The following is a 72,089-nucleotide window of genomic DNA, read 5'->3' on the forward strand; positions in this document are numbered from 1 at the left end:
TTGCCCTTGCCGGTCCCGAAAAGGCCCTGGACGCATATTTCCATGGATTTTATTTTGGATCTCCCTGTCTCTCAGAGGATGTCAGTTATCTGGGTGGTTTGTGATCGCTACTCTAAGATGGTCCATTTGGTACCTTTGTCTAAATTGCCTTCCTCCTCTGATTTGGTTCCATTGTTTTTCCAGCATGTGGTTCGTTTACATGGCATTCCGGAGAACATCGTGTCGGACAGAGGTTCCCAGTTTGTTTCAAGATTTTGGCGGTCCTTTTGTGCTAAGATGGGCATTGATTTGTCTTTTTCTTCAGCTTTCCATCCTCAGACAAATGGCCAAACCGAACGAACCAATCAGACTTTGGAAACATATCTGAGATGCTTTGTTTCTGCTGATCAGGATGATTGGGTGTCCTTCTTGCCTTTGGCTGAGTTCGCCCTTAATAATCGGGCCAGCTCGGCCACTTTGGTTTCGCCTTTTTTCTGTAATTCTGGTTTCCACCCTCGTTTTTCTTCAGGGCAGGTTGAGCCTTCGGACTGTCCTGGTGTGGATTCTGTGGTGGACAGGTTGCAGCGAATTTGGACTCACGTAGTGGACAATTTGACATTGTCCCAGGAGAAGGCTCAACGTTTCGCTAACCGCCGTCGCTGTGTTGGTCCCCGACTTCGTGTTGGGGATTTGGTTTGGTTGACGTCTCGTTTTGTTCCTATGAAGGTTTTGTCTCCTAAGTTTAAGCCTCGTTTCATTGGTCCTTATAAGATTTCTGAAATTCTTAATCCTGTGTCATTTCGTTTGGACCTTCCAGCTTCTTTCACCATCCATAATGTGTTCCATAGGTCGTTATTGCGGAGATATGTGGCTCCTATGGTTCCCTCCGTTGATCCTCCTGCCCCGGTGTTGGTTGAGGGGGAGTTGGAGTATGTGGTGGAGAAGATTTTGGATTCACGTATTTCGAGACGGAAACTTCAGTACCTAGTCAAGTGGAAAGGTTATGGTCAGGAGGATAATTCCTGGGTGGTTGCCTCTGATGTTCATGCTGCCGATCTTGTTCGTGCCTTTCATTTGGCTCGTCCGGATCAGCCTGGAGGCTCTGGTGAGGGTTCGGTGACCCCTCCTCAAGGGGGGGTACTGTTGTGAATTCTGTTCTCGAGCTCCCTCCTGTGGTTATGAATGGTACTTCGGCGAGTTCTGTTCATGGACTCCCTCTGGTGGCTGTGAGTGGAGCTGCTGGTTCTGAGATTCATTCTCCAGCTGATCTCGTTGAGGCCTTGGCTGGCTGCTCTATTTAACTCCACTCAGATCATTACTTGATGCCAGCTGTCAATGTCCTAGTACTGGTTCAGTTCTCTTGGATCTTTCAGATGACCTGTCTACTTCAGCAAAAGCTAAGTCCCTGCTAGCTTATTTGTTACCACTGTTTTTTTTGTCCAGCTTGCTATCATGATTTTGTCCTGTTAGCTGGAAGCTCTGGGATGCAGAGTGGCACCACCGCGCCGTGAGTCGGTGCGGTGGTTTCTTTTGCACACTCTGCGTGGTTTTTTGTTAGTTTTTATGCTGACCGCAAAGATACCTTTTCTATCCTCAGTCTGTTTAGTTAAGGCTGGCCTCCTTTGCTGAAACCTATTTCATTCCTGTGTTTGTGACTTCCATCTTAACTCACAGTCAATATATGTGGGGGCTGCCTATTTCTTTGGGAAATTTCTCTGAGGCAAGGTAGGCTGTATTTTCTATCTTTAGGGGTAGTTAGCTCTTAGGCTGTGAAGAGGCGTCTAGGCAGAGTCAGGAACGCTCCACGGCTATTTCTAGTTGTTGTGATAGGATTAGGACTTGCGGTCAGCAGAGCTCCCACTTCCCAGAGCTCGTCCTGTAATACTAGTTTGCTCATCTGGTCATTTCTAGTGCTCCTAACCACCAGTTCAATCATAACAGGGAGCTCTGGCTTCCGCCCAGGTACCTTCAACAGTAAGCCACAAAAAGATCCAGTATAATGCCTTCCGACAGTTGGGGGAGGCAGAGGAAGACATTGATGGCTTTCTGCAGGACTTTGAGCGGCAGTGTGCCCTGCATCAAGTGAAGCCGGAGGAACAGGTTCAGATTCTGGCCAGCAAGCTGACAGGCCGGGCAGCGGACGCCTATCGCACGGTACCTGTTGGGGACTGTATGGACTATGAGCGGATTAAAGAAGTGATCTTGGCCCGGTATGCGCTGACACCAGAGGCATACCGCCAAAAGTTCCGCGGACTTATAAAACGGGTAACCGATACCCACGCTGAATGGGCCTGTAAATTACGGCGGTCACTGCTACAGTGGGTACAAGGGAACCAAGCAACCACTAAGGAGGATGTCCTCCAGCTCTTCTTGTTAGAGCGATTCTTTAATGGACTAACCCCCGAGACACAGGAATGGCTTCGGGACAGACGACCAACAACTCTTGAGGAGGCCGCTTGTCTGGCCGACGAACACCATGATGCCAGGAGGTCTCAGTCGGCCGGATCAAAGATGGTCGCTAGGGGTCCTCCCATGGGTCTGGAAGCCCCCAAACCACGGAAGATTGTCACGGGACCAGCTCAAAACCCGACCTACCACAGTCCCACTGGGGCGCGATGCCACACCTGCCATCAGTTGGGCCACCTGCAAAGACAATGTCCCAACCGGACTCGGCGTACCCAGTGGCCCAAGGCGGGAACAGCTACCTTCAGCCGGGCTGCTGTACACTGCTACCAAGGCGAAGCTGATCCGGCATTCGGGGCTATGACTAACCAGGGGATGGAAGAGATGGAGGAAGTGCTGCATGAAGTAAACCCCGTGCAGGTGGCCCAGGCAGATAATTGACAACAGCATTGACAGGTCGTGTGGGTTAATGGGAAACGTATGCAGGGACTAAGAGATTCCGGAGCAACTTTGACCCTTGTGAAGCCTCATCTCGTTTGGGACCAAGAGAAGACGGACCGGACAGTGGCAGTCCGTGTAGCAGGGGGAGCCATACATCGACTGCCCACTGCCAGGATTCACCTGAACTGGGGAGTCGGGGATGGCCTGGTTAAGGTCGGCTTGATGGAGGATTTGCCTGCAGATGTCTTGCTGGGAAATGACTTGGGGCCTATGTTGTCTGCCTTCTCGGTCGCCCCTCTGGCTGAGACATATCCTGTGACCACCCAGAGACAAGCTCGAGCTGCGGAGGTGGAATCACACTCAGAGGAGGCCCAGGTAAGTCTACGTTCACATTTGCGGTCTGCGCCGCAGCGTCGGGCGCCGCAGCGTCGCCGCATGCGTCATGCGCCCCTGTATTTAACATGGGGGCGCATGGACATGCGCTGCACTTGCGTTTTGCGACGCATGCGTCACTGCGGCGCACGCGTCCGGGCGCAGAGGACGCAGCAAGTTGCATTTTTGCTGCGTCCAAAATCAACCAAAAAAAGGACGCATGCGTCGCAAAACGCAGCGTTTTGCATGCGTTTTGCTGCGTTTTTGTTTGCGTTGTGCGTTGCGTCGCCGACGCTGCGGCGCACAACGCAAATGTGAACGTAGCCTAAGACACCCCAGCCCTACACGTATTCCCATAGCCAGACACATTTCTTGGGCCACCCCAGCTGAATTTAAGGAGTTACTTGAGGATCCTTCATTAGAGGGATATCGTGGGAAGGCACAGGAGGGGAGAGGAGTACTGGAAGGGGAGCAGTTTGTATGGCAGCAGGGACTCCTCTACCGGGTTACCGAGCAGCACCACACAGGGACGAGCCCCACTATAAAACGACAGCTGGTAGTTCCCAAGAAGTACAGGCAGGAGTTACTGCGAATATCTCATGACATAACCTTGGCTGGGCACTTCGGCGTCAGTCGCACCAGGCATCGTCTGACACAAAACTTCTTTTGGCCGGGGGTAACCTATGATGTTCGTCTACTGCCAGACCTGTGACAGTTGCCAGCGCATTGGCAAGAGAGGAGATCGCTGCCAGGCCAAATTACGCCCCCTCCCCATTGTGGAGGAGTAGTGTTGAGCATTCCGATACCGCAAGTATCGGGTATCGGCCGATATTTGCTGTATCGGAATTCCGATACCGAGATCCGATACTTTTGTGGTATCGGGAATCGGTATCGGGATCGATATTAATGTGTAAAATAAAGAATAAAAATAAAAAATATAGATATATTCACCTCTCCGACGCAGCCTGGACCTTACCGATGTAACCGCCAGCTTCCGTTCCTAAGAATGAGCGCTTGAAAGTCCTTAGATGGCGTCGCGGCCTGTGATTTCTCGCGGAGCGGTCACGTGACCGCAATGTGACCAATCACAGGCCGCGACGTCATCTAAGGACTTTCAAGCGCTCATTCTTAGGAACGGAAGCTGGCGGTTACAACCAGGGCGCGTCAGAGGGTAAGTATATCAATATTTTTTATTTTTATTCTTTATTTTACACATCAATATGGATCCCAGGGCCTGAAGGGGAGTTTCCTCTCCTCTAGACCCTGGGAACCATCAGGATACCTTCCGATACTTGGTGTCCCATTGACTTGTATTGGTATCGGGTATCGGTATCGGCGATATCCGATACTTTTCGGGTATCGGCCGATACTATCCGATACCGATACTTTCAAGTATCGGACGGTATCGCTCAACACTATGGAGGAGCCATTTAGCCGAGTAGCGGTCGATCTGATAGGGCCGTTAGCCAAACCCAGTCCGTCAGGGAAAAGGTATATATTGACAGTGGTAGATTATGCCACACGGTATCCAGAGGCGGTTGCGGTAACTAACATATTGGCAGAGACGGTGGCGGCTGCCCTGCTCCAGGTTTTCTCACGGGTTGGATTTCCCAGGGAGATTATCTCGGACCAGGGTACCCAGTTTACAGCAGAAGTGACCAACCAACTGTGGAAGCTGTGCGGTGTAAAGTCCATTAGGACGCCCCGTACCACTCGCAAACCAATGGGTTGTGTGAACGCTTTAACGTAACGTTGAAACAACTCATTGGGACTTTTACCAGAACCTATAGGGACTGGGAGAAATTCTTGCCACACCTCCTGTTTGCCTATCGTGGAGGTACCCCAAGAATCCATGGGGTTCTCCCCGTTTGAACTGGTATACGGGAGGCGGGTAAGGGGACCCCTAGACTTAGTGCTAGAACACTGGGAAGGGGAGGTGTCATGAATCCCAATGGCTAGGGATAGCACAGGACAAGCAAGGTACAAATATATAACGGACGAGCTCTAGGGTGATGGAACCTGGGCTGACCGCTGCCCCACGCCTGACAAACGCAACTAGAGATAGCCAGGGAGCGTGCCTACGTTGGTTCTAGACGCCACGCACCAGCCTAAGAGCTAACTAGCACTGCAGAGAAAATAAAGACCTCACTTGCCTCCAGAGGAATGAACCCCAAAAGGTATAGTTGCCCCCCACATGTATTGACGGTGAAATGAGAGGAAGGCACACACATAGAGATGATATATATAGGTTCAGCAAATAGAGGCCCGCTGTAAACTAGAAAGCAGAACGATACAAAAGGGGTCTGAGCGGTCAGCAAAAAACCCTAATCAAAAAAACCATCCTGAGATTACAAGAACCCATGTGCCAACTCATGGCACATGGGGAGAACCTCAGTCCACTAGAGCTACCAGCTAGCATAGAGACATAATAAGCAAGCTGGACAAAAAAACCAAACAACTGAAAATCAGCACTTAGCTTATCCTGAAAGATCTGGGAGCAGGTAGGCAGGAACAAAACAGAGCACATCTGAATACATTGATAGCCGGCAAGGGAATGACAGAAAGGCCAGGTAAAATAGGAAACACCCAGCCTCTGATGGACAGGTGGAAACCAAAGGCCGCAACCCACCAAAGTCACCCAGTACCAGCAGTAACCACCAGAGGGAGCCCACAAACAGAATCCACAACAGTACCCCCCCCTTGAGGAGGGGTCACCTGTCATGAATCCCAATGGCTAGGGATAGCACAGGACAAGCAAAGTACAAATATATTTTGGACGAGCTCTAGGGTGATGGAACCTGGGCTGACCGCTGCCCTACGCCTGACAAACGCAACTAGAGATAGCCAGGGAGCGTGCCTACGTTGGTTCTAGACGCCACGCACCAGCCTAAGAGCTAACTAGCACTGCAGAGAAAATAAAGACCTCACTTGCCTCCAGCGGAATGAACCCCAAAAGATATAGTTGCCCCCCACATGTATTGACGGTGAAATGAGAGGAAGGCACACACATAGAGATGATATATATAGTTTTAGCAAATTGAGGCCCGCTGTAAACTAGAAAGCAGAACGATACAAAAGGGGACTGAGCGGTCAGCAAAAAACCCTAATCAAAAAACCATCCTGAGATTACAAGAACCCATGTGCCAACTCATGGCACATGGGGAGAACCTCAGTCCACTAGAGCTACCAGCTAGCATAGAGACATAATAAGCCAGCTGGACAAAAAAAAAACAAACAACTGAAAATCAGCACTTAGCTTATCCTGAAAGATCTGGGAGCAGGTAGGCAGGAACCAAACAGAGCACATCTGAATACATTGATAGCCGGCAAGGGAAATGACAGAAAGGCCAGGTAAAATAGGAAACACCCAGCCACTGATGGACAGGTGGAAACCAAAGGCCGCAACCCACCAAAGTCACCCAAGTACCAGCAGAGGGAGCCCACAAACAGAATCCACAACAGTACCCCCCCCTTGAGGAGGGGTCACCGAACCCTCACGAGAACCCCCAGGGCGATCAGGGTGAGCTCTATGGAAGGCGCGGACCAAATCAGTCGCATGAACATCGGAGGCGACCACCCAGGAATTATCCTCCTGACCATAACCCTTCCACTTAACCAAATACTGGAGTTTGCGTCTGGAAACACGAGAATCCAAGATCTTCTCAACAACATACTCCAATTCTCCCTACACCAGCACCGGAGCAGGAGGCTCAACCGAAGGAACAACGGGCACCTCATACCTCCGCAACAACGACCGATGGAACACATTATGAATAGCAAACGATGCTGGGAGATCCAAACGAAAAGATACAGGGTTAAGAATCTCCGAGATCCTATAAGGACCGATGAACCGAGGCTTGAACTTAGGAGAAGAGACCTTCATAGGGACAAAACGAGAAGACAACCACACCAAATCCCCAACAAGAAGTCGGGGACCCACGCGGCGACGGCGATTAGCAAACTGCTGAGTCTTCTCCTGAGATAACTTCAAATTGTCCACCACCTGATTCCAAATCTGATGTAGCCTGTCCACCACCACGTCCACTCCAGGACAATCCGAAGGCTCCACCTGACCAGAGGAAAAACGAGGATGAAACCCCGAATTACAAAAAAAAGGAGAGACCAACGTGGCAGAACTAGCCCGATTATTAAGAGCAAATTCGGCCAGTGGCAAAAAAGCAACCCAGTCATCTTGATCAGCAGAAACAAAACACCTCAAATAAGTTTCCAAGGTCTGATTAGTTCGCTCCGTCTGGCCATTCGTCTGAGGATGGAATGCAGACGAGAAAGACAAATCAATGCCCATCTTGGCACAAAACGTCCGCCAAAATCTAGACACAAACTGGGATCCCCTGTCAGAAACGATATTCTCCGGAATCCCATGCAAACGAACCACGTTCTGAAAAAATAAAGGGACCAACTCAGAGGAGGAAGGCAACATAGGCAAGGGCACCAAATGAACCATCTTAGAAAAGCGGTCACACACAACCCAGATAACGGACATTTTCTGTGAAACCGGGAGATCAGAAATAAAATCCATGGAAATGTGCGTCCAAGGCCTCTTCGGGATGGGCAAGGATAACAACAACCCACTGGCCCGAGAACAGCAAGGCTTAGCTCGAGCACACACTTCACAAGACTGCACAAAGGTACGCACATCCCTAGACAAGGAAGGCCACCAAAAAGACCTGGCCACCAAGTCTCTAGTACCAAATATTCCAGGATGACCAGCCAACACAGAAGAATGGACCTCGGAGATGACTCTAATGGTCCAATCATCCGGAACAAACAGTCTTTATGGTGGACAACGATCCGGTTTATCCACCTGAAACTCCTGCAATGCACGTCGCAAGTCTGGGGATACGGCGGACAATATTACCCCATCCCTAAGGATACCAGTAGGCCCAGAGTCTCCAGGAGAGTCAGGCACAAAACTCCTGGAAAGAGCATCTGCCTTCACATTCTTTGAACCTGGCAGATATGAAACCACGAAATTGAAACGAGAAAAAAACAACGACCAACGAGCCTGCCTAGGATTCAAACGCCTGGCAGACTCAAGGTAAATGAGATTCTTGTGATCAGTCAAGACCACCACACGATGTTTAGCACCCTCAAGCAAATGACGCCACTCCTCAAATGCCCACTTCATGGCCAAAAGCTCCCGATTACCCACATCATAATTGCGCTCGGCGGGCGAGAATTTTCTAGAGAAGAATGCACATGGCTTCATCACCGAGCCATTAGAACTTCTCTGTGACAAAACCGCCCCCGCTCCAATCTCGGAAGCATCAACCTCAACCTGAAAAGGAAGTGAAACATCTGGTTGACACAACACAGGAGCAGAAGAAAACCGGCGCTTAAGTTCCTGAAAGGCCTCCACGGCCGCAGGAGACCAATCAGCAACATCAGCCCCCTTTTTAGTCAAATCAGTCAAAGGTTTAACAATACTGGAAAAATTAGCAATGAACCGACGATAAAAATTAGCAAACCCCAAGAACTTCTCTAGGCTCTTAACAGATGTAGGTTGTGTCCAGTCACAAATTGCCTGAACCTTGACGGGATCCATCTCAATAGTAGAAGGAGAAAAAATGTACCCCAAAAAAGAAATCTTCTGGACTCCGAAGAGACACTTTGAGCCCTTCACAAACAGAGAATTGGCCCGCAGAACCTGAAACACCTTCCTGACCTGTAGAACATGAGACTCCCAGTCATCAGAAAACACCAAAATATCATCCAAATACACAATCATAAACTTATCCAGATATTCACGGAAAATATTGTGCATAAAGGACTGAAAGACTGACGGAGCATTGGAGAGTCCAAAAGGCATTACCAAATACTCAAAATGGCCCTCAGGCGTATTAAATGCGGTTTTCCACTCATCACCCTGTTTTATCCGCACCAGATTATACGCACCGCGAAGATCTATCTTAGTGAACCACCTAGCCCCCTTAATGCGAGCAAACAAATCAGTCAATAATGGCAATGGATACTGATATTTGACTGTAATCTTATTCAGAAGGCGATAATCTATACAAGGCCTCAGGGAACCATCTTTTTTTTGCCACGAAAAAAAAACCTGCTCCCAGAGGGGACGAAGATGGACGAATATGTCCCTTTTCCAAGGACTCCTTAATATAATTCCGCATAGCAGTATGCTCTGGCAGTGACAGATTAAATAAACGACCCTTAGGGAACTTACTGCCAGGAATCAATTCTATAGCACAGTCACAATCTCTATGAGGAGGGAGCGAATTGAGCTTAGGCTCCTCAAAAACATCCCTATAGTCAGACAAAAACTCAGGGATCTCAGAAGGAGTAGATGAAGCGATTGAAATCGGAGGTGCATCATTATGAACCCCCTGACATCCCCAGCTTAACACAGACATTGTTTTCCAGTCCAGGACAGGATTATGAGTTTGTAACCATGGCAGACCCAGCACTAGTACATCATGTAAATTATACAGTACAAGGAAGCGAATCACCTCCTGATGAACGGGAGTCATGCGCATGGTCACTTGTGTCCAATACTGCGGTCTATTCATAGCCAATGGTGTAGAGTCAATTCCCTTCAGAGGAATAGGAACTTCCAGAGGCTCCAGACTAAAACCGCAGCGTTTAGCAAATGACCAATCCATAAGACTCAGGGCAGCGCCCGAATCCACATAGGCATCGACGGAAATGGAAGACAGTGAAAAAATCAGAGTCACAGACAAAATGAACTTAGGCTGCAGAGTACCAATGGCAAAAGATTTATCAAGCTTTTTTGTGCGTTTAGAGCATGCTGATATAACATGAGCTGAATCACCACAATAAAAACACAATCCATTTTTCCGCCTATAATTTTGCCGTTCACTTCTGGACTGAATTCTATCACATTGCATAGTCTCAGGTGCCTGTTCAGAAGACACCGCCAACTGGTGCACGGGTTTGCGCTCCCGTAGACGCTGATCAATCTGAATGGCCATAGCCATAGACTCATTCAGACCTGTAGGCGTAGGGAACCCCACCATAATATCCTTAATGGCCTCAGAAAGACCATTTCTGAAGTTTGCAGCCAGGGCGCACTCATTCCACTGAGTAAGCACCGACCATTTCCGAAATTTTTGACAATATATTTCCGCTTCATCATGCCCCTGAGAGAGGGCTAACAAAGCCTTTTCAGCCTGAATCTCCAGGTTAGGTTCCTCATAGAGCAATCCCAATGCCAGAAAAAACGCATCCACACTGAGCAACGCAGGATCCCCTGGTGCCAATGCAAATGCCCAATTCTGAGGGTCGCCCCGCAGGAAAGATATTACAATCCTGACCTGTTGAGCAGGGTCTCCAGAGGAGCGAGATTTTAAAGAGAGAAACAATTTACAATTGTTCCTGAAATTCAGGAAGGTAGATCTATCTCCAGAAAAGAACTCTGGAATAGGAATTCTAGGTTCAGACATGGGAGTGTGAACAACAAAATCCTGTATATTTTGAACTTTTGCCGCGAGATTACTCAGGCTGGAAGCCAAACTCTGAACATCCATGATAAACAGCTAAGATCAGAGCCATTCAAGGGTTAAGAGGAGGTAAGAAGCAGCTAGACAGCAATTAAGGGCTAGGCAGCAAAACTCTGAAGGGAAAAAAAAAAAAAAAAAATTCCCTTAAACACTTCTTTTTCTCTTGCTTCAGCCCAAACAATTAACACTTTGTGGGCCGGCTATACTGTCATGAATCCCAATGGCTAGGGATAGCACAGGACAAGCAAGGTACAAATATATAACAGACGAGCTCTAGGGTGATGGAACCTGGGCTGACCGCTGCCCCACGCCTGACAAACGCAACTAGAGATAGCCAGGGAGCGTGCCTACGTTGGTTCTAGACGCCACGCACCAGCCTAAGAGCTAACTAGCACTGCAGAGAAAATAAAGACCTCACTTGCCTCCAGAGGAATGAACCCCAAAAGGTATAGTTGCCCCCCACATGTATTGACGGTGAAATGAGAGGAAGGCACACACATAGAGATGATATATATAGGTTCAGCAAATAGAGGCCCGCTGTAAACTAGAAAGCAGAACGATACAAAAGGGGTCTGAGCGGTCAGCAAAAAACCCTAATCAAAAAAACCATCCTGAGATTACAAGAACCCATGTGCCAACTCATGGCACATGGGGAGAACCTCAGTCCACTAGAGCTACCAGCTAGCATAGAGACATAATAAGCAAGCTGGACAAAAAAACCAAACAACTGAAAATCAGCACTTAGCTTATCCTGAAAGATCTGGGAGCAGGTAGGCAGGAACAAAACAGAGCACATCTGAATACATTGATAGCCGGCAAGGGAATGACAGAAAGGCCAGGTAAAATAGGAAACACCCAGCCTCTGATGGACAGGTGGAAACCAAAGGCCGCAACCCACCAAAGTCACCCAGTACCAGCAGTAACCACCAGAGGGAGCCCACAAACAGAATCCACAACAGGGAGGGCACCATAGAAGGGGTACCTATTGTACCCTATGTGCTAGAATTCCGGGACCGCCTACAGGAGCTGACCCAGGCTGTACGTGGGAACCTGCAGGTGGCCCAACGGCACCAGTGCATATGGTACGATCGGAGGGCCAGAGAACGCACCTTTGAGATAGGACAGAAGGTCCTGGTGTTAGAACCCACTAGGCAGAACAAGTTCCAAGCTGCATGGCAGGGGCCCTACCAGGTAGTGGGGAAAATAGCCTACACCACCTATAAGGTCGCCGATTGTGACGACCCCAGGGTTATCTGCATGTTCCACGTGAACATGCTGAAGCCCTAACGGGAGCGCCCTGAAGAGGTAGTGGCCATCTGTGCACCTGAAGCAGAGGATTTAGCCGGACTCCCCTTGCCTGATGTCTTAGGAGAGAGGACTCAGTCTAAAACATGGGACCAGGTACACTAGGGTGAAGACCTAGGTCCCCGGGAGAGACAGCAGGCGGAGGCGTTGTTGAAGCAGCGACAGAGGATGTTTTCAGGGAGACCGGGGTACACCCACCTGGCACAACGCAAGGTTGAGACCCAGGATCAGACCCCCCTGCGACAGCCCCCCTTCCGCATCCCGCAGTCTGTACGAGAAGGGATGCGACAAGAGATACGAGAGATGTTGCGTTTAGGGGTCATTGAAGAATCAGATAGTCCCTGAGCATCCCCCGTAGTGTTAGTGCCCAAGAAGGATGGGACTACACGGTTTTGTGTAGACTATCGCAGGCTCAATGAGAAAACGGTGACGGATGCGTATCCCATGCCGCGCGTGGATGAGCTGTTAGACCGGCTGGCGGAGGCAAAGTATTTGACCACCATCGATCTATGCAAAGGCTACTGGCAGATTCCCCTTAGTCCTGACGCGATTCCCAAATCTGCATTTGTCACCCCGTTCGGCTTATTTCAGTTTCAAGTTATGCCATTCGGGATGAAGAATGCCCCTGCGACCTTCCAGAGGCTGGCTGACCGGCTTCTGGATGGTCTCCAGGACTATGCGTGTGCCTACCTGGATGACATCGCCATCTACAGCGCGACATGGGAAGAGCATCTAAGTCACCTAGAGACAGTATTAGACAGGATCCACAAGGCCGGAATCACCCTGAACCCAAACAAGTGTCACATGGGCAAAGCGGAGGTTCAGTATTTAGGACATTGGGTGGGAAGTGGGAAACAGCGACCAGAACCAGCCAAGATTGAGGCCATAGCGAAATGGCCCACCCCACGCACGAAAACCCAGGTCATGGCGTTTCTATGGACAGCAGGGTATTACAGGAAATTCGTCCCCAATTACAGCAGCGTAGCCAAGCCCCTCACTGATCTGACCCATAAGAACCAACCCCGTCAGATAAACTGGACCCCAGAGTGTGAGGAAGCCTTCCGCCAGCTAAAGGACGCCCTCACCAATACCCCTGTATTGGCCGCACCCGATCCAACTAAACGTTTCTTTGTTCACACGGACGCTTCTATGTTTGGATTGGGGGCAGTACTGAGCCAAGTCGGGCCGGACGGCCAAGAACACCCGGTAGCTTACCTGAGTCGGAAACTACTGCCCCGTGAAGTAAGCTATGCGGCCATCGAGAAGGAGTGCCTGGCAGTAGTATGGGCACTCAAAAAGTTACAACCATATTTGTATGGATGACAGTTTTCCCTCCTAACGGACCATAATCCCCTAGTGTGGCTTAATCGGGTCTCCGGAGACAACGCCAGATTACTGTGGTGGAGTTTAGCCCTACAACCTCTGGACTTCACCATCCACTACAGACCCGGCAAACAAAACGGTAACGCCGATGGACTAAGTCAACAAACGGAACTTGTACCAACCCCATAAACTTCGGTCATCCCCAAACCGATCCGTTAAGGATCAGACTGTGTATGCCGATCGCGTCGCTGAAAGGGGGAGCCGTGTTACAGAATCCCCCAGCACCCAGAATGTTATGCTGTTATATGTATGTATAATAGGTTCCATGTGAAATGCATCAGTCCACAGGCTGCGCCCCTGGGCAGAGGGGACAAGATATTCTCCTTCTGACCTCCCCCACCTTTGTAATTCCCACAGTAAATATCAGCAGGCTCCGGCCACCTGCGGCTATTGTAATGTATGTCTGGCCTGCCGCTTTTAAATTGGCCTGCCCTCTGTATCTGTTGTGATATATATTCTGTGTCCTGTGAGTAAAGCGTTGTCATACTGGAAATACGTAGAGAAGCAGTGATATTTTATATGCGCCCATTTAATGAAGCCATCCCAGTCAGCGTCCTTCGTTCAGAATCCAGCCAAAACAGAGTGGACCTCCTAAAACACGGGGTGGTAATAAAAGAGGTACTCCAGCACAGCAGACCCCGTTACACTCTGTCTACCGTCTGCAGATGGATGGACTAGTGAAGCGCTTCAATTAGACCTTAAAGGCTATGCTCAAGAAGGTAATTGAGAAGGATGGTCGAGACTGGGACTATCTGCCTCCGTTACTACTGTTCTCTGTCAGGGAAGTTCCTAAAGTATCCACTGGTTTCTCTCTGTTTGAGACCCTGTATGGTGAATGAAATGTCCAAATTGACATGTAGTCAAACTTATTGAGAGGCTTGGACCTACGAGGTACATTACCACCCTGACCTTATGAAGGGCTACTTGCAGATCTCCAAGTCCTAGAGTGCCAAGGAGCAGACTGCCTTCTCGACACCTGATTGGTGTTTTCAGTATACCAGAATGCCTTTCGCGCTGCAGGGTGCCCCAGCCACTTTCCAGAGGGTCATATATCGGATCCTAGTTCTGCATAAGAAGTATGCCGCAGCCTACCTCAATGATATTGTTCAACCCAGACTGGGGTACTCAGCTACCAAAGGTACATGCAATTCTGGATGCTCTGAGAAAGGTGGGATTTACCATAAATAAAAAAAAAATGTGTCATGGGGAAGAAGAGGCCTAACACTTAAGCTACATCATCGGGAGAGGCTAAATCACACCACAAGTAAACAAGGGCAAGGGAATCCAGAAGTGGTGGCTGCAACCGCTTTCCAAGAAGCAAGTGAGGGCACTTCTTGGAATTGTGGGATATTACCGGTGGTTTAAATTTTGCCGTGATTGTCGCACCACTGACACATTTCCTTAAAGGCACCAAATCGACAATGGCCAAATGGGCTGCTGACACAGAGATGGCATTCTAAGAGCTGAAGCTGGCCCTATGTAAACAGCTTTTCCTGCTCGCACCAGACTTCAGTAAAGAATTTGTGGTCCAGACCGATGCTTCAGAAGTTGGTTTGGGAGCAGTGCTGTCTCAAGAGATAAATGGGGAAGAACATCTCATCCTGCATCTGAGTCGGAAGCTCTCTTCCTGCAAGAGAAATTATGCCATTGACGAGAAAGAGTGCTTAGCCATCGAATGGTCTGTTGATACGCTGAAGTATTACCTACTAGGCTATAGGTTTAAGCTAATGTCAGACCATGCACTTCTGAAATGGTTAAGACAAAAGAACGGTAAAAATGCCCAGGTAACTAGGTGGTTCTTAGGCCTTCAGAACTTTAGTTTCCAAGTAGAACATAGACCCGGGAAGTTGCATGGTAAGGCCGATGCCCTCCAGAATTCCCTGTCTTGTGTATGAAGGTACCAGAACCCCCTCTTTTGGGCAGAGGGGGGGCATGTGACTGGGCCACTGGCAATGCGTGTGAGGGGAGATGTGTATCTCGAAGATTGCTATCTTCCGTGATGTGAAAAACCAGAAATTTCTCTCCATCATGTTATGTGCTGAGAGAGGTTAATCGGCCATGACAGGGTTGTTTTTTTTTGTGAGTAGTTGTAATAGATGTGTGGGATGACTACTCTCCATATCTCCACCCCAAGGGTATGATCCGGCAAGTTAAATGTCTGACCACTGAGTTTTTGTTTTTCTCTGTCTGTGGGCCTGGAGACAGGAGAGCTCTAGAGAAGTGATTATGTGCAACTGTGCTGGACTCTGTTGATTGTACCCTGAGCAGGAGGATCCCCACAGGCACATGGACTGTGCTATACATTATTTTTTTGTTTCCTTGTTTTGCCAAAAAGACCATGTTTATTTTGTTGAACCCTGCATTGGTGTATGCCATGATTGAAACAAATCAGCAGAAGTAACATTCCTGTGTCTACCTCTGTGAACAACTAAGTGAGCCGACCTACCACGGTAGCAATCCATAACGTGCTTCATGGATGTTAAAACTTAAAAATCCTCAACTTAGAGATTTGAAATTAAAAGGAGGTTTTTGCCAATTTGTGCTCCAAAAATTCAGTTTAAGTTAGTGTGTGTTCACACTGATTTTTTTTTTTTTTTTTTTAGGAAAAACTCTCCAAATTCTCGAACTCAAAACTTGGTTCCGGTGATGTATGCATGTACTGATGGTGGTTCTGGTGATGTATTCATGTAACTAACGCTTTAAAAATGTGCAGCCCTTGGGAGGCTTCAGAAAGGCAATGTCGCCCTTGAGCTAAAGAGTGAAAGAGCTCATGAGTCCAAGTGTCCTTACCCAGCCTGGCTAAAAGCTGCCTTTTTGTACTGAGCAGTGAAAGATCTCAGCAGCAGGAGGGACATTGAGGAGCTATCATACTGGGAGGTTGGAGGTTGCACGTAACCTTCCTTTCAGAAAGGATTGTGTAGCTATTCTCACATAGATTTTTAAAGTTAGTACACAAGCATCATCAGGTCTAGGATTTATTTAACCCCTTAATCCCATATGACGTACTATCCCGTCGAGGTGGGGTGGGCCTTAATTCCCACCGACGGGACAGTACGTCATAGCGATCGGCCGCACTCAAGGGGGGAGCGTGGCCGATCGCGGCCGGGTTTCAGTTGCCTATCGCAGCTGACATCCGGCACTATGTGCCAGGAGCGGTCACGGACCGCCCCCGGCACATTAACCCCCGGCACACTGCGATCAAACATGATCGCAGTGTACCGGCGGTACAGGGAAGCATCGCACAGGGAGGGGGCTCCCTGCGTGCTTCCCTGAGACGATCGGTACAAGGCGATGTACTCACCTTGTACCGTGCGTCTCCTCCCTGCAGTCCCCGGATCCAAAATGGCCGCGGGGCTGCATCCAGGTCCTGCAGGGAGTACTTCCGGGTGCCGTGCAGGCGCTGGTAAGCCTGCACGGCTGTATGTCAGATCGCCGATCTGACAGAGTGCTGTGCAAACTGTCAGATCAGCGATCTGTGATGTCCCCCCCGAGACAAAGTAAAAGAGTTAAAAAAAAAAAAAATTCCTAAATAAAGAAAAAATATATATATTATTCCCATAAATACATTTCTTTATCTAAAAAAATAAAAATAAAAGTACACATATTTAGTATCGCTGCGTCCGTAAGGCCCCAACCTATAAAACTGTCCGACTAGTTAACCCCTTCAGTGAACACCGTAGGAAAAAAAACGAGCCAAAAAACAACACTTTATTATACCGCTGAACAAAAAGTGGAATAACACGTGATCAAAAAGACGGATATAAATAACCATGGTACCGCTGAAAACGTCATCTTGTCCCGCAAAAAACGAGCCGCCATATAGCATCATAACCAAAAAAATAAAAAAGTTATAGTCCTCAGAATAAAGCGATGCCAAAATAATTTTTTTTTCTATAAAATAGCTTTTATCATATAAAAGCGCCAAAACATAAAAAAAGATATAAATGAGATATCGCTGTAATTGTACTGACCCGATGAATAAAACTGCTTTATCACTTTTACCAAACGTGGAACGGTATAAACGCCTCCCCCAAAAGAAATTCATGAATAGCTAGTTTTTGGTCATTCTGCCTCACAAAAATCGGAATAAAAAGTGATCAAAAACTGTCACGTGTCCGAAAATGTTACCAATAAAAACGTCAACTCGTCCCGCAAAAAACAAGACCTCACATGACTCTGTGGACCAAAATATGGAAAAATTATAGGTCTCAAAATGTGGAGACGCAAAAACTTTTTTGCTATAAAAAGCGTCTTTTAGTGTGTGACAGCTGCCAATCATAAAAATCCAATATAAAAAACGCTATAAAAGTAAATCAAACCCCCCTTCATCACCCCCTTAGTTAGGGAAAAATAATAAAATAAAAAAAATGTATTTATTTGCATTTTCCCATTAGGGCTATTGTTAGGGCTAGGGTTAGGGTTGGGGCTAGGGTTGGGGCTAAAGTTAGGGATAGGGTTGGGGCTAAAGTTAGGGTTGTGGCTAAAGTTAGGGTTAGGGTTTGGATTACATTTACGGTTGGGATTAGGGTTGGGATTAGAATTAGGGGTGTGTCAGGGTAAGGGGTGTGGTTAGGGTTACAGTTGGGATTAGGGTTAGGGGTGTGTTTGGATTAGGGTTTCAGGTAGAATTGGGGAGTTTCCACTGTTCAGGCACATCAGGGGCTCTCCAAACGCGACATGGCGTCCGATCTCAATTCCAGCCAATTCTGCGTTGAAAAAGTAAAACAGTGCTCCTTCCCTTCCAAGCTCTCCCGTGCGCCCAAACAGGGGTTTACCCCAACATATGGGGTATCAGCGTACTCGGGACAAATTGGACAACAACTTTTGGGGTCCAAGTTCTCGTTATCCTTAGGAAAATAAAAATTTGGGGGGCTAAAAATCATTTTTGTGGGAAAAAAAAGGATTTTTTTATTTTCACGGCTCTGCGTTGTAAACTGTAGTGAAACACTTGGGGGTTCAAAGTTCTCCCAACACATCTAGATAAGTTCCTTGGGAGGTCTAGTTTCCAATATGGGGTCACTTGTGGGGGGTTTGTACTGTTTGGGTACATCAGGGGCTCTGCAAATGCAACGTGATGCCTGCAGACCAATCCATCTAAGTCTGCATTCCAAATGGCGCTCCTTCCCTTCCGAGCTCTGCCATGTGCCCAAACAGTGGTTCCCCCCCACATATGGGGTATCAGCGTACTCAAGACAAATTGTACAACAACTTTTGGGGTCCAATTTATCATGCTACCCTTGTGAAAATACAAAACTGGGGGCTAAAAAAATCATTTTTGTGAAAAAAAAATAATAATTTTTATTTTCACGGCTCTGCGTTATAAACTGTAGTGAAACAATTGGGGGGGTTCAAAGGTCTCAAAACACATCTAGATAAGTTCCTTAGGGGGTCTACTTTCCAAAATGGTGTCACTTGTGGGGGTTTTTAATGTTTAGGCACATCAGGGGCTCTCCAAACGCAACATGGCGTCCCATCTTAATTCCAGTCAATTTTGCATTGAAAAGTAAAATGGCGCTCCTTCCCTTCCGAGCTCTGCCATATGCCCAAACAATGGTTTATACCCATATATGGGGTATCAGTGTACTCAGGACAAATTGCACAACAATTTTTGAGGTCCAATTTCTTCTCTTACCCTTGGGAAAATAAAACAAATTGGAGCTGAAATAAATTTTGTGTGAAAAAAAGTTAAATGTTCATTTTTATTTAAACATTCCAAAAATTTCTGTGAAACACCTGAAGGGTTAATAAACTTCTTGAATGTGGTTTTGAGCAGCTTGAGGGGTGGTTTTTAGAATGGTGTCATACTTGGGTATTTTCTATCATATAGACCCCACAAAATGACTTCAAATGAGATGTGGTCCCTAAAAAAAATGGTGTTGTAAAAATGAGAAATTCCTGGTCAACTTTTAACCCTTATAACTCCCTAACTAAAAAAAAAAATTTGGTTCCAAAATTGTGCTGATGTAAAGTAGACATGTGGGAAATGTTACTTATTAAGTATTTTGCGTGACATATCTCTGATTTAAGGGCATAAAAATTCAAAGTTGGAAAATTGCGAAATTTTCAAAATTTTCGCCAAATTTCCATTTTTGGCACAAATAAACGCAAGTTATATCGAATAGATTTTAACACTAACATGAAGTACAATATCTCACAAGAAAACAGTGTCAGAATCGCCAAGATCCGTTAAAGCGTTCCAGAGTTATAACCTCATAAAGAGACAGTGGTCAGAATTGTAAAAATTGGCCCGGTCATTAACGTGCAAACCACCCTCGGGGCTTAAGGGGTTAATGTATGCAGGTTGTATTGTGAAATCTATTTCCAGATCCCTTTGAAAAGGAAAAAAAAATCCCTATAATGAAATGAGGATAAATTTCTTTTAGGGCTGTCTGCACTAGACAATACTGAAGTTTGCACCACTTGTTTCAATTGGAAACTTCTCATTTTGGGGCATGAATTCCGCTTTGAACTCTGCAAACTAGGAACTGAATTCTTTAAGGTGTCTGCTATCCCAGTTTGTCTAGCACCCACCCCGATCTACCTCCAACTCACTAGATATCTTACATTGAGTATAGCCTCAAGAGCAACAGTGCTTGAGCTCCTGTAAGTGATGTCAGTGCCAAACCTCCTTAAACCCTTCAATCATTTCTGAAACTCACTTTAATCACAGTCAGGCACCCAAGTCATTTGTCATGAGTTTTATATTTTTTTCTTTATTTATACAGCTGTCATATGTACTGTAATTACAGGGCATGCAACTAAACTTTTACAGTGGATCAGAGATGTACAAGGCACCGCCGGGCATTTCTACTACTGATCTCTTCTCGCTGGGTCTGATATTGGTATGGCTCAGGCCCATTCAGTTGGATGACACAAGAGCTGCAATATAAGACAAAGGCTCTAATTTATTGGTCTATTTGGAGTGATTTTTTTTCTAGTTTAAGCATTATTTTTGCACCAAATTCATTATGGCTTGTGAAATTTTTACGCAATTTTGTTTTTCATTTGTTTATCAACTTAGGCAGGGAAAAAAGACTAGACAGAAACATCACTTAAAAACGCAATTGGTGAATCAGAGCCATAGTTGCTAGACAAGAGTGCTGTGGTTTCTGAAGTAATCCTAAACACAGAACTAGAAAGCTGATTTTATTTGCCATTTTAATGTTAGGTTTTTTTTTCTTTTTATTAAGTGGTATTCATTGCCTTTTCTTGTACCAAGTTATTTAAATAAAAAGTGTACATGGGTTGATAAGTTTTGAACCAAATAAGTTTCCCCGTACCCCCTTTAATTTGAGTATTTTTAGAACAAAAAGTCATATGACCTTTTAAAATGTTGCATGTTAGTGGAGCACAAAGTCGAATTTTATTAGCTGAAAACTAAGGTACTGGAGTACAATTGCCCAAACACTTCAAAAGTCACAAATTCATTAGGCTAAGACATCGAGATAAGGAAAACGCGGCAATAATGCAAAATATTAAAACAAAAACCGCAAAGCCCAACAAACAAAACTAACCCCCCTGGCTTCAAATTAGATAAATATAGCCAACAACAAAGTGTTACTATTAAAGCACCACTCCGGCAGTTTTTTCATTTCACCTCTGGAGTGGTGCTTTAAATAAATTCCCCGGCCCATTGCCACCTCCATCATAATTTTCCAGCGTCACTCTCGTCTGTCTCCAGCGAAAAGTGACCTGCCGGGAGCTCCAGTGTTTCATGGAGGGCACCTGAGGTCACTTTTCAATACAAGCATAGACTAACATTGAGAGCTTGAGCTGTAGCTCCTTACTTCCGGTCAGTCAGAAGTTACGTTCACAAGATGGCACCACAGAACCAGAGTGGTGCTGAAAAATGGTGAAGACGCCGGATGGTGATTATATGACTGGGGAGTGGTGCTTCAGGAAAAAAGGCTCAAACACAACAATGAATCAAGGAAAAAGTCTGGAATTGTCTTCATGAGCAAGGACCTCCTACGAGATAGTGGGGAGTTCTTAGGAGTACAACCGTGGCAGCTTTTTAGCACACAAACAGCATCAATAATTTCTGCTGACAGTTTTAGTACAAATACACATGGATGGATTAAAACATAACACACAATTGGGTAGGGTAGAAGGATACAATTTAGGTGGTGCTCGGGTGGCACAGTAGAACGTGCTAATGGTTAGATCAACTTCACTTTGCCGGATGGGAGACAGGTTTAGGGGAGAATGCACTCAGAGATTGTTAACATTAGATAGAAGAATTGGGATAAAAAATACAGTGCAATATTCAGCGAATATTATTACCTTTATTTAAGTCCACAAATTGACAGATCAAAAACTGGATTTTGGCTGTGGACACGAGCCTTCGTCAGCTGATTACGTAATCACCTGACAAAGGCTCCTGGCTGGAGCAGAAAACCGGTTTGTGATTTGTCAAATTGTGGACTTCAGCGAATTTTATTACCTTTTAGTATATTTTTCCTTTGCAGTGCACCGTCACCTTGACAATTCTTCTACAGTTGGGTAGGGGACAGAACCCAAGGAGTCTACAGCAGCACAATTCTGTAGTAAAGATGCAGTAGAACTCATTGGTGTAACAGATCTGCTGCACATCTTAGGGAAGGTGCAGAAAACCATATGTTCTCCATCTGATAAAAACTGTCTAATTATGCTGATCATTCTCTGTACCTCTCCCAGCCACTTTGTGTTCCTGAAGATTGACAGTTCGGACAGCGACATGGTTGTGTTGCTGGTCCGGACTGAATTTACTCCCAGGCCTTTGGAATTTCGGCCTCTGGAGCATGGGAGAAATACAAAAGCACTGAGGCTTTTCAGATCTAGCCAGCTTCATAGTGAAAAATTAACTTGAAAACGATCCTGCTATATTTAGTCAAACATTTAAATAACGCACACCTAATGTGATGGCTTGGGCTGCTTCTCTTGTTTAAGGCATGTGACATTAGGTGGTAGAGATGATACTATTCGCAGCTGTTTTTCCAGAATTGTGAGTCTGTTTAGGGATGTTTATGGCAGACAGGGTGTTGCTAGGTCTGCCTAGGGGGGGTCTCCACTCTCATCTTCCCTAGTTTTTGGGCTTCCCCTCCCTTTCCTTGTTGTTGTGCACCTTACTTCTCCCTCACCCAGCGTGACAGGCACCACAGGAAACAATGGGGCACATATACAGTCCCTAAAAGTAGTATTCAACCCCCTGCAGATTTAGCAGGTTTAATAAGATGCAAATAAGTTAGAGCCTTCAAACTTCAAACAAGAGCAGGATTTATTAACAGATGCATAAATCTTACAAACCAAAAAGTTTTGTTGCTCAGTTAAATGTTTATAAATTTTAAACATAAAAGTGTGGGTCAATTATTATTCAACCCCTAGGTTTAATATTTTGTGGAATAACCTTTGTTTGCAATTACAGCTAATAATCGTCTTTTATAAGACCTGATCAGGCCGGCACAGGTCTCTGGAGTTATCTTGGCCCACTCGTCCATGCAGATCTTCTCCAAGTTATCTAGGTTCTTTGGGTGTCTCATGTGGACTTTAATCTTGAGCTCCTTCCACAAGTTTTCAATTGGGTTAAGGTCAGGAGACTGACTAGGCCACTGCAACACCTTGATTTTTTGCCTCTTGAACCAGGCCTTGGTTTTCTTGGCTGTGTGCTTTGGGTCGTTGTCTTGTTGGAAGATGAAATGATGACCCATCTTAAGATCCTTGATGGAGGAGCGGAGGTTCTTGGCCAAAATCTCCAGGTAGGCCGTGCTATCCATCTTCCCATGGATGCGGACCAGATGGCCAGGCCCCTTGGCTGAGAAAGAGCCCCACAGCATGATGCTGCCACCACCATGCTTGACTGTAGGGATGGTATTCTTGGGGTCGTATGCAGTGCCATCCAGTCTCCAAACATCACGTGTGTGGTTGGCACCAAAGATCTCGATCTTGGTCTCATCAGACCAGAGAACCTTGAACCAGTCAGTCTCAGAGTCCTCCAAGTGATCATGAGCAAACTGTAGACGAGCCTTGACATGACGCTTTGAAAGTAAAGGTACCTTACGGGCTCGTCTGGAACGGAGACCATTGCGGTGGAGTACGTTACTTATGGTATTGACTGAAACCAATGTCCCCACTGCCATGAGATCTTCCCGGAGCTCCTTCCTTGTTGTCCTTGGGTTAGCCTTGACTCTTCGGACAAGCCTCGCCTCGGCATGGGAGGAAAGTTTCAAAGGCTGTCCAGGCCATGGAAGGCTAACAGTAGCTCCATAAGCCTTCCACTTCCGGATGATGCTCCCAACAGTGGAGACAGGTAGGCCCAACTCCTTGGAAAGGGTTTTGTACCCCTTGCCAGCCTTGTGACCCTCCACGATCTTGTCTCTGATGGCCTTGGAATGCTCCTTTGTCTTTCCCATGTTGACCATGTTTGAGTGCTGTTCACAAGTTTGGGGAGGGTCTTAAATAGTCAGAAAAGGCTGGAAAAAGAGATAATTAATCCAAACATGTGAAGCTCATTGTTCTTTGTGCCTGAACTACTTCTTAATACTTTAGGGGAACCAAACAGAATTCTGGGGGGTTGAGGGGTTGAATAATAAATGACCCTCTGAAAAGACTTTTCACAATTTAAAAAAAAACAAGAAAGAAATAACATTCTTTTTTGCTGCAGTGCATTTCACACTTCCAGGCTGATCTACAGTCCAAATGTCACAATGCCAAGTTAATTCCAAATGTGTAAAGCCCCCGTCACACTAAGCGAGGTCGCTAGCGAGATCGCTGCTGAGTCACAAGTTTTGTGACGCAACAGCGACCTCAGTAGCGATCTCGCTATGTTTGACACGTAGCAGCGACCAGGCCCCTGCTGTGGGATCGCTGGTCGTGTCGGAATGGCCTGGACCTTTTTTTGATCGTTGAGGTCCCGCTGACATTGCTGAATCGGTGTGTGTGACACGGATTCAGCGATGTCTTCACTGGTAACCAGGGTAAACAACGGGTTACTAAGCGCAGGGCCGCGCTTAGTAACCCGATGTTTACCCTGGTTACCATCGTAAATGTAAAAAAAAACAAACACTACATACTCACATTCCGGTGTCCGTCAGGTCCCTTGCCGTCTGCTTCCCGCACTGACTGACTGCCGGCCGTAAAGTGAAAGCACAGCACAGCAGTGACGTCACCGCTCTGCTGTTAGGGCCGGCGCTCAGTCAGTGCAGGAAGCGGACGCCGGGGGACGCGAAGGTGAGTATGTACTGTTTGTATTTTTACATTTTACACTGGTAACCAGGGTAAACATCGGGTTACTAAGCGCGGCCCTGCGCTTAGCAACCCGATGTTTACCCTGGTTACCCGGGGACCTTGGCATCGTTGGTCGCTGGAGAGCGGTCTGTGTGACAGCTCCCCAGCGACTAAACAGCGACGCTGCAGCGATCGGCATCGTTGTCTGTATCGCTGCAGCGTCGCTAAGTGTGACGGGGCCTTAAACCTGCTAAATCTGCAGGGGGTTGAATACTACTTGTAGGCACTGTATAACAGCAGGAGACGCTGGGACATATACATCACAGCAGCAGACGAAGGGGTATATACATCACAGCAGGAGACGCTGGGGCACATAATTCACAGTAGGAGAGGCTGGGCCATCACAGGAAATGCTGGGGCATATACATAGCAGCAGGAGACGCTGGCGCATATACAACATAGTAGGAGACACTGGGACATATACATCACAGAAGGGAGACACAAGGGCATATAAATTCACACCAGAGAGACGCTAGAACATATGCATCAGCAATGAGACGCTGGGGTATATCACAGCTTGAAATGCTGGGGCTGCTGTCGGTGGGATTGAAACACAGAGCACGCTGGCACTGGTCAGGATGTAGGCCTTCATTGCATGGGCCACAGTGTTCAGTAGTGAATGCTGCGTGCCCATGTTTGCTGTGTAATCGAGATTTCCCGAGCACGCTCGGGTGTCCTCCGAGTATTTGTAAGTACTCGGAGAATTAGTTTTCATTGCCTCAGCTGAATGATTTACATCTGTTAGCCAACGTAAGTACATGTGGGGATTCCCTAGCAACCAGGCAACCCCCACATGTACTTATGGTGGCTAGTAGCTGTAAATCATTCAGCTGCGGCACTGAAAACTAAATCTCCGAGTACTTACAAATATTCGGAGGACACCCGAGCATGCTCGGGAAATCTTGAGTACAGAGTATATTCGCTCATCTCTAATAGAGACTGCTTGTGACAAAATCTCCTTACTTATGTAACTGGCCATATGACAAAATTACTAAAGTTATTGAGAATGAATAGGATTTTAAGAAATTGTAAAGTTGCTTGTTTTTACAAACACTACAATTTTAACCACATAAGAGCTTGAATAACCCATTTAAGGGGGTCTGAAAATGGCTTTACATACATAATCATTTTTTGGGCCAGAATGTGGTGATCATTAATCAGTTATACAATTTAGCAACCAAGCCATATTGGTAAATTTTGAGAAATGCAGAGTCTAATGTAAATACACAAAGTGGTATTAGTGTTTGTGTCTCCTCCTATGTTGTTGTCAATCAATCACATAAATGATGGTGTCACAAATATTTTCTGGATATTTTTATGGTTTACAAAGTTTTTATTTGAGATCTCTTTGACAAACAATTGCACATGTATAAGGACACACATACAGAGGCTATGTTCTCCGGAAATGGTAAAGTGCAGAAAAGTACAATTACATAGCGCAAAACAGACAAAGTATTAAAGTGTCTAGAATAGAACATATGGCAAAATGAAATATGCAGGACCGGGGGAGGAGGTTGCGGACTTGAATAGAGGGTTTTAAGAAGGTGAAATGCCACTCGACAATCAGGTGGAAAGAGAGGGGGGCCTCTGAAGTGAGACCATGGGAACCATTTGGGGTAGAAAGCAGATGTCGTCTTCTGCCTTTATCTCATCCGTGCACATAAAACAAACCTTAGCACATCGCCCTTATTTGGGATGGGGTCGATTTCCACTAGCTAGGTATAATTTCCCCCATACCAAGTACCGTATCTAAAAAAACTGTTTCTGAACTTAAAGCTTGGGCCTGGAATTGCTGAGAATGTACCCCTTTTTTTCAACGCTTGGCCACCAATGTATTTATAAGGTGCAGGCTCCTTCTCAAGGCTGCTACAGATTTCTTCCTCTGCACAATAAGGATGTATTTATACAGATTCTAAATTTATGCCACTGGTGAATCCAGCTAAAAATCCGCATGTCTTGTGTGAAAATTTTATGCGGATTTTAGCCCAAGAGAGGACAACATAAAGGCGCTACAGTAATTGGGTCCCTTTAAAACTTTGCATGGCACTGTAAAATAAAGCCTAAAACTCACCAACCAATCTTGCCCTCCTTACTTCCCTAAGCTACCAGGTATGTAATTACCCTCCTTACTTCCCTAAGCTACCATGGATGTAATTACCCCCCCCACACTGCCCTAAGCTACTAGGAATGTAATTACCCTCCTTCCCTAAGCTACCAGGGATGTAATTACCCCCCCCCCACACACTGCCCTAAGCTACTAGGAATGTAATTACCCTCCTTACTTCCCTAAGCTACCAGGGATGTAATTATCCCCCTCATTGCCCTAAGCTACTAGGAATGTAATTACCCTCCTTACTTCCCTAAGCTACCATGGATGTAATTACCCCCCTCACTGCCCTAAGCTACTAGAAATGTAATTACCCTCCTTACTTCCCTAAGCTACCAGGGATGTAATTAGCCCCCTCACTGCCCTAAACTACTAGGAATGTAATTACCCTCCTTCCCTAAGCTACCAGGGATGTAATTACCCTCCTCACTTCCCTAAGCTACCATGGATGTAATTACCCCCCTCACAACCCTAAGCTACTAGGAATGTAATTACCTTCCTTACTTCCCTAAGCTACCAGGTATGAAATTACCCTCCTTACTTCCCTAAGCTACCAGGGATGTAATTAGCCCCCTCACTGCCCTAAACTACTAGGAATGTAATTACCCTTCTTACTTCCCTAAGCTACCAGGGATGTCATTACCCCCTCACTGTCCTAAGCTACTAGGAATGTAATTACCCTCCTTACTTCCCTAAGCTACCAGGGATGTCATTACCCCCTCACTGTCCTAAGCTACTAGGAATGTAATTACCCTCCTTACTTCCCTAAGCTACCAGGGATGTCATTACCCCCTCACTGTCCTAAGCTACTAGGAATGTAATTACCCTCCTTACTTCCCTAAGCTACCAGGGATGTAATTACCCTCCTTACTTCCCTAAGTTACCAGGGATGTAATGAGCCCCTCACTGCCCTAAGCTACCAGGGATGTAATTAGGCCCCTCACCGCCCTAAGCTACTAGGAATGTAATTACCCTCCTCACTGCCCTAAGTTACCAGGGATGTAATGACCCCCTCACTGCCCTAAGCTACCAGGGATGTAATTAACCCCCTCACTGCCCAATGCAACAAGGGATATAATGAGCCCCCCTCACTGCCCTAAGCTACCAGGGATGTAATTAGCCCCTTCACTGCCACTGGTCTAGGCCTCCTGGGATGTAAACTTATCCTATTCATTGCTGTATGCCAACAGGGATGCCGAGAGTAACACATCTAAATGAGCTATCCCACTAGGGATATAGACTTTCACTGCCCTAGACCAGCAGGGATGCATGTATAAGCCCATTCAATGCCTTAGGCCAACCACAAATGCAACCAATAAGCCTCTTCAGTGCCCTAGGCCACCAGGGAAGCAAGTTTGGCCTATTAGCTCCCCTAGGCTAATAGGGATGCAGACATTAGCCAATTAACTACCCTAGACCACCAAAAATGCAGGCAGTAACCAATTTCACTGCTTTGAGCCACCAGGGCTCCAAGCATTAATCCAGTTCCCTGCAATAGGTCACTGTGATGCAGCCATTAACCTACACCACTGCCTTTGACTAACAAGGATACAAGCATTGGCCCATTCACTGGAATTGGACAATGCGAATGCGAACATTAACCCCCTTCAGACTTTGCACATTTTCCTCCCAAGAACACAAGTAATGCAAGACACCTATTCACTGCCTTAAGCCACCAGTGAGGCAGCAATGTGTCATTCATTGCATTAGGCCAGCAGGGATTCAAAGATGACCTCCTTCAGTGAGTAAAAGTACCAGTGATATAGATTTAGCCCATTCATTGCCCTAGGCCAGCAGGGATTCAAAGATGACCTCCTTCAGTGAGTAAAAGTACCAGTGATATAGACTTAGCCCATTTATTGCCCTAGGCCAGCAGGAATTCAAAGATGACCTCCTTCAGTGAGTAAAAGTACCAGTGATATAGATTTAGCCCATTCATTGCCCTAGGCCAGCAGGGATTCAAAGATGACCTCCTTCAGTGAGTAAAAGTACCAGTGATATAGACTTAGCCCATTTATTGCCCTAGGCCAGCAGGAATTCAAAGATGACCTCCTTCAGTGAGTAAAAGTACCAGTGATATAGATTTAGCCCATTCATTGCCCTAGGCCAGCAGGGATTCAAAGATGACCTCCTTCAGTGAGTAAAAGTACCAGTGATATAGATTTAGCCCATTCATTGCCCTAGGCCAGCAGGGATTCAAAGATGACCTCCTTCAGTGAGTAAAAGTACCAGTGATATAGACTTAGCCCATTCATTGCCCTAGGCCAGCAGGAATTCAAAGATTACCTCCTTCAGTGAGTAAAAGTACCAGTGATATAGACTTAGGGTACCGTCACACATTGAAATTTCCATCGCTACGACGTTACGATTCATGACGTTCTAGCGATATCGTTACGATATCGCTGTGTCTGACACGCTACTGCGATCAGACACCCTGCTGAGAATCGTACGTCGTAGCAGATCGTTTGGAACTTTCTTTCGTCGCTTGATCACCCGCTGACATCGCTGGATCGTTGTGTGTGACAGCGATCCAGCGATGTCTTCGCTTGTAACCAGGGTAAACATCGGGTAACTAAGCGCAGGGCCGCGCTTAGTAACCCGATGTTTACCCTGGTTACAAGCGTAAACGTAAAAAAACAAACCGTACATACTCACCCGTCGGTGTCCTTCAGGTCCCTTGCCGTCTGCTTCCTGCTCTGAGTGCCGGCCGGAAAGTGAGAGCAGAGCGCAGCGGTGCTGCACGAATCGTGCCGTCGCAGCGATGAAAATTTCAATGTGTGACGGTACCCTTAGCCCATTCATTGCCCTAGGCCAGCAGGGATTCAAAGATGACCTCCTTCAGTGAGTAAAAGTACCAGTGATATAGACTTAGCCCATTCATTGCCCTAGGCCAGCAGGAATTCAAAGATGACCTCCTTCAGTGAGTAAAAGTACCAGTGATATAGACTTAGCCCATTCATTGCCCTAGGCCAGCAGGGATTCAAATATTACCTCCTTCAGTGAGTAAAAGCACCAGGGATATAGACGTAGCCCAATCATTGCTCTAGGCCAGCAGGGATTCAAAGATGACCCCCTCCAGTGAGTAAAAGTACCAGGGATATAGACTAAAGGTACCGTCACATTAAGCGACGCTGCAGCGATAACGACAACGATGCCGATCGCTGCAGCGTCGCTGTTTGATCGCTGGAGAGCTGTCACACAGACCGCTCTCCAGCGATCAACGATGCCGAGGTCCCCTGGTAACCAGGGTAAACATCGGGTAACTAAGCGCAGGGCCGCGCTTAGTAACCCGATGTTTACCCTGGTTACCAGCGTAAAATGTAAAAAAAACAAACAGCACATACTTACATTCACGTCCCCCTGCGTCCACTTCCTGACTGACTGAGCGCCGTACAGTGAGAGCAGAGCGGTGACGTCACCGCTGTGCTGCTTTCACTTTCACTTTGCGGCGCTGAGTCAGAGGAGGAAGCAGACTGCAGGGGACGCAATGTGAGTATGTGCTGTTTGTTTTTTTTACATTTTACGCTGGTAACCAGGGTAAACATCGGGTTACTAAGCGCGGCCCCGCGCTTAGTTACCCGATGTTTACCCTGGTTACCAGTGTAAAATATCGCTGGTATCGTTGCATTTGGTGTCAAACACAACGATACACAGCGATCAAACGACCAAATAAAGTTCTGGACTTTATTCAGCGACCAGCGACATCACAGCAGGATCCTGATCGCTGCTGCGTGTCAAACTAAACGATATCGCTAGCGAGGACGCTGCAACGTCACGGATCGCTAGCGATATCGTTATAAAGTCGTTTAGTGTGACGGTACCTTTAGCCCATTCATTGCCCTAGGCCAGCAGGGATTCAAACATGACCTCCTCCAGTGAGTGAAAGCACCAGGGATGCATTAGCTGAATTAAGGGGATAGGCTATCATGGATTCAAACATTAGTCCATTTGCTGCCCTAAGCTAGTCCACAACACACTTTATCTCACAGAGGAGACCCCATATTGCATGGGCTGCTCCAATTTTTAAAGCCTTTGTATGCTATAGTTCTATAGAGCTTGTAGAAATCCTGCACTCTGTATAAAACTCTTTAGCGAGACACTTTGTGGCACTGCAAATGGCAGAATATGGCTAATTAGTAGAGCGCTCTAGGTTAAAAGGAACATTACATACCAGTAAAATGAATATAAACTCCCATACATCCCAGCAGATTATTCTCTTAATGCTCGCGTCTGCAGAGTGATCCAGATAGTAACACATATAAAAGGAACTGACGCAATTCCTTGATATATTATTCATAATGAACCTTTTTACTATAATCAGAGGATGTTTCCTATTAGCACAGACAAATGTAGGAGGTGACTTGGACTGGCAGTCGTGAATCAGTTCAGCCTTCTTCGACACAGAAGTGGTTAATGAGGACCATTAAAAAGATAGACTGAGAAAATCCGTTCCTTCCAGTAAGTGCTTAATTAATTATGGACGTCCCTGAGGAAGACTGCATGCATGATTATATTGTTCACTCCAATTGAAAAAACAAAGGTCTAAGGCGGTGAATATATACAGATGTATACACCATTGCCATTAATTTACTATGATTATTGATTATCCTCACAATGTAGAATCAGATATGTGCCCCAAATGTCACATGAAAGCTGACTTCTTCACTCCTTATATCATTTCTGGAAATTATCCGCAGGATGAGTAGATATAACAATGCCGGCACTGTCCACAGTCCTAACCGGCCATGGGGGCTGCCAACATCTTGGGAGTCCACACCATATCACAAGGTAGTTTTATGAATGAGTAGACCAGAACCCCAACATCTGCCGAACTGATCTGATGACACCTGAGAACCAATGTATCCATCATGCAGCCTAATTTCCGTAATTTTGTAGTCACATGTTTTTGGGTGCCAGGTCCAGCTGTTTTTAAGAACTCAAGGATAGCTGTTCGTTACGAAACCATACATAAAGGACGAGTCAGTGATTGCCTTTGAGCACAACAGCCCCTGCTAGAAATATCCTCCCCAGCCAGTATTTCATTGTCTGAACCCTCATCTAGGTCACAGGCTGAGCTCATCTCTGCCCAAGCCTCTTCGGTGGCCTCTACCGTCCATATAGGAATGCTGACCTTCATCTGCATGTCATGGAGCATCCTTTCCACATGCTCAATCTGACCGGCCAGATCCGGGGAGCAGGGTCTGTCGACTCTTTGTGGGTTCTCCCGTACCCTGCTGTTACTGGGAGACTTTATGTTCCTGGCTCTGTAAGCAACTTCTGATGTTTTACCAATAACCCCTGTGTTGACCAGTCTTTTTCGTCTACCATGCAAAGGAAAGAGTTGGCAAAGGTGGTGTGCTTTACACAGATCCTGCTGGAAGAGCTCTAGGGTAGAGAGGAATAGTACCCAGGTCCGCTCTAGCTCTACTCTGTCTTCCTGGGTCACCTCTTGCTCATTCAACAGGTCCATCAATGTGTTCATCAGATCTATTGGAAAATATATAAAGAGATTAGATTAGCTCTTCAACAACATATCTTACCATATGACCAGTGCAGAGAAATTGTCCTTCTGCCATCCATATTGCTCTACATTTCTCACAAAAGCACACAAGACTGTAAGACACTGTATCTCCCCACCTCATTGTAGATTGTAAGCTCTCACGAGCAGGGTCGTCTTAGTTGCTTTATTACTGTATTGTTAACGTTGTTACCTATGACTTTTGTGTTTGAAACTGTTAAACTGTAAAGCCCTGCAGAATATGTTGGCGCTGTATAAATAAAGATTATTATTATTATTATTATTATTATTATTATTATTAAGACATGAGAAGAAGACAAAAGCTAATATGTAGGTTACGTGCACACTGTATTCACACACTTATCTGGAAGTATATGCTGGGAGCTTTTTCTAACATATAATTACGTTACCAAAGGCCCCCATTAACCAGACGGAAGCTACAAGTGTGTTTTTTTGGCCTCAGTCTGGCCGATATGTGTCGATATGCCACTTAATAAAATGCATGGGAGAGCACAAGGCAAACTGCTGTGTCCTACACAGAGGGTCATCCGAGAGAAAAATAGCTCTTGTCACTGGCTCTCTCACTTCATGTATCTGATTCGTCCGAAGGATGGGAAAAGAAGTCAGTGCTGACTGGCCGCAGGGATCGCGTGACATAATATCACCAATCTCCAGGAGAGCCAGTGTAAATAGCGCTGACACAACGCCGACACCAGAGGTGAGTATTAGTGTAATTATTTTACAAAGGGAAACATAGTGATTGACAAAAGGTTGTCTGAGTAGTGGAGAATCCCTTTATAGAGGACCTGTCACTTGCACACAAAAATTTAGATAAATACCTTGTAAAGAAAAATCCTTTGCGCCCCTTATTCTGCCATTCTCTTCCAACTTGCGCTGCGTCACTATTTTTGGAGCGCAACATGTGAAATCTCTGCTTGCAAAGCATCTGGGCGTTTCTTTACATTTCTCCCTTACGCTATATCACAGCTCAATCGGATCAAATTGTCCCCAACATCAGATTCATTAACCAAAATAATAAATATTACTCAAAACGGCAGTCAATGCGCACGCTCGGATTCCCTGCACTTAGCCTTCCCGATATGCTCTCCGGGTAAACACACGTGATCCCTGTTGCTTCGCAGCGGTGGATGGCGTGCGTTCCATTGAGTGCGGACGGAAGTGCTTTTACGTAGTGCAGCGATATCTGCGCATGCGCCGCATCGTCTGACGTCAGGTAATACATATAATTTGATTGGTCCATCGGCTTATTTATACCGACACACACGCGTCAGCAAACCACGCCCCCTGAAGAAGATCGGCGAAACGCGCGTTGAGGCGGCAGGCGGGGATCCATTACTGAACATCTATATTCTATGTAAGTTTTACTATTTATGATGTGTCAGCTATTTTTGCACTTGCGCACCTATGACTCACATAAGTAGTACGCACTATTGCACTTTATTGTTTGCTTATATATGTAGCGTTATCCCTCTATCTTCAGACCTGACTGATTAATTACATATACTCTTATGGGAGATGTTGCTCTTGCTGCAATTAGCTATATTGGTTGTGACAAAATGCTCTAGGACCCCTGATGGGACCCATGTTATCAATGTACGGCTATACAATATAAGTTACCTAATATCGCTATCCTTATATAGATATAATCTTTTATCCCCTACAATCCTGCTATTAGTGTCACTCTGTATTTTAATTTTTATCATTTTTGATTAAATAAACTTTGTTAGAATTTTAATATAAATACTCTTTGACTCTCCTTTGGTATTAAGTTACGAAGGGGGTTATATGTGGTTGTATCACAGCTCAGCAGAGTTTGAGACTGCTAGACCAGCTGCCGAGCTGTGATTGGCAGCATCTGAGAAATAGGGCGGTGAAAGCGCACACCCCCCAGGGAAAACTCTGAAAAAATACACAGTTGCTCTGTTAGAAGAGATTTCAGATACTGCGCTCCAAAAGCAGCAAATGTGAATATTTCTGCAATAGAGCAACCAAGCACAAAAACGTAAAAAAAAGTGTCAGAATCAGGGGAGCTCAGTGATTTTTACAAAGTACACAATTTTTGTAAGCGACAGGTCTTCTTTAAAAAATAAGTATGGTTTTACGTAGTGTTACTTGTGTTTGAAGTCTACAGCCTATCAAATTCTAATTTACATGCAGAGGATGACTTGCGGGCTACCACCGCCATGTTATCTATGTAGACAATGGAGGCTATGACTGATGGAGCTTAGGTAGCATCTACATCTTCTGATTTATTACTACTTTCTAATATTGTTTCCAGGCTCCATTACTTTATCTATGCATCTAGCCATTTTCTGTCTACAAAGTATCTGTCCACCCACTCCCTCTGAATCATGCTTTGTTGCTCAGGATTCATGTACGATTATTCTACATACATTAGATCTGCACACATAAGCCAGCGCACATACTCTTATACTGCAGATGAAGCTCCAAACCGTGGTCCTGACAGTTGTGTCTGTGGTCAAAAAAATGATCAGTTCTGGACAATGAACGTTAAAGTCTTGTCTGATAATACAGCCCAGTTAATGCCCGTCATTAAGGTCAGACACTAAGGGCAATAGAGTAAGGAGCATGGGGGCAATAAATAGCGGACCTCTACTGATCTACATGCATTCTGAAAATAATGTAGCAGATAAAAAAGCTAGAAACAAAAGCCGATCTGGAGAAAGCTTATAGTCATCAAGGCGTCCTCTGGACATAATGTGTTATAGATTTTGTATTTGTTTTATCTCTCATGTTGTGCCAAAACATAAGATTTGTTTGTTACTGCTTTTTTGTACTGTGACCAGATTATTGGAACCTTGTCTTTTGCTGCCCCCCAATATTCTTAGCAGTATCTTGTCCTTACCCCCAGTGATCACAGCAGGTTCTTGGCCTTCCTTCTTCACATTAATTACAGTACTGCCTCAGCCCCAGTTCCCACATGATAGTCTCCAAATACTAAAGCTCCCTGCCCACCCATGTGCACAGCAGCGTTATTAGATGTGTGATGCCTAGAACTAGGCGGGGAAGCTCCAGAACATGTGCTGTACAGGAGGGTGCTTTCAATGACATTTTACCACTATACATTTTCCAGTTGACAAATTTACAAAGGCTTGGGAAGGAAACCCAGTCTGCAGGCTCCATTTCTATAGATTTGTCTGTATAGCCTGGTAACCCACAGGGCATCCATTACACAGGGCCAACATACTGGTCAATACAGTGAAGGTACGTAAAGATTATGGGCAGATTCATTCATCATTTGCTATTTTTTAAGTCACTTTTTCTTTTTACTCTTGTCCTATTCGCTGACATTTTTTACACCAAAATCATCAAAAATGTTCTTTATTTCTGTCATTAAGCTGGAATATGTTTGCTGCAAATTTTGTGACTTTTCAAAAATTCACAGATGACGAATTGCGCAAAGAATATCGTTAAACTCTAAACTCGGTCCACAATGATGCACATTTAAAAAAAACCGAACACATAAAAAAGTGACTTTAAAAGGCGCAAATGGAAAGATGAACATGCTGCAAACCAAAAAAAGGTGCAAAACAATAAAAATGCAATAATACTGGTGAAATTGCGACCAATAATGAATTGGGCCCCATATGATAGCAGTAATGCGGGTCAGAAAATGGCAGCTCACAGACAGGACTGACCCAACACTGCACCGTAGTCTGCATCTGGATATAAAACGCAGGATATAAACCCCCAAACTGAGGCCAGAGGGCCATGTAAGGGGTGCTCTGTGCATTCCATTTCTGAATAGTGGCACTGTATGAGAAAAAGCTGTTTGTGCAATTTTCTAATCCTCCGTCTAAATTTCCTGGTGTCTCCCTGGTTCTGAAAAGGATTTCGATAAATCTGAAATAACTACTAAAATGTTTGCTTTGGGAATATACATATCCAATAAGGCCAAAGCCTCCGGATACCATTAGTAATAACAAGCCGGAAGATCCTGCCCGGCAGCCGTCATTATACTGATATTTCTGGGCGGATGGATGGAAGTAAAATCATTGTAATAGTGGGATAAGCATCACCAGTGGGCATTCACCAAAGACGTATTATTCCCTTGAGCGTCGGCAATGACTTGATTCTTTCTAGGTGTTCTTGTTGGCACCGAGCTTGATAGGTTAGTGGAGTAGGTAAACTGATGTATCGGTCCCCAAAAAAAAGTTGTAACATAAACATATATTTTAATATATATATATATATATATATATATATATATATATATATATATATATATATATATATATATATATATATATATATATATATATATATATATATATATATATACACACAGCAGCACATGTGCATGAATCTAGGCCATGTGAAAACACAGAAAAATTTATTCAGTATAGATTATACTTCTCAAAAATATTTTTTCACAGATTTTTTCAAAAAACATTTTCATAAAGCTTGCAGTAATAGATGAACTGAAGGTTCTTAGCGCATAAATTTGCCAATTCATCTGTGCCCATAAACCACAGAAAGGTGACCTCCCTCTGATGGGTCCTACTCTACCGTACATGCCACTTTTGGCCCACCAGCCTACAATTATGGACAGAACATGTCACTCTAGGGCTAAGCCTGCATGTGTTCACATTAGGAGTGCTGGTTGTTTTTTTTTTCTCTCTATATATATTTATAAGGACACACATATATGTATACATATATATTTAAATTACAATTAGATCCCTGATCTGAGAATGTATATAGAAGAGTTATACAGTATATATGTAGGAATGTATGTGTGCAGATGAGTGGTTTCCCATACATATGCCTTGGTGGTGCCTCACCACAGTGTATATGTAGGAATGTATGTGTGCAGATGAGTGTTTTCCCATACATATGCCTTGGTGGTGCCGCACCACAGTGTATATGTAGGAATGTGTGTGTGCAGATGAGTGTTTTCCCATACATATGCCTTGGTGGTGCCTCACCACAGTGTATATGTAGGAATGTATGTGTGCAGATGAGTGTTTTCCCATACATATGCCTTGGTGGTGCCTCACCACAGTATATATGTAGGAATGTATGTGTGCAGATGAGTGTTTTCCCATACATATGCCTTGGTGGTGCCTCACCACAGTGTATATGTAGGAATGTATGTGTGCAGATGAGTGTTTTCCCATACATATGCCTTGGTGGTGCCTCACCACAGTATATATGTAGGAATGTATGTGTGCAGATGAGTGTTTTCCCATACATATGCCTTGGTGGTGCCTCACCACAGTGTATATGTAGGAATGTATGTGTGCAGATGAGTGTTTTCCCATACATATGCCTTGGTGGTGCCTCACCACAGTATATATGTAGGAATGTATGTGTGCAGATGAGTGTTTTCCCATACATATGCCTTGGTGGTGCCTCACCACAATACAAGCTTTAGCTGAGACTTAAAGGTCTATTCTGGTCTAAGTAAATTATCATCTCTCCACTGTATAGGGAATAACTGTTAAATCAGTGTGGGTCGCACCGAGACCCCCATGGATTAGCCCTGGTCTTGCCTCTGCCTGCACGACTCAGGGGTGCATATAACCTACCACTCCGTTATCTTCACATCTTAGCATTATACTTTGGATTGGTGGAGCACATTCATGACTAGTTGCTCAATACAACTCCTCTGCTGGGGCCCCCACCCATCACCAGAACTGGGGGCTGCTGTCCCCCATTCTCCTCTGGTCACAAATGAAGAGAGGTGATGCTTATAAGGGGAGTGATTCAGAAAATAAAAGTGGCGGGTGCTTACCATGCCCTAACCTAATGTGGTGGCTCCATAGTTGAGCCCTACATGCTAGGTGTCTGCCACTGTCCTGGTTTCCCCACTACCACACTCACCAGTGCTTAGTTCAAAGGCTTTCTTCCTGCTCTCCTCCAGCTCCTCTCGCAGCCGAGGACAGTCCGACGTCCCCCCAACACACATCACCAGCTGCCGGTAACAGGCTGTCACCTTATTTAAGGAGTTATGAACCTTCTTGCAGTCTGCAACCGTGCCATGCCCGCCGGTCTCCGTTGTGTGCCCACGTATTCCCCGCAGTGTTAATGTTCTGGAGATAGGGTGCAAGTGAGGGGGTGCCGGGCTGGCACCATCCTGGACTGACATGCTTAATTTGTATCTTTCCTGGCATAGGGGGCACCTGGCAAACAAAACAAGAAAGAAATCAAATTGTTATGCCATTAATACAGACGATCAGCCAATCTCTCCAGCCACATTACAGAATTCCTGGCATTTCCAGAAGCCATTGGCGTGGACGAGAACGATGCAGCTATAGACAGCAGCTGCTTTTCACACAACCCATCACTCCGCAGGAATCAATAATGTGCCAGCACATAATGAGGATGACGATCGGGGGCGACTCGCAGGCAGCTTGTTGACATCTCTCATTGATGGGTTTACTATATTTACAGGGCAGTGACATAAACGCTGCTAATCTGCCTACTGACCTCGTCCTTACCTCCTGCCATACACCGGAGAAAACACCACACTTCATTGCATGCATAATATTAGATGGCATTTGTGCCATACTACCCAGTGGGATGGCATTATGAGCCATTTCCTAAATGAATAACATTGTCAGGACTAATCACTCTACAAACGGAAGCGATCCAGTGCTAAAGTCTGTCATAATGCCCGTCTGCGTGCCATGTCTGCCCATGAGAGGACTCCATTCATAGAATCCTGACTGCATGCAGAGGATGGCAGGACAATTGCTTATAAATGATAAATGTATGATTGCTGGCATCAGAGACCATAGAAGTGAATGGAGCAGTGGTCACACAGGGACTATTGATCCAGTCACGCATACCCCCTCTTCTAACAACATACTCTTATTATACTCTAATTAATCAGTTTTCACAAGTAGGGGAAACTCAAAAGTGGCAGAATGGGGTCACATCAGCAGTAGGTGCCCAGATCTCTGCAAACCCCATCAGATGAATGGCACAGTGACAAAAACAACACTACATTAGGTAATTGCCCATTATCTCAGTGATGGGGGCCTGAGAAGTGGAGGCTCCTTACCGGTCACTCCCTAGTGTTAAATAGCCATGAAGGAAAAAGCTGAGTGACCACGCTAACAGGGACGAAGGACGTCCAGAAAAGAGGACTCGGCGCCACAATTTTTGGACCAGGTGGATCCCAGTGGTCAGACTAGCAGTATTCAGGGCAAAATATAGTGACATTATAGCCAACGCTAGCTGGCACATGAGCCCACATAACATCAGGCACTGGCCACCTCCATGTCACCCATCCGAATACTGACACTGGCCACCTCCATGTCACCCATCTGAGTCCTGGCACTGGCCACCTCCATGTTATCCATCCGAGCAGTGGCACCAGTCACCTCCATGTCACCCATCCGAGCACTGGCACCAGTCACCTCCATGTCACCCATCCGAGCACTAACCACCTCCATGTCACCCATCTGAGTCCAGGCACTGGCCACCTCCATGTCACCCATCCGAGCATTGGCACTGTGGCCACTTCCACGTCACCAAATCGAGCACTGGCCACCTCCATGTCTCCCAATCGAGCACTGGCCACCTCCATGTCACCCAACCGAGCACTGGCCACTTCCATGTCACCCAACCGAGCACTGGCCACTTCCATGTCATCTATCCGAGCACTGGCCACCTCCATTCCATGTCACCCATCCAAGCACTCTCACTGGCCACCTCCATGTCACCCATCTGAGTCCTGGCACTGGCCATCTCTATGTCACCCATCCGAGCACTGGCACTGTGGCCACCTCAATGTCACCCAATCGAGGACTGGCCACCTCCATGTCACCCATCCGAGCACTGGCACTGGCCACCTCCATGTCACCCATCCGAGCACTGGCACTGTGGCCACCTCCATGTCACCCAATCGAGCACTGGCCACCTCCATGTCACCCATCCGAGCACTGGCACTGGCCACCTCCATGTCACCCATCCGAGCACTGGCCACCTCCATGTCACCCATCCGAGCACTGGCCACCTCCATGTCACCCATCTGAGCACTGGCCACATACACGTCACCCATCCGAGCACTGGCACTGTGGCCACCTCCCTGTCACCCATCCGCGCACTGGCACTGTGGCCACCTCCCTGTCAACCATCCGAGCACTGGCAATCTCCATGTCACCCATCTGAGCACTGGCACTGGTCACCGCCATGTTGCCTATCTGAGCACTGGCCACATTCATGTTACCCATTTGAGCACAGGCACTGGTCACCTCCATGTCAGCCATCCGAGCACTGGCACTGTGGCCACCTCCATGTCACCCATCCGAGCACTGGCCACCTCCATGTCACCCATCCGAGTACTGGCACTGGCCACCTCTATGTCACCCATCTGAGTCCTGGCACTGGTCACCTCCATGTCACCCATCCGAGCACTGGCACTGGTCACCTCCATGTCACCCACCCGAGCACTGGCACTGGCCACCTCCATGTCACCCATCCGAGTACTGGCACTGGCCACCTCCACGTCACCCATCCGAGCACTGGCACTGGTCACCACTGGACTACTAGAGCCATGACTGGCAGACTTAGGAGGTTCCTGTCACCCATCTCCGCAGCATATCCCTGACTATAATGTGCCAGGATGGGAACAGTGAACCCAGGGTGACATTTAACCCTGTCCTGCCCACTTCAGAGTCTCTGCCCTGCGCCTGCAGCTTCCTAGTATCAGAGTCCTGGCACTTACCTGCCCCCGAGGGCGCCTCAGCGGACGGCGTCCGGGTCACATCTCTCCCTGGGCCGAGGCTAAGCTGGAGTGTGAGGCTCAGGCTGTGTAATAGGATAATGGCAGCAAGCTGCTGCTCTGCTGACTAAAGCCTCATGGAGCCGGATTCCCGGGGAGAGCGCGTCCGTCCGTCAGTGTGGGAAATGCACAGCACCGAGCACAGGTTCCGCCTCCGGAGCCGCAGCGCCCGCTCCCCACAGCCGCCTATGGGAGGGGGCATGCTTCGCCACACTCCTCCGTGCTGACAGCACCGCTCACACAGCAGCCACAGCTGGAGGAGCACAACTCCCAGCATGGGCTAGAACATGCAGGACATATATACTTGTGGGCACCGGGCATCAAACCCATATATTACATAATTCTGGGCAGGGATGTAACTACAACAGGTGCAGGGGTTGCAATGGCACCCGGGCCCTGGAGCCTGGGGGGGCCTAAAAGTCCCCTTGGCCTATAGAAAAAGAGTATTGGTGCTATTAAAGATTTAAAATATTTGGGGGCCCCGTTGGAGTTTCGCATCGGGGCCCATGAGTTTCAAGCTACACCAGTGATTCTGGGGCATTTATCAACCTGGTTAATTGGCTCTATAAGAAGCTGAGGCAGCCATAGGGTCTCCAATGGGGGGAAAAGGCGGACTGGACATGGATAAAAATCCCAACATGCCCCAGTTTCATTGTTTTTATATGATTCTCGCCCATAGATTTTAATAGGCATCCATTTTTAACTGCTCATTTGGAAAGATTACATGGGAAACTATAACTGGCACATTATATGGGTGGACGAGTACATATGAAATACCCATAGCATATGGACCAATGTTATCTAATAGGGTTGTGCAGATGACAGGAAGTCGCAGCATGCACTAGGTACTTCGGTATTTTGGACGAGACTCGTTTATTCAAGCTTATCGGTGTGCGAAAAACCCAAACGTCTGCTTTTTACATATACATTTCAATTATTAACATGGGATTCTATTTGGTCTTGTAAATGGTATTAAATGTTGATGTATAAAAACAGATGTAAAAAAAATGACATATAGATAATATATGACACACGGAAACAATCGTCCATTTTGCTGGATGAAAATAGGACAGTTTTTCATACCTTTTTCTTACCCCGACCTTAGGCCTCGATATGGATGAAAAAAAAAGTCCAGTGCCTGGAGGTGACAGGGAGGAGGAGTGTGGCGCCGAAGTCAGTGTCTGTGCATACCGCGATCCCCATATGTATTGTACAGGATGGGTGAGCATATCATAGGATGGGGAGCATATACAAGGTTGGGGGAGCATATAAAAGGCTGGGGGAGCATATACACGGCTGGGGGAGCATATATACGGCTGGGGGACCATATACAAGGATGGGGGAGCATATACCAGGCTGGGGGATCATATACAAGGCTGGGGGAGCATATACAAGGATGGGGGAGCATATACAAGGATGGGGGAGCATATACAAGGATGGGGGAGCATATACAAGGATGGGGGAGCATATACAAGGATGGGGGAGCATATACAAGGATGGGGGAGCATATACAAGGATGGGGGAGCATATACAAGGCTGGAGGACCATATACAAGGCTGGGGGAGCATATACTAGGCTGGGGGAGCATATACAAGGATGGGGGAACATATACAAGGCTGGGGGAGCATATACAAGGATGGGGGACCATATACAAGGATGGGGGACCATATACAAGGATGGGGGACCATATACAAGGATGGGGAAGCATATACAAGGCTGGGGGAGCATATACAACGGTGGGGGAGCATATACAACGGTGGGGGACCATACACAAGGCTAGGAGAGCATATACAAGGATGGGGGAGCATATACCAGACTCAGGGAGCATATACAAGGCTGGGGGACCATATACAAGGCTGGGGGAGCATATACAACGATGGGGGACCATATACAAGGCTACGGGAGCATATACAAGGATGGGGAGCATATACAGGCTGGGGGAGCATATACAAGGCTGGGGGAGCATATACAAGGCTAGGGGAGCACATACAAGGATGGGGGAGCATATACCAGTCTGGGGAGCATATACAAGGCTGGGCGAGCATATACAAGGCTGGGAGAGCATATACAAGGCTGGGAGAGCATATACAAGGCTGGGGGAGCATATACCAGGCTGGGGAAGCATATGCAAGGCTGGGGGAGCATATGCAAGGCTGGGGGAGCATATACAAGGCTGGGGGAGCATATACCAGGCTGGGCGACCATATACAAGGCTGGGGGAGCATATACAACAATGGGGGACCATATACAAGGCTAGGGGAGCATATACAAGGATGGGGGAACATATACCAGGCTGGGGGAGCATATACAAGGCTGGGGGACCATATACAAGGCTAGGTGAGCATATACAAGGCTGGGGGAGGATATACAAGGCTGGGAGAGCATATACCAGGCTGGGGGAGCATATACAAGGCTGGGGGAGCATATACAAGGCCGAGGGAGCATATACAAGGCTGGGGGAGCATATACAAGGATGGGGGAGCTTATACAAGGATGGGGGACATATACAAGGATGGGGAGCATATACAAGGATGGGGGACCATATACAAGGCTGGGGGACCATATACAAGGCTGGGGCAGCATATACAAGGCTGGGGGAGCATATACAACTATGGGGGACCATATACAAGGCTGGGGGACCATATACAAGGATGGGGGAGCATATACTAGGATGGGGGACCATATACCAGGACTAGCTATTGAACCTGTTCTACACCATTGTGGCGAGCATTTTTATTGGTACATTTTTGTGCTATGTTGTTGTGTTGTTAAGTTAGGCTACTTTCACACTAGCGTTAACTGCATTCCGTCACAATGCGTCGTTTTGCCGAAAAAACGCATCCTGCAAAAGTGTTTGCAGGATGCATTTTTTCACCATTGATTTACATTAAGCGACGCATTGTGACGGGTTGCCACACGTCGCACCCGTCGTGCGACGGATGCGTCGTGCAGTGGCGGACCGTCGGGAGCAAAAAACGCTACATGTAACGTTTTTTGCTCACGACGGTCCGCTTTTTCCGACCGGGCATGCGCGGCCGGAACTCCGCCCCCACTTCCCCGCACCTCACAATGGGGCAGCGGATGCGCTGGAAAAATGCATCCGCTGCCCCCGTTGTGCGGCGGAGACAACGCTAGCGTCGGGAACGTCGGCCCGACGCACAGCGACGGGCCGAGCCCGACGCTAGTGTGACAGTAGCCTTAACCTGCAGATATGCGGTTAATCTGCAGGCTAATAGCGCTATTATGCTGCCCGGCGAGAAAAGTAACTTTATTCTCCCCGCCAGACTTTGGCTTCAGTCATGGAGGCAGGGGCGCCACAGGTTCAGTCATTGCTCTGAAAATAGAGGCCCACGGCTGTTACCGTGCACTTGGCTCTGACTGACAGCCGGCCTCAATGTAGAGGGGGTGTCAGTCAGGGTCGGGGACGTGGTTACAGTAGCCGCTTTGTGTACTCAGAGCAATGATTGAACCAGCGGCACCCCCAACTCCAAGACTATAACCGACTGCTGGAGGGAAGACTAAAGTTCATTTTCTCCCCCTACATTTGGCTGTATGCAGGCGCAGGACAGCATAACACTGTTAGGCTTCTATCACACTAGCGTCGGTCCGGGGCCGTCTTGCTGCGTCGGCCCGACGTACTGACGCATACTGTGAAAAAAATGCCCGACGTTGGCAGCGGAAGCAGTCTTAAGACGCTTCCGCTGCTTCATTGTAAGGTCCGGGGAGGAGGGGGCGGAGTTTTGGCCGCGCATGCGCGGTCGAAAATGGCGGACCAGACGCACAAAAAAAGTTACATGTAACTTTTTTTGTGGCGGCGGTGCGCCAAAACACGACGCAACCGTCGCACGAGTGTTATTTCTGGTGAAAGGTTACTTTTAATTTTGTATTACAATGCTCCAATAAAATGGATCCGGAATCAGCGAGTGCACATACTGGCACCATTTTATTGAAGACACTCTATAAGCGAATTCACAGACACAGTGTCTTAAAAAAAAATGGTGTCGGAAATGTACCAATAAAAATGCTCACCACCCGGGCGTAGAACAGGTTCATTATCTAGTCCATTATAACCAGATGTTAAACTGAAGACATATGTTTTGCATATGTTTTTTATCCATTTTTAATTGATCCACTGCTATTTGTCAGGCTACTTCTTTCAGTTTGTAAAAACAGATGAGAAAAAAAATTATGACACACGTAAGAAAAAAGGAAAACGGATGTATGATTGTAACACTGAGAGTGCTGGATCTGATTATCAACCATTTTTGATCCATGTCCATTATTACAATCGCTTATTCTCGTATGCAAATAAAAAAATATATTTGAGGCTTCTCACACCCACTAAACAGTAGAAAACAGACAAGACTCGGATGACAAACGGAAGGAATCAGTATGCTACCTGTTTTCTTCTTTTGAATACTTATTGAGCTGCATGGTCACGTTTGATCAATGACTCCGGATCAAAAAATGGACATCTCTGGAGGCTTATCTGCAAAACAAAATGAACGTGTGAACAGCCCCATAGACATGTAATGTCTTTAAGGGCTCTTTCACACGTCCTGATATTACCGGTACTGGAAAAATCAGTACCAGAGGTATCTGTGTCCGTGTGTTCATTATGTGTGGAAACCTTGTGAGATTTTATGCGTGTGATGCTGAGATGCATCATAACTTGCCAGAGTCCTTGTGTCCAATCATACATTCAGGCAGTATGAAATGGGTCATAGCTATAAAAAGTGGTGTGATTTGTGGGGGAGGGGATATCTTTGGGGATGTGTACTATTAACTCCTACAGGTGAGGCAAGTTGGCAATTATCACTGTAGGTTAAAAAATTACAGTTTCATTTTTTGCAGTAAGGCTACTTTCACACTAGCGTCGGGCTCGGTCCGTCGCAGTGCGTCAGGCCGAGGTCACCGACGCTAGCGTTGTCTCCGCCGCACAACGGGGGCAGCGGATGCATTTTTCCAGCGCATCCGCTGCCCCATTGTGAGGTGCGGGGAAGTGCGGGGAGGTGGGGGCGGAGTTCCGGCCGCGCATGCGCGGTCGGAAAAAGCGGACCGTCGTGAGCAAAAAACTTTACATGTAACGTTTTTTGCTCCCGACGGTCCGCCACAACACGGCGCAACCGTCGCACGACGGTTGCGACGTGTGTCAATGCGTCGCAAATGCGTCGCTAATGTTAGTCAATGCAGAAAAAACGCATCCTGCAAGCACTTTTGCAGGATGCGTTTTTTCGGCAAAACGACGCATTGCGACGTATTGCAGTTAACGCTAGTGTGAAAGTAGCCTAATTTAACATGTGCACATGTGAAATATTTTCCTCTGACAGAGCCTGTCTGAGGACAAAATTTCAGCATGCACAATTTGCATCCGTAAATCGTATCGTACTCAGCCATGGCATACGAATGCGATCTGATTTTCAGGGAATGACAGAATGGAGAAGATAGAGGTTTTTTTTTTACAGTCTTGTCCACACACAAGAAAGTCAGATCACACGCTGATCATACTTTGATAATAGTGTGATTACCATAATTGAATGGATTTACTCATATGAGAGAAAATACGGCAGTGTGACCCTTGCCTAACTGCAAGATCATGGGCCGACATTAAGGGTGCCTCTCTTAGGGGACACAGCTATAGGTACAGGAAAGTATGGGTGCAGACATAGCAGTGGAGCCTGCAAGGGCCCAAAGTAATCTGATATATAGAAAACACCAGTTTTATAAATGGCACTTAGTAGGTGAGGGCCTGGAGCTGCATGTTACTCGTCTTCTCTTATAAGCGGATCACAAAATCCTTTACAATTCATTATATTGGAAAGAATGGGCATGCAAGAAATGCTGCCTGGGTGCTGCAGTATTGTTTATGAAAATGTGCTACAGGTAGAACTACTGTTTCCAAAAAACATAATTTGTCAAAAGGCGTATTAAAGATATCAAAGACCATAGAATATCTGCATTAGAGTAACTGGGGGTTTGATTGATGAGTATATGAATATTTATATTACCGTAATATACAAAACTTGGAAATAATTGAACTTCCTCCAACATCCTGTAGGAGAATCTATTGCATTGACCATTTTGTAGGACAATCCCTTTTAAGGCCGGTTTCACACGTCAGTGGCTCCGGTACGTGAGGTGACAGTTTCCTCCCGTACCGGAGACACTGACACACGTAGACCCATAAAAATCAATGCATCTGTTCAGATGTCATTGATTTTGTGCGGACCGTGTGCGGACCGTGTCTCCGTGTGCCAAACACGGAGACATGTCAGTGTTCGTGGGAGCGCACGGATTACACGGACCCAATAGAGTCAATGGGTCCGTGTAAAACACGCACCTCACACGGACATTCTCCGTCTGGGGTCCGTGTGGCGTGCCGGAGACAGCGCTACAGTAAGCGCTGTCCCCCCCACATGGTGCTGAAGCCGGTATTCATATCTTCCCTGTAGCACCGTTTGCTATAGAGAAAATATGAATGATAGTGTTTAAAATAAAGATCCATGTGTCCGCCGCCCCCCCACCCCCTGTGCGCCCCCCCGCTGGTCAGAAAATACTTATCCGGGTCCCCCGTCGGCAGTCGCTCCTTCCTGGTCTGGCCGCGCCTCCTACTGTATGCGGCCGATTACACTCATGAATATGTGGCTCCACCTCCAATAGGGGCGGAGCCGCCTATTCATGACTGTAAATGAGCGGCCCCACGTGACCGCATACAGTAAGCCGCGGCAGACCAGGAAGGAGCGACTGCCGACGGGGGATCCGGGTGAGTATTTTCTGACCAGCGGGGGGGGCGCACAGGGGGTGGGGGGGCGGCGGACACATGGATCTTTATTTTAAACACTATTCTTCATATTTTCCCTGCAGCAAACGTTGCTGCAGGGATGATATGAATCGCAGCTTCAGCACCATGCAGAGTGGGTACCACACGCTCCGTGTGGTACCCACTCGCCATACGGGCGGCACCCGTGTGCCGCAGGTATGGCCTCCGTGAGTTCCCAGGCACACGGACACGGATAACTCCGGTACCGATTTATTCCGGTACCGGAATTATCTGGACGTGTGGGACAGCCCTAAGAGGATCTGTCACCAGATCAAAAGTGTCCACTTTTTTCTCTTTTTATTCCTGCTGGGTATGCCTTTTTATTTTTTTTTATTTTTTTATAAATGCACCATACTGCCCAAGAGATATGGACCTTTTAATTAAGTGCTAATTTTTATGGTGTTCACCAATGGGGTGTTGTTCACAGGGTTCTCCAGGGGCGTGTCTGTAATCTTCTAAAGAAAGAAAAATTGATTCAAGCTCCTAGTAAAATGCAAAAATTGTATGGAAATTTAAAAGTAGGAATCCTTGAGACTCATGAAGAAATCAGCTTCACATTTTGGGTGCACTCCTTTCTCTGAGCACAGACAAAGGACACTGACTCAGGCAAAGACGCTGAAGTGTGTCAGAAATCAGCTACTCCTTTCATTGTGAGTCTCCTGGATTCCTACTTTCCAGTAAAGTTTTTCATTTTTCCAGGAGCTGTAATCAATTTTTCTTCCTTTAGGTATTTTACCTATGCTCCTGCATCTTATGGGCCGTATTGGGTGAGCTGGCTGCTATTTTCTCTTTCCCATTTGAGCTGCCCTGTAGTATTATCCTGTGAGCCCTTGGTAAAGATCATAAAATTTTGCACCAAATAAAAAGGTCCATATCTCTGCAACCGTATGGTGGGCTTAAAACCCACCCAATAGAAAGTAAGAGCTCATGAGACCATAAGAGAGCTCCAACCCCAAACATCTATTTACCATTGTGATAATGAAATATTAATGATTTATACTGAAAGTGTACATATTCCGTGCAGGTTGTGTTACATATTCCATACAGGTTGTGTGCACAGCAGCACATTACATAACATGAAGATGGTGGTGTCAGATTGCAATAATGTAAGTGACAGGTCTGCAGTTTGGCTGTTTGTTCTCACAACAGCAAGTCACAAAAAAAGTCACACAACTGATTTTGGTTGTGTGACTTGTCAGTGAAACTACCTTTAGGACATGTTCACATGTTGCGTATTTGGTGAGTTTTTACCTCAGTATCTGTAAGCCAAAATCAGGAGTGGAACAATCAAAGGAAAAGTAGAATAGAAACACATCACCACTTCTGTATTTATCACCCACTCCTGGTTTTGGCTGACAAATACTGAGGTAAAAAACTGACCAAATTCAGAACATGTGAACGTGGCCTATTAGAAATACGTCACCACTTCTGTATTTATCACCCACTCCCGGCTTACAAATACTGAGGTAAAAAACTGACCAAATACTGAGCGTGTGCATGTGGGTTTAGTCTGTTTCCTGTTTCTATTAAACTGTCCGCCATGATGTTTTATGAAATGTCATCTGGTTATAGACCGTAATCGAAATTCTCCAGTATAAAATATCATTGCCATACAGGAAAGAGTCTCACATACAATTATTTCGTTTTCCCTCATGGCTAAGCCCCCTTGGCCATTTCCATGCAGCATTTTCATGTATACGGCCTGTTAGATCCCGGTGATAATACCTCAGGCTTATTGTAGTATACATGTCTGAGCCTGCACATTATAAATATCAGTCCCCGAACACTACAAATGGAAATCCTTAGGGGTTCTCCCGCTTTTTCCATAAAGCCTATGCGTCTCCCTCCTCTCCCTTTTTTCCACTGAAGTGTACTTGTCAGCTTTGGAAAAAGATGCCGCTTGTAGCAGACCAAGTATACAGCGCCGCAGCACACGAGCTGGGTAGGGACCTGCTGTTACTCGCACCACCGTTACCTGGCAACGAGGCAGCTTTTAACCCTTTCTACAATTCAATAACGGCACCAATATAAAACAACAGGAAAACAGTTTCCATCATTCATGTCGTACACCATCCTCTCGCACTTAAAAAACATGAACAGAATAAATAGGAATTATGAGCATGAAGATATGGTAAATAACAATTGACAGCTCACTGAAAAACATTGCAGACATTACAAATTGCACAGCTGTCACATTGCCAGTCTAGGTCTGACTGATGCCAGCCATAATGGATATTACAGTCATCATGTCGCTGCAGCAGTAGATCAGTCATAGTGTCACTGAGTATCTGCTTATTCAGCGTTTATTCATAACCTGTAAAAATGTAGCCACATTGATCTGCACATGGGCTGTATACACAAATCTGCAACATGCAAATCCAGACTATTTGTAACACTGCTTTATTTTCTATTTTAGATGCAGAAGCTGACACAGACAGAACACCCATTTGCAAGAACAATATATGAGCCCAGTGCAGTCCAATAACTCATCATAATGCACAATGCCACCTGCTTTGGAGGTAGAAGTGGCCTCCTTACCTCTTGGGTCCCTGTGTGGCTGAAGGTTGCACCAATGGCATGTGTGCCCCTGTTTAAATACATTGGAGCACTAAAAAGTGATTACAAAAATGCATATTTAATGGATCGGTCACAACATTTTATAATACAAGCTGCATATATTATTAAAGGGTTTGTCCAAAATAGTAAGTTATCTACTTACTGATGGCTGAGGGGACCAACAGTTGAATTCCTAGTGATCTTCAGAACTGGGCTCTAGACCCGTACTCTGCAGAGCCCCATCTTGAATGGAGTTCCATCTCGCCCTCCACTCTGTTCATTGTTTATGGAACTGCTGGAGATAGTTTGTGTTGTTCCAGAGCCCCATTCTAGGGATAACTAGGGGTCCCAGCAATCAGACCCCAAAGTTCCAGTGATCAGTAAGTTATCCCTTATCCTCAGAATAAGGAATAATGTACGATTCAGGGGAAAAAAAACCCTTTAAATAGATGTCTTTGGCCTGATTAGGCTGGTGTACCAACTTTGTACCAATCAATGTCAGAATGGCTGTATAATCCTTTTTGAATGTTTAAAGGGAATCTGTCAGAACATTTGACCTATTTAAATATTAATATGAACATGCAGGTTATACATTGCTGAAAAAGGTCCTCCCTGTATGTCACATATCAGATATCTTGTGCTGAGAAATCTCCTTTTAACACTTTATGTAAATTACCTCTTCCCGGTTCTTTGGAGTATGGTCCCCGGAAGATAACTCTGCCTCCAGAGCTTATTTTACATGAAGGGGGTATTACCATTGTGTTATACAATGGCCGCTCTCTGCTCTCCTGACCTCACTGCAGAGCTGAGTGTGATTATACCTGACACAACTGCGGGCACCTTTCAGCTTTAGCTTCCAGCTCACAGGCAGACCGGGTTGTAATATTATTGCAATACAGCAGAGATGAGAGAGAAGCAAAAAATGTGTTTGCAAGAAGACATTTAATTTCTCCTGTTCTGTGTTGGTTCCTTATCTCACTCTGGTAACTTACTTCCCCTTCAGGTAAAATAAGCTCTGGAGGCAGAGTTATCTTCCAGGCATGACATCATGTCATCTTATGGATGCACTAAGCACATATGAAACAAAAAACTCAGATCCTAGGGAGACTGATTAATCCGACAGAACCAAAACAGAGCACAATACAACTCCAATATAAGGCTATGTGCACACGTCGCGTTTTTTTCACGTTTTTTCGCTATAAAAACGCTATAAAACCGCGAAAAAAACGCTCACATTAAGCATCCTATTAATTAGAATGCAATCCGCAAATGTGCACATACTGAGTATTTTTCCGCAGCGGAAACGATTTGCGGTAAAATATGCAGCATGTTCATTAAATTTGCGGACTCGCGGGGATTCCACACACCTAGGAATGCATTGATCTGCTTACTTCCCGCATGGGGCTATGCCCACCATGCGGGAAGTAAGCAGATTATGTGCGGTTGGTACCCAGGGTGGAGGAGAGAAGACTCTCCTCCACGGACTGGGCACCATATAATTGTTAAAAAAAAAAAATAATTAAAATAAAAAATCGTGATATACTCACCCTCGATGGCCCCCGGAGTCTTCCCGCCTCTCAGCGCTGCACGCGGCCGCTTCCGTTCCCAGCGATGCTGTGTGTGAAGGACCTGCGATGACGTCGCGGTCACATGACCGCGATGACGTCGCGGTCACGTGACCGCGGCGTCATCGAAGGTCCTGTACACACACCATCTATAGGAACGGAAGCCGCTGAGGAGATCGGCTGTTTGCAGAAGGTGAGTATAACCATTTTTTTATTTTTTTAATTATTTTTAACATTCAATCTTTTACTATTGATGCGGCATAGGCAGCATCAATAGTAAAAAGTTGGTCACACTTGTCAAACACTATGTTTGACAAGTGTGACCAACCTGTCAATCAGTTTTCCAAGCGATGCTACAGATCGCTTGGAAAACGCTAGCATTCTGCAAGCTAATTATGCTTGCAAAAGGCTAGTTTTTTGCGGGAATATGCATGCCAATTCCGAATGCGATATACCCGCGACAGGAGGGGCAGAATTGCCGTGGAAATTTCCGCGGCAATTCTGCAACGTGTGCACTTAGCCTAAAAGTCACAATTTTTATTAACCCCTTTCTGACCTCGAACGGGATAGTACGTCCGAGGTCAGATCCCCTGCTTTGATGTGGGCTCCGGCGGTGAGCCCACATCAAAGCCGCTACATGTCAGCTGTTTTGTACAGCTGACATGAGCGCGCAATAGCGGCGAGTGGAAGTGCGATCCACCAGCCGCTATTAACTAGTTAAATGCCGCTGTCAAACGCTGACAGCGGCATTTAACTACCGCTTCCGGCCATCCGGCTGGAAATGCGTGCATCGCCGACCCCCGTCACATGGTCGGTGGTCAGCGATGTGTCGGCATAGTAACCAGAGGTCTCCTTGAGACCTCTATGGTTGCTGATGCCAGCTTGCTGTGAGCGCCACCCTGTGGTCGGCGCTCATAGCAAGTCTGTAGTTCAGCTACATAGGAGCAATCTGATGATCGCTGCTATGTAGCAGAGCCGATCAGGCTATGCCAGCTTCTAGCCTCCCATGCTATTGAAGCATGGCAAAAGTAAAAAAAAAAAAATGTTTAAAAAAATATGAAATAAATAAAAAAAATATAAAAGTTTAAATCACCCCCCTTTCGCCCCATTCAAAATAAAACAATCAAAAAATCAAATATACACATATTTGGTATCACCGCGTTCAGAATCACCCGATCTATCAATAAAAAAAAGGATTAACCTGATCGCTAAACGGCGTAGTGAGAAAAAAATTCAAAAAGCCCGAATTACGTTTTTTTGGTCGCCACGACATTGCATTAAAATGCAATAATGGGCGGTCAAAGGAACGTATCTGAACCAAAATGGTATCACTAAAAACATCAGCTCAGTGCACAAAAAATAAGCCCTCCCCCGACCCCAGAGCATGAAAAAATGGAGACGCTACGGGTATCGGAAAATGGCGCTTTTTTTTTTTTTAGCAAAGTTTGGAATTTTTTTTCACCACGTAGATAAAAAAAGTAACCTAGACATGTTTGGTGTCTATGAACTCGTAATGACCTGGAGAATCACAATGGCAGATCAGTGATAGTGAACCTAGCAAAAAAGCCAAACAAAAAACACGCATGGGATTGCACTTTTTTTGCAATTTCACCGCACTTGGAATTTTGTTCCCATTTTCTAGTACACAACATGGTAAAACCAATGACGTAGTTCAAAAGTACAACTCGTCCCGCAAAAAATAAGCCCTCACATAGCCATTTTGATGGAAAAATAAAAACGTTATGGCTCTGGGAAGGAGGGGAGCGAAAAACAAACATGGAAAAATGGAAAATCCCAAGGTCATGAAGGGGTTAAAGTGTCTAGTGTCTCAAGGAGACCTCTGGTTGTTATGGCAATGCACCGTTGACCCCCGATCATGTGACGGGGGTCAGCGGTGCGAGCGCTCCCGGCCGCGCGGCCGGGAGCGCTAGTTAAATGCCGCTGTCAGCGTTTGACGGCGGCATTTAACTAGTTAATGGGCGCGAGCGGATCGCGATTCCGCTCGCGCTCATTGCGCGCACATGTCAGCTGTACAAAACAGCTGACATGTCGCGGCTTTGAGGTGGGGGATCTGCCAGCTGACGGAATAGTACGTTAAGGGGTTAATTCTGCTCAATATTAAAGGATGCAATTAATGTTATTATAATTATAAATAATATAATAATTATAATATATTGATATTAATATTGAGCAGAATTAGTTTTGGCCTATTGGTTTGGCCCTCCACAACAGTCACTGTCATGTGGCCCCTCAGGAAAATTAATTGCCCACCCCTGGTCTAGAGGGATGGGGAGAAGATTTGGCAGCATGGAGCCGCTATCAAGTTTCCTTTAAAGTGTACCTCCAATTATATAAAACAAATGATAATACAGATGATTGCAAAGAATAATACATTCTAGAAATCACATTATCAATTGCGCTGGCTTCACACGCCTGAGTTTCATGGTCCTTGTACAGACCAAAATTTGCACATCCACCACAGGTCTCCACAAAAAAAACCTCAAAAGCCTAATAAGTCTTTAGGAGACTACAAAGGAGACTTCCGATGTTCCCGTGTCCAGTATGGCAGGGCCGCATTACAACACCCAAATATTATATTTTATTTAGATTTAAAAAAAGTAGTAAATAACTTTCAGAATAAATGACCATTTAGTGCAATTTTCATGCTTGTTTGTCCCCACCAGTACCAGGTATGGTAATTATGATTATATGAAGACAACACAGAGTTAGACACAGAGAAATGAAATGATTTCCATGATGCCACCTCTTTTGCAGACCCCTTGTTTTGTGATATCATGCAAAAATACAATAAGATATGCTATAATGTAACATTTTTTCTGGACCCTATAAAGCACTGACCTTTGCCTTGCCCCCATCTGTAGTGTCCTACCTATCATATTTTCCCTTGCCGCCATATATCAGTTACTGCTGGAGAGGATGGTAACTTTTCTTAGTTCAGGGATGTTTATGTTCTTACTCCCTTCTGTAAATCCCTCCCTCTGTTCTCAAACACAGCTTCTCTCCCCACATGGAATGTATCTATTTTGGGAAGACACTACAGATCCCCCTCCTTCGTCCCTATGGGCTGACTCTCCCTAATTATAAACAAGCTGAAGAGGGACATGCAGGCCTGTAGGCTCAGAATAGTTCACATTCCTCTGAGAAAAGATCTCCAAATGCTGCACCTGCCTCCAACCATCCCACACATGTTGAGCAGAACATCTACTGCTCTCTTACATCTGGGGGGCGCTGTACATCTGTCACATGATGTGTGTATGGTGTCTTTTTGTTTGGAGGATGACTGAACTGCTTATTCAATAAAAACGACACTGCCCCAGATGTAGTCAAAGAATGATTGACTTGATCATAGAGAAAGTTGCTCAGATATAAGCCCCCTTTATCCACAAATAACTTTTTTAGGTCAAGAATAGGTACAATTTAGTAAATACACCTGAATTCAATGACTACGAAGAAATTTTAAACACTGCACTAAAAATCAATCTTGCTGTTTTTTTGAGTCCAAAACAGATTGGCACCCTAAGGGTATGTTTCCACTGTCAGGATGGCCGGCGGTATCGCCGCAGCGGCGAAGCCGCTCGGCGCTAAGCCCCGCCCCCTTTCTGGGACGCGATCATGCCGGATGTGTTAACTCTTCACATCCGGGATGATCGCGCTCTCCCATAGGGCCCTGTGATATGCCTTGCGGGGACGCTGCGTCCCCGCAAGGTGTACGGACATGCTGCGATCTGAAAAGACGCGCAGTATGTCCGTAGTCGCAGGGCCGCCGCGTGCGGGTTTCCACGCATAGTGGAGACGGGATTTCATCAAATCCCCTCCACTATGCTGGAACATCTGGACGCTGCTTGTTTGACGCTGCAGCTCTGCGCAGCGTCAAACATGCAGCGTTTCCTTACCGTGGAAACATACCCTAAGGCTACTTTCACACATCAGTTTTTTGGTTTCAGGAAGAATCCGTCAAGTTTGTAAAAAAAACGGATCCGACGTAAAATGTGAAAAACTGAAGCGCCGTATCCGTTTTCTAGCTGGATCCGGCTTTCATTAATACGCACGGGTTTGGGGGGGGAGAGAGAGAGGGAGAGGGAGAGAGAGAGAGAGACACACCAGAATAGAAAATCTGCATCATTTACGGTATATGGGAAATGCTTTGAAAACCGGATCAGGCTGCCGGATTCATTGTTTCACGCCTTCGTTTCATGTGTTTTTGGCCGATTCCATCACACTGCGGTTTTTTTCCTCCGGACAAAAAACGTTTTCTCCGTCCGCCGGAAACGACTATTTGGACGGATCCGGAAAAAAACGGATGAAACGACTAGCCATCAGGCACACTCCGGTGCTAATACAACTCTATGGGAAAAAAATGGAACCGGCGTAAAAAAAAAAAAAAAGGATCCGTTTTTTACAAAAATTGCCAGATTGTGCCTGAAACAAAAAGCCTGATGTGTGAAAGTAGCTTAAGGCCAGACATTATAGGTGAGACTGCTGAATTAAATTAGGATCAAACACAAATATTTCTACATTTCTTGTCCACACTGAAGATTAACTTCAATTTTATGACGTTTTCTCATCAGAACAATCCTGCTCATAAGCCCTAGGCCAAAATACCTTAAAGTGGGGTCCTCCACTTGAGACTCACTATGGTCAGCCAAAGCAGAGTTGCGGCAAACAGAAATTCATGTTCTGAGGGACTAAACATGACAATGTATTATATGGTTGACATTTCATTTAAATAGCCACCATCTAATGCTACAACCCCAATTGCAAAAAAGTTAAGACACAAGATGTAAAGAAAAGAAGATTACAATGATTTGTAAATGTCTTTTAGGGTTCATACTAATTTGTGCGAGAAACGGACTAGTGCAATTCGCTAAAAAAATCGGATTGCACTCGGACCAATGTTATTCAATAGGTGACATCTCATTTGCAAGTTTTTTCTCAGCCGAAATTGGACTGAGAAAAAAATCGCAGCATGCTGCGTATTGCTGCAATTCTCGGACAAGACTCGCCAATGTAAGTCAGTGGTGCAGTAAAAAAAAAAATCGCACAGCACTCGCACCATGCGAGTGCTGTCCGTTTTTCACACACCGGTGTCCTTTGAAAAGCCGGCAATTCATGTCCGGCGTACAGTAAAATCACACTGACAGGTTAGAATAGAATAGATAGAATATATATATATATATATATATAGTATATATATATACTAGATTGTGGCCCGATTCTAACGCATCGGGTATTCTAGAATATGCATGTCCCCGTAGTACATGGACAATGATGATTCCAGAATTCGCGGCAGACTGTGCCCGTCGCTGATTGGTCGAGGCAACCTTTATGACATCATCGTCGCCTGTTGTGAATTCTGTTTGTGGGCTCCCTCTGGTGGCTACTGGTGGTACTGGCTGACTTCTGTCTTTTATCTCCAGTGCACCTGTTCCCATCAGGAAATGGGAGTTTTCCTATATAGTCTGGCTTCTCAGTCATTTACTTGCCGGCTATCAATGTTACCAGAGCTCCTCTGTAATGCTACGTTGACATTTGCGTTGTGCGCCGCAGCGTCCTCGCCGCAACGCACACCGCACTCAAAAACGCAGCCAAACGCATGCCCAATGCTGCGTTTTGCGCCGCATGCGCTCAACGCTTGCGGCGCAAAACGCAGCGTTTTTTGGAAACGCAGGTGCGTTTTGTCCTAAAAAACGCAGCGTTTTGCGCCGCATGCGTTTTTTGTGCAGTGAGTCATTCTTTAGTCCCACCCACCAAAAAAAAGGGGCGACACAATAGCTAAGGACCACCAATGGCTAGAAGAGGGTTGGGGTTTATGTTGTGTATACACTCACTGGCCACTTTATTAGGTACACCTGTCCAACTTCTTGTTAACACTTAATTTCTAATCAGCCAATCACATGGCGGCAACTCAGTGCATTTAGGCATGTAGACATGGTCAAGACAATCTCCTGCAGTTCAAACCGAGCATCAGTATGGGGAAGAAAGGTGATTTGAGTGCCTTTGAACGTGGCATGGTTGTTGGTGCCAGAAGGGCTGGTCTGAGTATTTCAGAAACTGCTGATCTACTGGGATTTTCACGCACAACCATCTCTAGGGTTTACAGAGAATGGTCCGAAAAAGAAAAAAAATCCAGTGAGCGGCAGTTCTGTGGGCGGAAATGCCTTGTTGATGCCAGAGGTCAGAGGAGAATGGGCAGACTGGTTCGAGCTGATAGAAAGGCAACAGTGACTCAAATCGCCACCCGTTACAACCAAGGTAGGCCTAAGAGCATCTCTGAACGCACAGTGCGTCGAACTTTGAGGCAGATGGGCTACAGCAGCAGAAGACCACACCGGGTACCACTCCTTTCAGCTAAGAACAGGAAACTGAGGCTACAATTTGCACAAGCTCATCGAAATTGGACAGTAGAAGATTGGAAAAACGTTGCTTGGTCTGATGAGTCTCGATTTCTGCTGCGACATTCGGATGGTAGGGTCAGAATTTGGCGTAAACAACATGAAAGCATGGATCCATCCTGCCTTGTATGGAGCATCTTTGGGATGTGCAGCCGACAAATCTGCGGCAACTGTGTGATGCCATCATGTCAATATGGACCAAAATCTCTGAGGAATGCTTCCAGCACCTTGTTGAATCTATGCCACGAAGAATTGAGGCAGTTCTGAAGGCAAAAGAGGTCCAACCCGTTACTAGCATGGTGTACCTAATAAAGTGGCCGGTGAGTGTATATACCCTGCCAGAGATGACTTCCTCACATTTTGCTGGTATTCATGATGGAGCGGACCATGGACAGTATCTACATGGATATGGAGATGGAATTTGCCTTTGCTCATGCCTATGCTGTTGCCTGTTTTCATCAAAGGGAAAGGGAAAAACGGAGATGGATTCGTCGCCGCTTTTGGATACACCCTATCGTGGAAGTCCGGGAGAGCCGTGGAGCCTACCATTGCTTGTTTGGCGAACTGAATGACAACCTGGAGAAATATGTTGAATATACCAGGATGTCTCAGGACAGCTTCCGCTATCTTCTGCGTCGGGTGGAAGGATCCATTAGCAGGCAGGACACGCAGCTCCGGAGATCTATTTCCGCAGAGGAACGGCTGCTGGTGACTCTACGGTACGTAGCTGTTTGAATGACTGTGATATGTTTTTCACTTTTTTGTATTTTTGGGTTAATTTTTTTGGGGGGGTTGGTATGGTCAATGTACTTTTATAAATTACAATGTACTTTAATGTAATTTCTTTATCTTCTTGGCAGTTTCCTGGCTACCGGAGAGACCTTGAGATCCCTTCATTTTCAGTTCCGGATTGGAGTCTCCACTCTTTCCGGAATTATTGCTGAGACATGCCACGCTTTGTGGGATAATCTCAGGGAGGAATTTTTACCCGTCCCGACAAGTGAAATCTGGTTGGCCAACGCACAGAAATTTGAGCAAGTGTGTTCTTTTCCAAACTGTATTGGCGCGGTGGATGGCAAGCACATTCGGATTACCAAGCCTGCGAAAAGTGGCTCCCTTTTCTACAACTATAAAAAATACTTTTCCACTGTTCTCATGGCAATTGCCGGTGCGGACTGCCGTTTTCTCGCAGTGGACATTGGTGCGTTTGGCCGTTCAAATGACTCGCGCACATTTAAAGACTTGGATATGGGCCAAAAATTATATGGGAACAATTTTAATTTCCCACAGCCACGACCTCTTCCCCACACCGAAGGCCCTGCGATGCCATTTGTTGTGGTTGGGGATGAGGCATTCCAAATGTCTGCCAACCTATTGAAACCCTACTCCAGTCGGGGCTTGGACCACACCAAAAGGGTTTTCAATTACAGACTGTCCAGGGCCAGAAGGACTGTGGAGTGCGCCTTTGGCATCCTTGTCTCCAAATGGCGGATCTTAGGATCCGCCATTAATCTGAAAACTGAGACAGTGGATGAGGTGGTGAAGGCGTGTGTGGTTCTCCACAATTATATTCTGGCCAAAGAGAGACTGAGTGTGGAACTGGATGAACCCATAGCCAACACATTGCCCGATTACCAAGATCATCCTCTGAGGACAAGTGTTCAAATTGCGCAGATGAGGGATCGTTTTGCGGCCTATTTTGTGTCAGATGTTGGCCGTGTGTCATGGCAAGATACAATGGTGTAGATGTTACTGTTGGACTGTGTTCTGGTTTGAACTACAGCAAGAAATACCTCGACTGTGACTGTGCTCAAAATTTAATTTAATAATAAACTCATTCTCCAGTAAATGTGCAATAAATGTAATCCGTTTAGGTTGCTTTGGTTATGTCATATTTGCCATCTACCTATAGTGCACTAATGTAATGTGGCTAATGTCAAAAACTTGGAACCCTTTGTTATAAAAATGTTGTTGTTCACTCAAAGTTTGTTTGCTTTTCTCTACCCGGCTTCAAAGAATAAATTTAGACCATACCATATAACATATTTGGTTGTCAGATCGCCGTGTGTCGTTGTGTTTGACAGCAAAAGCAACGATACCAGCGATGTTTTACAATGGGAAGCAGGGTAAATATCCGGTTAATAAGCGTAGGGCGGCGCTTATTAGCCTGATATTTACCCTGGTTAGCAGTGTTAAATGTCAAAACCCAAAAACAGTACATATACTCATCTTCGCGTCCCCCGGCGTCCGCTTCCTGCACTGACTGAGCGTTGGCTGTAAAGTTAATGCACAGCACAGCGGGGATGTGACGGCTCTGCTGTTCGGGCCGGCACTCAGTCATTGCAGGGTAGCGGAAGGCGGGGGACATAATTGTGAGTATATGTACTGTTGTTTTCTTTACATTTAACACTGGTAACCATGGTAAACATCGGAAGCGTGGCCCTGCGCTTAGCAACCTGATGTTTACCCTGGTTACCCGGGGACCTCGGCATAGTTGGTCGCTGGAGAGCTGTCACACAGACAGCTCTCCAGCGACCAAATAGCGATGCTGCAGTGATCTGCATCATTGTCTGTTTCGCTGCAGCATAAGTGTGAAGGTACCTTTACGGTATGTGTCCCCGTTCATGATTGCATCCGGGATTTTGTCAGGATTTTACATCAGGATTTGTAAGCCAAAACCAGGAGTGGAACAATTAGAGGAAAAGTAGAATAGAAACATATGCTCCACTTCTATATTTGTCCCTCACTCCTGGTTTTGGCTACAAATCTTGATGTAAAATCCTGCCCAAATCCGGATGCAATCCTGAGCGTGGACACATACCCTTAGTCTTTGAAAACACCTCATACACTTTAGTGTTTGTAAACACCTCCTACAGCAATGAGAGACGCCCAAAAAAAGGGAACATTAAATCCAAACAAAATACTGTCTGACATTGCATATATGAGGTGTTTGAAGCCCTAAATTTGGGTAGACGGCGCACGGCGTGAATTGCAGAGAAGTATCCTGTAAAATAAGAGCAAATATTGTTTGGCAAAGAAGAATTTTTATTGGGGGGAAACAGAAAAAAAAAAGGGCAAATCAAATTATGGGGTATCAACATCCGCTACCAGCGGGGAATGGTACGTCTGGGCTGTTTGGGGATGGGGAGAGGAAGAGGAGGTTGACCCATAATCCAGGAGGCTGGAAGGCAGCTCAAAACCCAACGCAGGGTATAGTGGTGAAAATGGCTCATCTGGAGGGGAGGGAGGAGGCAACACAAGCCTTTGCGAGCTTGTTGTTTGGCCCTGGCTGCTCCTGCTGCGACTCGAGCCCCCACGTGACCTCGGTGTCGGTATTGGAGCAGCCCGAGCCTCCGTGTGTGTCCTCTTTCTTTTGGGCCGCCCTCCCGCAGCAGCCCCCCCAGAATGACTGTTACGGGAGGATGAGGGCCTGGCAGGAGCAGGAGTGGGCAGCACACTGATATGGTGCATGTGGTGGGGTCGCTCGGCACGTGGACCTCGGTGGGGTGGCTGGAGGGGCTCTGCAGCAGGAGTCGGAGTCATGCTAGCCAGCGACGGTACTACGGGCATTGTCGCTGACTGCATGACCCGAGCCTGCTGCAGAGCCCTCACGTAGGCATTGTTGCAGGACTGCATCACCGAAATCTGGAGTTCCGGCGTAAGGTGTTCCACCATGCCCTTCCCAATAGTGCTTAAAAAATGTTTTGCCGGATTTGCGAGCTCGGCTTCCATATTTTCAAGGCGCCGTTCGATACTGGACAGACGAGTGTCCATTTTATCGCTCAACGCCTTGAAACAGTTCTGGAAAACCGTGCTCAAATGCATAAATTCGGGCATGGCTGGCCTGTCCGAGGCCCGCTGGCGCTGTCGGTAAGTCCCAAACGAAGGTGCGCCAGAGGCCTCGGGCAGGGGAACACCTGATGTACCGGCTGCCGGTTCGCCAGATGGTGGTGCAAGCCTGCTGTCGCTGTGGGAGGGCTGTGACGGGTCAGATGGCGATTCATGAAGGGCCACTCCTGCGGGGCGAGCTCGCTCGAGGGTGCTGCTGTGTGTCCTGTGAAAAGATAAGGAAAGAATTAGTCTTCAATTAATTACCTAGCACATACGCCAACTCCTGTACTAAAATTAACATTACATGACACATCAATACATTACAATCCCCTGGCTATCAGTCTGTGTGGCCTATAATAAATTGCTGATTGTTATGGTCAGCTGACCATTAGGGCTGACGATAAGAATCATGGACATACCTACCGCAGAAAATGCCTGTTCATGCCCGCTGCCCAAGCCCATGCCTACCTCTGTCATCTTTTTTATACCTTTTTGGCCCAAAAAACTTTCTTGATGCTGCCTATGCCGCCCAAATACCGTATATACTCGAGTATAAGCCGACCCGAGTATAAGCCGACCCCCCTAATTTGGCCACAAAAAAATGGGAAAACTTATTGACTCGACTATAAGCCTAGGGTGGAAAATGCAGTAGGTACCGGTGAATTTCAAAATTAAAAATAGATACTCCATACCGTTCATTATGGCCCCATAGATGCTCCACATAAAGCTGGGCCATATATACAATGCTCTGCACCGTTATTGCCCCATAGCTGTGCCATATAGTGCTCGGCACCATTATTGCCCCATAGCTGTGCCATATAGTGCTCGGCACCATTATTGCCCCATAGCTGTGCCATATAGTGCTCGGCACCGTTATTGCCCCATAGCTGTGCCATATAGTGCTATGCACTGTCCATTATTGCCCCATAGCTGTGCTGCTGCAATAAAATAATAAAACACATACTCACCTGTCTTGCTTGCAGCTCCTCGGCCCCATCTTCCCGGCGTCTCCCTGCACTGACTGATCAGGCAGAGGGCGGCGCGCACACTATATGCGTCATCGCGCCCTCTGACCTGCACAGTCAGTGCAGAGAGACGCCGGGAAGATGGCGCGACGCCCGGCGTATGGAACGAGGACAGGTGAATATGTCATACTTACCTGCTCCCGGCGTCCCGCTCCTTCCCCCGGACAGCTGGTCTTCGGTGCCGCAGCCTCTTCCTCTATCAGCGGTAACCGGCACCGCTGATTAGATAAATGAATTATGCGGCTCCACCCCTATGGGGGGTGGAGCAGCCTATTCATTTCTCTAATGAGCGGTCCCACGTGACCGCTCAGGGGAAGAGGCTGCTGCACCCGGAGACCGTGGGACGGGCAGGGGGAGCGTCAGGATCGCCGGGACTAGGTGAGTATGCCTCAGCGCCCTCTCCCCCTCACCCGCCGACCCCACCACCGATCATGACTCGAGTATAAGCCGAGAGGGGCACTTTCATCCCAAAAATTTGGGCAGAAAATCTCGGCTTATACTCGAGTATATACGGTAGTCTCACATTTAAAGTTAAGAAAAACAGTTGACAAACCCCCCCAAAAAAAACACTTTGCTGATCTGATCGCAGGAACGGCCATGACGTTAGGATCATGTGATCGAGACGTCATCATTATTCCTGCAATCAGAACTACCCTGACTCAGAACGTAACCTGTCATGGACTACAATGACTCACGCCTAAACCAAACACTAAATATAATGGGCTAGATACCAGTCCACTAGGGTAAAAGGATGGCCAATATGCTACGCTGACTACATAGATGGCCAATACACTATGTTCCTTTGGAAATATACTATGTGGATACGTGGCTAGAACATGTACTATGTGGCTGCGATATAGTGGCCTGGCAATATACTATGTGGATGCACAATGTACGTGCCTGTGCAATGTACTATGTGGCTGGGCAATATGCTATGTGTCTGGGCAATGTTCAATGTGGATGTGCAATATGGTATGTGGCCAAAATACTTACTGTCGGCGGGTAAGGACCGGTCTTAAGAACTCTAGTGCCCTGTTATATTTATAGGGCACCGACTTGGACGCAGCAGCACCACTCCGAGCTTGCTCCTCCGCAGCACGGATCCCCTTATTGAAACGGTCCTTCATGGATCGCCATCTGGTCCTCAACTTTTTCACTGTGAATATAAATCAAACAAAATGGTTACATATTTTGCATTTTAAAAGGAAAAAACAACCGTGTGCGATGCAAAGTTTAGGCCTTGATCGCATCACACACGGTTGTGTTTATCCTGGCAAGATGGGTCATAGCAGCGTCTCAGCAATACTCACTAAAGTTGCCTTTGTCCTTTGCTGAGGCACTGTCAAAGCCATCCCACAGCGACTTTGCCACCTCTGCCCACAAACGCCTCGACACCACCTGGTCCATGTGCCGAGGGTCCCGGCTGTCCCACAACGGGCCACGCTCCTGGATGCTGGAAATTAGGAGGTCCACATCTATACTGTCTCCTTGGGCCCGTTGTGAAACCTAGAAAAATTAGAAAACAAATAGGTTAAAAAGATGCAAATATTAACAACCACCAGCACCTGGCATGATAGGTACCTTTGCCCTATCCTTGGACATTTGATGTATGTATATTGATGTTTTATACACCTGTATTTTTTAATGTTTGTGTGCAGGGAGTTCAACTTTATTTTACCTTCCCCCAATACTTGCTGCCGTGAAAAGCTATAATGTAATTAATCTTAGGAAACATCCCTAGTGAAACCAGGATGCTCCTCAAATGCAATGTTCCTCACAGCAGGATGCTACTCCAAACCAAAAAAGAATTTACAAAAAAATACTCACTCGCCGGCCTGACGCCACATCTTGGCCCCGATCTCTCTGCTCCCGCTGTGTGCCTTCTCCCTCACTTGAAGAAGCCTGTAAAAATTTGCATAAAAAAGTATTGTCAATGCTACAAATGGCAGCGAATAGTAAGCAACTGGACATAATTCCTCACCGCACTCCCCCGCGCCGATTGGCCAGATGATGAAGAACTTGGCATTCTTTCAATTTTTGTCTGCAAAAACAAAAAAAGGCAAAAATCACATCCAATGCCACATACAATAAAATATGCCCAAAACATTAAAACAAACACAATTGACTGTTGACTGATAGGACAATGCTAACTCAAAAAGCGACACGACAACGCCATACATTGCAAGAGAAAACAATCCAAGAATAGACACAAACAAAATTAAGCCAAAATAGACACCTATGTCCAAATTTTGCAAGATACAAACTTCCCAAAAAAACCTTCCATGACCAAAAAAGGCCCAATGAAATAGCAACCTAATGAACGCCATAATTTACAATGAAAACAAGACATGATCCCAAACAACAGCATCTGGTGACATCCACCGAAATACATCAGAAAAAGGCGATAAATACAATTCTAGATAATAAGCAATAAACATTACGGGACAACCGCTGTTACAATATCCAGCAACACAAAAGATAACCCATAGTCAAATAGAAAAGAAAACACACGAAAATTTCAAAAAAGGGCCCCAAATACAAAAAACTAAAAAATAAAGGCCATACTAAACACTTGTCAATGTAAACATTCAAGAAAGGAGATACATACGGAAGCCATACGGAAAACGACGTAAAACCATCAGAGATAAAAGGAAAAAAAAAAAAAAAGGGAACATACAATTGAAACTAGAATGGCATATAGCAGCACAGAACAATACAATACAAATGAAACATCATAAATGTAGCCCCCCCAGCAGCAAGAAAAGACACTCAAGGACAGAAAAAAAAATGGCAACAGCATAATAAAACACAGCAAGACATGAGCCAAGAAAACGCCATACGGTTACCCCCAAGAATAGAAACTCTAAAAAGACATGCAACAGAAATTTAACATAAAAATCTGCCAAATTCAAGACATTGACCAACCGCATGACACCAGAACAACCCCAAATCCATAAAACCAATCCAAAACCAAGCAAGGCCGAAGACAACAAACGCCAGCATATAACGCCAGAAGTACAGCAGAACCAGATGAAACCAAAAAATTTTTCAATAACAACCCACAGTGCCATAACCGTACAATAGTACACACCAAACATTGCACAAATTAAAACCAAATGAAGAACTAAAACACAGAATTAAAAATATGCAAAGAGAAATATATACTTACAGGTTTTGAAAGCAGGTTTCTCCTCAGTGACTTGTCTTGTCTGATAGCCTTGTGAAAGACAATGCCAAACACCTTTTTTTTTCTATATATATAGTGGGTTTTTTTTGTCTAGACAAAGTCTAGACAATGTTTTGCATTTTTAATTGAAAAACGCATGCGTCGTACAACGCACCACGACGCAAGTACTTGCGTCGTCTGCGTTGTCAATACAAGTCAATGGGAAAAAAGGCGCATCGACGACGCAAACACGACGCAAACACGACGCATGCGTTTTTACCAAAGTCAGCGCCGCCCAAAAAATGCAACATGTTGCGTCTGCCGCGCCCTGACAGGTGCGCATGCGGCGTAAAATGCAACAAAACGCAGGACAACGCATGTACATGCGGCGCCTTGCGGCGCCAATGTTAAAGATAGGGACGCACGACGCATGCGTTTTGTTGCGGCGAGGACGCTGCGGCGCACAACGCAAATGTGAACGTAGCGTTACTTGCTACCTGCTCCAAGTCTGCTGATTCAGATAAGTTGGATCATCTGTACTTTTTGTGAAAGTTTTGTCCAGCGTTCATTTGGATCCTTTGTACCTTTTGTCCAGCGTGCATTTATTTGAATCTTGCTGCTGGAAGCTCTAGCGATCTGAAATGACCACTCCGGTGTCATGAGTTGATACCGGAGTTTAAAGTCATTTCAGGATGGTATTTTGTAGGGTTTTGAGTTGACCGCGAAGTCCACTTTCGTATTTTCTGCTATCTAGTTAGTGGGCCTCTCTTTGCTGAACCTGTATTCATACTGCGTATGTGTTTTCTTCTTAACTAACCGTCATTATATGTTGGGGGCTACTATCACTTTGGGGTTTTCTCTGGAGGCAAGCCAGGTCTGTGTTTCCTCTACTAGGGGTAGCTAGATCTCCGGCTGGTGCGAGACGTCTAGGGATAAAACGCAGGTACGTTCCCCGGCTACTGGTAGTTGTGCGTGAGGTTCAGCATCGCGGTCAGCTTAGATTCCATCTTCCTAGAGCTAGTCCTGTTTTTGCCTATGTCCCTGCCATTGGGAACCATGACAGTATAGCCGGCCAACTGTGTTAAAAGTATTGGCTGAAGAAGGAGAGAAAAGAAGTTTCTGACATCTTTTTTTTTTTTTTACTCTGAAGTCTGTCTAGCCATAATTGCAGTCTGCTGCTTTTCCCTCCTCTTAATCTCTGAATGGCTCAGATCTCAGCTGCTGAGAAATGGATATCCAGAGTTTAGCTTCAAATCTGAATAATCTTGCTTCTAAGGTTCAAAATATACAAGACTTTGTCATACATGCTCCTATGTCTGAACCTAAAATTCCTATACCAGAGTTTTTTTCTGGAGATAGATCTCGTTTTTTGAATTTTAAGCACAATTGTAAATTGTATCTTTCTCTGAGATCTCACTCCGCTGGAAACCCTGCTCAGCAGGTTAAGATTGTTATTTCCTTGCTGCGGGGTGACCCCCAGAATTGGGCATTTGCATTGGTGCCAGGGGATCCTGCGCTGCTCAATGTGGATGCGTTTTTTCTGGCGCTGGGGTTGCTCTATGAGGAACCGAATTTGGAGATTCAGGCTGAGAAAGCCTTGATAGCCCTCTCTTAAGGGCATGATGAAGCTGAAATATATTGTCAAAAATTTCGAAAATGGTCTGTGCTTACTCAGTGGAATGAGTGCGCCCTGGCGGCGAATTTCAGAGAGGGCCTCTCTGACGCCGTTAAAGATGTCATGGTGGGGTTTCCTGCGCCCACAGGTCTGAATGAGTCCATGACAATGGCTATTCAGATTGACCGGCGTTTACGGGAGCGCAAACCTGTGCACCATTTGGCGGTGTCTTCTGAGCAGGCACCGGAGAATATGGAATGTGATAGAATTCTGTCCAGAAGCGAACGGCAGAATTATAGGCGTAAAAATGGGTTGTGCTTCTATTGTGGCGATTCTGCTCATGTTATATCAGCATGCTCTAAACGCACAAAAAAGGTTGATAAGTCTTTTGCAGTTGGCACTTTGCAGTCTAAGTTTATTTTGTCTGTGACCTTGATTTGTTCGTTATCATCTATTACCGTGAATGCCTATGTGGACTCTGGCGCCGCCCTGAGTCTTATGGATTGGTCCTTTGCCAGGCGCTGTGGGTTTAGTCTAGAGTCTCTGGAAGTCCCCATCCCTTTGAAGGGTATTGACTCCACACCATTGGCTAGGAATAAACCTCAATACTGGACACAAGTGACTATGTGTATGACTCCAGACCATCAGGAGGTGATTCGATTCCTTGTGTTGCATAATTTGCATGATGTCTTAGTGCTTGGATTGCCGTGGCTACAAACTCATAACCCAGTTCTTGACTGGAAAACAATGTCCGTATTAAGCTGGGGATGTCAGGGGGCTCATGGGGAAGTACCTTTGGTTTCCATTGCTTCATCTACTCCCTCTGAGGTTCCGGCATTTTTGTCTGACTACTGTGATGTTTTTGAGGAGCCTAAACTTAGTTCGCTCCCTCCTCACAGGGATTGCGATTGTGCTATAGATTTGATTCCTGGCAGCAAATTTCCTAAAGGTCGTTTGTTCAATCTGTCTGTGCCAGAGCATGCTGCTATGCGAGAGTATATTAAGGAGTCCTTGGAAAAGGGACATATCCGTCCATCCTCATCCCCTTTAGGAGCAGGTTTTTTTTTCGTGGGTAAAAAAGATGGTTCCCTGAGGCCTTGTATTGATTATCGGCTGTTGAATAAGATTACAGTCAAATATCAGTATCCTTTGCCACTGTTGACTGATTTGTTTGCTCGTATTAAGGGGGCAAGGTGGTTCTCCAAGACTGATCTTCGGGGTGCGTATAACTTGGTGCGGATAAAGCAGGGAGATGAGTGGAAAACTGCATTTAATACGCCCGAGGGCCATTTTGAGTATTTGGTAATGCCTTTTGGTCTTTCTAATGCCCCTTCAGTCTTTCAGTCCTTTATGCACAATATTTTCCGTGAATATCTGGATAAATTTATGATTGTGTATTTGGATGATATTTTGATTTTTTCTGATGACTGGGAGTCGCATGTTCAACAGGTCAGGAAGGTTTTTCAGGTTTTGCGGGCCAATTCTTTGTTTGTAAAGGGTTCAAAGTGTATTTTTGGGGTTCAGAAGATCTCTTTTTTGGGGTACATTTTTTCCCCTTCTTCTGTTGAGATGGATCCTGTCAAGGTTCGGGCTATTTGTGATTGGACGCAACCTACTTCTCTTAAGAGTCTTCAGAAGTTCTTGGGCTTTGCTAATTTCTATCGTCGATTTATAACTGGTTTTTCAAGTGTTGTTAAGCCTCTAACGGATTTGACTAAGAAGGGTGCTGATGTTGCCAATTGGTCCTCGGCTGCTGTGGAGGCCTTTCGGGAGCTTAAGCGCCGCTTTTCTTCTGCCCCTGTGTTGCGCCAGCCTGATGTTTCACTTCCTTTTCAGGTCGAAGTTGATGCTTCCGAGATCGGAGCGGGGGCGGTTTTGTCGCAGAGAAGTCCCGATTGCTCGGTGATGAGACCATGTGCGTTCTTTTCTCGAAAATTTTCGCCCGCCGAGCGAAATTATGATGTTGGTAATCGGGAGCTCTTGGCTATGAAGTGGGCCTTTGAGGAGTGGCGTCATTGGCTTGAGGGTGCTAGGCATCAGGTGGTGGTCTTGACTGATCACAAGAATCTGATTTACCTTGAGTCTGCCAGGCGTCTGAATCCTAGGCAGGCGCGCTGGTCGTTGTTTTTCTCTCGGTTTAATTTTGTGGTCTCATATCTACCAGGTTCAAAAAATGTAAAGGCAGATGCCCTTTCTAGGAGTTTTGAGCCTGACTCCCCTGGTGATTCTGAGCCTACGGGTATCCTTAAGGATGGGGTGATATTGTCTGCTGTCTCTCCAGACTTGCGACGTGCTTTGCAGGAGTTTCAGGCGGATAGGCCTGATCGTTGTCCGCCTGGGCGACTGTTTGTTCCAGATGAGTGGACCAGTAGAGTCATCTTGGAAGTTCATTCTTCTGCGTTGGCAGGCCACCCTGGAATCTTTGGTACCAGAGATTTGGTGGCCAGGTCCTTCTGGTGGCCTTCCCTGTCTCGGGATGTGCGTATTTTTGTACAGTCTTGTGATGTTTGTGCTCGGGCCAAGCCTTGCTGTTCTCGGGCTAGTGGATTGTTGTTGCCCTTGCCTATTCCGAAGAGGCCTTGGATGCACATCTCTATGGACTTTATTTCGGATCTCCCGGTTTCTCAGAAAATGTCCGTCATCTGGGTGGTGTGTGACCGTTTTTCTAAAATGGTTCATTTGGTACCCTTGCCCAAGTTGCCTTCTTCATCTGAGTTGGTCCCTCTATTTTTTCAGAACGTGGTTCGTTTACATGGTATTCCGGAAAACGTTGTTTCGGACAGGGGATCCCAATTTGTGTCTAGATTTTGGCGGGCGTTCTGTGCCAGGATGGGCATTGATTTGTCTTTTTCGTCTGCATTCCACCCTCAGACGAATGGCCAGACAGAGCGAAGTAATCAGACCTTGGAGACTTATTTGAGGTGTTTTGTGTCTGCTGATCAGGATGACTGGGTCGCCTTTTTGCCGTTGGCAGAGTTTGCCCTCAATAATCGGGCTAGTTCTGCCACTCTGGTTTCTCCTTTCTTTTGTAATTCGGGGTTTCACCCTCGTTTTTCATCTGGCCAGGTGGAATCTTCGGATTGCCCTGGAGTGGACACGATGGTGGATAGACTGCACCGGATTTGGAGTCATGTGGTGGACAACTTGAAGTTGTCCCAGGAGAAGACTCAGCAGTTTGCTAATCATCGTCGTCGTGTTGGTCATCGTCTTCGTGTTGGGGACTTGGTGTGGTTATCTTCTCATTTTGTCCCTATGAAGGTCTCTTCTCCTAAGTTTAAACCTCGGTTCATAGGTCCTTTTTGGAGATTCTTAATCCTGTATCGTTTCGTTTGAACCTACCAGCATCTTTCACTATTCATAATGTCTTCCATCGGTCGTTGTTGCGGAGGTACGAGGTACCGGTTGTTCCTTCTGTTGAGCCTCCTGCTCCTGTGCTGGTGCAGGGTGAATTGGAGTATGTCGTGGAGAAGATTTTGGACTCTCGCGTTTCCAGACGGAGACTTCAATATTTGGTTAAATGGAAGGGATACGGTCAGGAAGATAATTCTTGGGTGACTGCCTCTGATGTTCATGCCTCTGATTTGGTTCGCGCCTTTCATAGGGCTCATCCAGATCGCCCTGGTGGTTCTCATGAGGGTTCGGTGCCCCCTCCTCAAGGGGGGGGTACTGTTGTGAATTCTGTTTGTGGGCTCCCTCTGGTGGCTACTGGTGGTACTGGCTGACTCCTGTCTTTTATCTCCAGTGCACCTGTTCCCATCAGGAAATGGGAGTTTTCCTATATAGTCTGGCTTCTCAGTCATTTACTTGCCGGCTATCAATGTTACCAGAGCTCCTCTGTTACTTGCTACCTGCTCCAAGTCTGCTGATTCAGATAAGTTGAATCATCTGTACTTTTTGTGAAAGTTTTGTCCAGCGTTCATTTGGATCCTTTGTACCTTTTGTCCAGCGTGCATTTATATGAATCTTGCTGCTGGAAGCTCTAGCGAACTGAAATGACCACTCCGGTGTCATGAGTTGATACCGGAGTTTAAAGTAATTTCAGGATGGTATTTTGTA

At 46.1% G+C, this 72,089-nt stretch overlaps 1 protein-coding gene across 6 annotated transcripts; it reads right to left on the reverse strand.

Moving 5' to 3' along the window:
* Window positions 1-26,945: 26,945 nt before the first annotated feature.
* On the reverse strand, window positions 26,946-54,960 carry LOC143765223 (regulator of G-protein signaling 9-binding protein-like). Of its 6 annotated transcripts, XR_013213343.1 has the most exons (6): window positions 54,843-54,960; window positions 38,135-38,433; window positions 30,616-32,235; window positions 29,582-29,660; window positions 27,179-29,034; window positions 26,946-27,145 (listed from the first exon to the last, which is right to left on the reverse strand). XR_013213343.1 is itself a non-coding variant. In XM_077251673.1 (3 exons), the coding sequence occupies exons 1-3, from the start codon at window positions 54,896-54,898 to the stop codon at window positions 31,703-31,705; spliced, it is 888 nt and encodes a 295-aa protein (XP_077107788.1). In that variant the 5' UTR covers window positions 54,899-54,960; the 3' UTR covers window positions 30,572-31,702. The 6 variants fall into 6 exon arrangements, 1 of the variants encoding a protein (XP_077107788.1); XR_013213342.1 differs by having other exon boundaries at window positions 26,946-29,034; XR_013213345.1 differs by having other exon boundaries at window positions 26,949-29,034; window positions 54,874-54,953.
* Between the last annotated feature and the right edge of the window lie 17,129 nt (window positions 54,961-72,089).

Source organism: Ranitomeya variabilis, chromosome 4, assembly GCF_051348905.1.
Source record: "Ranitomeya variabilis isolate aRanVar5 chromosome 4, aRanVar5.hap1, whole genome shotgun sequence".
Lineage (NCBI taxonomy): Eukaryota > Metazoa > Chordata > Amphibia > Anura > Dendrobatidae > Ranitomeya > Ranitomeya variabilis.

What these genes read in the sequence shown, in the direction of transcription:
- LOC143765223 (XM_077251673.1), bottom strand. Translation starts at nt 54,898, where the DNA reads ATGGCGGCAAGGGAAAATATGATAGGTAGGACACTACAGATGGGGGCA. An exon ending in CAGATGGGGGCAAGGCAAAG is followed by an intron (nt 38,434 to 54,842) that starts GTCAGTGCTTTA and finishes TTTGTTTGCCAG; the next exon opens with GTGCCCCCTATGCCAGGAAA. An exon ending in AGCCTTTGAACTAAGCACTG is followed by an intron (nt 32,236 to 38,134) that starts GTGAGTGTGGTA and finishes ATTTTCCAATAG; the next exon opens with ATCTGATGAACACATTGATG.